At 38.4% G+C, this 72,089-nt stretch overlaps 1 pseudogene; it reads left to right on the top strand.

Moving 5' to 3' along the window:
- Positions 1 to 31,061: 31,061 nt before the first annotated feature.
- LOC149177578 (alpha-mannosidase At3g26720 pseudogene) lies at positions 31,062 to 67,609 on the top strand (annotated as a pseudogene).
- Positions 67,610 to 72,089: the final 4,480 nt, after the last annotated feature.

The following is a 72,089-nucleotide window of genomic DNA, read 5'->3' as shown; positions in this document are numbered from 1 at the left end:
CTTGCAGATTTTTCAACAAGCAGTTAGTATTTCAAGAATAACTTTTTCATATGATACCTGATTGAAGTGATTAAAATTGATTTGGAAACTAGATTCCAAGGGCTATCTTCAATATGAATTTCAGATAAAAATGTTTCCATTAGACACTTCAAATATAGGTTGTACTAACTCTGTTTTCAACATTTCACTTGGAGACCTAGTTTTGATTTTGATCACATTTTTATTGTGATATAAATTGAAAACTTCAAAATGGATTCCAAAACTAGATTTCAAGGGATATGTAAAATAAACCATGATTTCAAAATGATCCTATATGGTTACCCAAAATAGGCTTGGTCTTATTGCATTTTGCCATGTAGTCCTTTCAAATGAATATTGAACAATGATTTGAAGAAATTGTTTGAAACAAATTTATTATGGAAGTCTTATTGTGAGTTCTTTCTACTTGTTTATTTATTCTATTCTATCCTATTCTATTTTAGAAAATTAATTCATTATCTCAAGTATAAGAGAATATCCAGTGCATCCACTTTCGTAACAAGATCATAAGTAAGCTCATATCCAAATTTGAAAAATATGCTTTAATGAAATTTTGGACATGAAGATTTATTTGATCAAGATTTGATGAGAAAGAATGTTGAATAATGGAGTAGTGTTGTGAGCTAATGACTAGTTGAAACCAAGTTTTAAGATGATCTTTGTCTGCTTGGTTCTCATTAATTGTCATAGCACAAAACTCTTCTTGTGGTACTTGTTCAAAATCTTGTATGCACAAGGGATCGTGTGATATACTTGCTAGAAATTCTTCAATTTCTGGCTCTAATGTTTGATCTTCATTTCTTGTGATCCATGATTCATTCACCTCCTCACAAAGATAGCTAGAAGAAAGTTCTAAGTTCTCTTCCCGTGGATCATCTTCATGGATGTTTTGTGGCTCTTCTATCCTTTGACATAAAGATTCAACCCTAGTGAGCATTCTAAATTGAGTACAAGGACTTGAAAATAGTTTTGTGGTAGCATACCCTCCTTCTCTAAATGATTTCTTTACCATCATTCTTTAGATCTTGTCTTGCAAATGGATTTTGTAGTTTTTTTTTTTTTTTTTTTTTATGTTTTTGTTGGGGGGTTTATTTTGGAAAATCTACTTCTAGGATCTCTATTTCTAAGCATAAAGAAACATAACTAAGAGAAATGCATACTAACTAGATTTTTAGTGTTTTTGTTTATCTTCCATTTGACTATGCTGATAATTACCTCCCCGGCAACGGCGCCAAAATGTTGGGCTAATTTATTGACTAAATTAACACAAGTATTTAATTATCAATCCGGGTTTGTAAAACTTGGAGGCAAATCCACTATATATGGACATCAGATATAATCAAGTTTAGAAGATAAAATTTGAAGATTTAAAGAAGTACATATTACAAATATAAACCTATTTTAACAATTTCTAATTCACTTATGTAATATATGAGGGAAGAGGCTCCTAACTTAGGAGAACCAGGTTGTTCTTCCCTATAATACTACATTCATGAAGATAAATCTAAGAGCACTAATTAACAATGGTTTATGATGCAGAAGATGTAGAAGAAGATGCTCCTAGCTAAGGAGGTCCAGATTGTCCTTCTTCACAATCCTACTATATCAACATCACCATTGCTTCAAACCAGAAATGCATAAATAACTTCAAATGAGAAAAGGAGAATGAAATTCAGTTTTAGTTCAAGATCAAATAGAAGGAGAATTTAACTTAAATTCTTGTGTGTCCCTTCATATGTAGATTAGAATTAAACCAATATTCATTCAGCAATCATCACACATCTAAATACATTTGAAACAAAAACTAGTCTATGAAAACTATGAAAATTAAACCAAGAAGTGTACTTAGCTTGGTGTGGGGGCCCTCCACCCTTGCCTTGCACACTTGAAGAAATATCAACTACAGCAACTTCAGTAAATCAACCAAGCATGAACAACAAATTGAAATGAAACAAGTTCTTCAAATTAGCTCCCAACTCAAATTATACAACAGTTACATACAAATTCCATTACAAAAGCCATCAAAGTCTTGGCTTTAAATAGAGGTTTAATGAAACAAACTGATCTATATTATCTCTAACACTCATATCTACTCATATCCACCTATCTAAGTCGAACTCATCCAATCCATCCCAAGAAATATGGTCAATCCCATAAAATCTCAAAACTGCCCTATTTCCTAGGGATTTTCTGGTGACTAGTCATGTTTGACCAGCCTTGACCGGGCCTAATAAAGCTTGTTCTGGCCGAACCAAGTGGAGTTCGCTTAGTACTAGTTCCCAAGCTGTCCATCCATGCATCAAAATCGAGCCCAAGTGTCCTGCAAATAGGTCATCCACATAGCTATTACGGGAATTTCTGATTCAGTCCAAAATTGCACTTGAAACTCAATTTTCATAAAAACTTCTAGAAATTGCAAAATTAAAATTAAACACTTGAATATGCATAAAATACATCAAAATGAGATGGATGTGATGGAAAATGGCTGGAAAATATAAGAATTAAGTAGGTTTCCCTAAGCAAAAATAGACCAAAACTGAGGTCCAACAGAAATCATATGCTGCAATTCTAACTCAAGCAAATCAAGAAAAAGCAGAAGCTCCAAGTGCGTTTTTTAGCTCAAATTTACAAGGTGCTGAACTCAATTATTCAGACGTGGAAAAATAGGCCTATGTTGTTTTCAAAGAGGTCAAATATTTCAAACCTTTCTTACTTAAAACCCATACTAAGAACATAGTACCATTTCCAACGATAAGAAATCTTCTAGTACAGAAGGATATGGGCGAGAAAAGAGCAAATTGGATCACTGCTTTACACGAATACGACCTTGAGATCAAACCAACAAACATTGTAAGAGGTCAAGGCTTCTGCAAAATGTTGGCTGGAGCATCGCAAATCTCTGAAATTTCATCCGAAGAGATACAAATGTATGAGGTAAGCCTAAACGATGCAGAATCATTGTATGCTGATATCATTTATTATCTTAAGAACGAGTATGCTCCATCACACCTGGATCACACTAAGAAAAGAGCTCTGAGATTGAAAGCTAAACAATATCAGCTCATAAATGATATTCTTTTTAGAAAGAATTATGATTCTGTTTTTCTTAGATTTCTTGAAAAAACTGAAGCTAAAAAAGTTTTGCAGGAACTCCACGATGGACCAGCAGGCGGAAACTATGCTGGAGATGCTACTGCACATAAAATTTTACGTGCAGGATATTACTGGCCTACGCTGTTCAAAGATTCACACAGTTATGTGAGGAAATGTCAAGTCTACCAAACTACTGCTGGAAGACAAAAGAAGTCGTCCCTGCCACTACAACTGGTAAACATCGAGCAACCATTCAGTCAGTGAGGCTTGGACATAATAGGTGAGATTGTTCCTCACTCTTCTAAGCAGCATAGATACATCCTCACGGCAACATATTATTTTACTAAATGGGTAGAATTAGTTCCTCTCAAGACAACTAATTCTGAAAATATTATCGAATTCATAGATCAATTTATAATCACTAGGTTTGGATTTCCAATAGCTTTAATGTTTGATAATGCATCATACTTTTCTGGAAATGCAATGACTGAGTTTGCACTTAAAAGAGGGTTCAAGCTAAAATATTCGGCCAATTACTATCCGAAAGGTAATGGGTTCGCTGAGTCAATAAATAAAAACCTAATCAGGATTATTAAAAGAACAGTTGACCAGAACCAAAAGAATTGGCATAAAGCTTTGGTAAATGCTTTATGGGTAGATAGAATAACAAAAAAAGCTTCGATCGGCACTTCCCCCTTTAATTTATTTTATGGGAAAGAAGTGGTTCTTCCAACTCGCTTAGTCATTCCCTCTTTGTCTTTAATACAATACATTGATGAAGTACCTACTTCCTCCATACAACTAAGACAAATGGAAATAATTAAATTAGAAGAACAACAAGAACAAGCTAAGAAAACCCATGCTCATCATCAAGCGCTAATAAAATCCTCTTTTGATTCAAACATAATGACCAGAAAAAATATTTATATGGGAGATTTAGTTTTAAAATGGGATAAGGCTCATGAAGAAAAGGGCAAACATACAAAATTTCAAAAGATGTGGCTTGGTCCTTTTCAGATTGTTGAAGTCATAAGTCCATCAATGTTTGTCTTACAGGATTTAGCAGGTGGAAGAGATTCTTTTCCCGTTAATGGACAAATCCTTAAAATATATTTTCCATAGAAGATTATTCTTCTATTTTGTAGAATAGATTTATTTTTCTTTTTTTTTCATAATAAAACTAGTTGTAAATGATTACTACCGTATTCACAAAAAGACACCAATTCTCTTTCAGATTTTGAGCTTTTCGCTTGTATGAATAGAAAATTTTTGAAAATCTGATCTTTATTATTGACAGATACAGTTAAAAACTTTAGCCTAGATATGATACTAGTTTCAACTTCAAAAAATTTGATGAAAGAAACCTTTAGCGAAGAAATTGTTTTATATTAGCACAATGAAAGGTATCAATAACAAAACAAAGATTCTTTGTAAAACTGCTGTTTTCAAACTCTATTATTGTCGTCCAGAGCTTTCTTAAGGAAAACAATGATTTCCTCCCTGTTAAAGAAAATTGCAGCATTCAGAGGGACAATCCAAGAAACACTATATCTCAAAGAATAAGAGGTCTCATCACGAGCTGGCTTATCATGATCACAGATATTATAACTTTGCTGACTTTGCCAAACACTGTCCACCAAAATAGGGCAATGACTCAAGATTGTTGAAATCAAAAGACAAGGGGTCTCATCACGAGCCAGCTTGTTCAGGAAAAGTGTAAATCAAGTGAATTACTGTGTCATAATTCGGCTACCAAACCAAGACATTGTTCTTTAAGAATAAGAAAGGAAAAAGTGTCAATGTGGATTTTTCTTTGAAGGTTGTAGATAACCTTAAGCAGGATAAAGGATCATTGCTAGGTAACAGGTAACCCTGTCGAGGCTATGGACGCCTGCTGGCAGCAGAGGCTCTACCTACGACAAACGAGCATATTTTAAAACTAGCACACAGAGAAGACTTTATTTTATCTTTACAAGACCAAGTAATGGCTGATATAAATACAAGGACAAGCCTGAGCAAGCAAACAATTAGAATAGAAAGAGGTTGAAACAAAATATCATTGATAGAATAAGGCATAATGTACTCTATCTGTCCATAACAAATTTTAGATTTATGAAAAATTTTCCGTTCTGGAAGTTTAAGAAAAAAATTCAATAGAAAAGCAAAGATAACTCGTTCTTCCAAGTGAATCGCCATTGATGTGGCCACCAACAACCCCCCTCCTTCTTTAGTATTAGTAATAACACTGAAGAAGTGGGGACCCTTAGTAAAAAAATTCAAAAAAAAAATTAAAATTTTTTGTATTATGCTCCTTAAAAATACATCGCACGGAGAAGAGTAAAACATTTCTTTATGAGCACAATAAAAAACTGCGAAGAAGCGACGTGAAATTCATCGCATCGCATACATTAAGAAGCACCCATAAATGAAAGAAATCTCTGATGGCCGATATGCGACATCGCATAAACAACACACAATAACTTAACAAATTGCAATGATATGCGATCTGCGATCTTGCGATAAGCGCGATGCTGTGATCTTGCGATAAGTGCGATGATGCATCTTGCGATAAACGCGATGCTGCAATGCGAGTCGCAGAAGTCACCCATCGCAAATTTTCCTCGGCTCAGCATTCAAGAAAAGTTATCCCTAAACCAAAAATTGGGTGCGCGCCTTAAAGGAAATTAATGAATGTACGCCAAAGTTTTCATGAAGGACAGTTTTGTGTTTTTCGAAGAGTCAGTTCACTATAGGTGTCATGATTTTATACATTCGTACAGATTAGAGCTTTCGTGTCAAAATTTATTATCATTACTCTTTTCCTTTGCGTGAACTGCAGGAATGAAAAACAGGAAACAACATGAAGCAATGTGCATGAAACATCTAAGGAGAAAGGGAAAGCGTTAATGCTCGGAGAACAGAGAAGAGATGTCCTCACAAACCGATACCGCATGCAACAGAAATGCAGATTTCAAAGTATTACTGAACAGATGCTGATATCAATAGGCGATTCGACACTCAAGGTCAAAAGCTCACAAAAGCAGCATGTTTACAAACTTCTGAAGCTTATGCCCGGTAAAGGAAAAAGCTCTAAAGACGGAAAACGCACTAGAAAGGCCCGGATCAAAGAACGGAGGCAATTTGATAAGAAAATTGTTCAAAAAGAAAAGTCCCTAATTTGTTAGTCATCCACGAGTCCAGAAACCGAGATAGCAAAAGCAGAAGTAATTTGAGAGAAATTTGGGTTGTTACCAAGTATATACACAGTAAATTCGCCCAGCTAGAGGATGATTCCCAAAAATATCTTCTAGTTTACTAAAAAGTGGTGCCAACGCTTGCCATTTCTATTTGCATAGACCAAGCAAAAGCAGAAAACAACCAGCCGACTCTTCCCAGGGAAATGTTGCATGCTCGCAACATTAAGGAGAAAATGCAGAAATAGTTAGGAATTAGATTCAATTTTTAGAAATAAGTTTGCTTAGATAAAGGGAGGTCATTTAAACCGTATCCTAAATTTATGTAATTAAGTTATTTAGTTAGCAGTATTTAAACCCTTCTCATGCATTTAGAGAAGGGTCTAGAAATTTGTCAAAAACTTTCCCTCAGAACATGCACTTTTGCACCCTCAGAGGAGGTTTTGATGAAAGAATGGATCAAGATTTATTAATGTTTGCATTTGATATCTGCTACTGATGTTGCACTTATGTACTCTTGGTAGATATTAGAACAAGGAGAGATAAATCATTGTTGCTTGAAGCTTATGAGTAGGACCAGTCATATATGGTACTTTTATCTCTTGGTTATTTCTTCTTATATTCTTAAAGTGATATACAATTTTTAGTTGTTTATATGTTATTGCATGAATGTTTGAGTTACCATTTGGCACTTTTGTACGGTGGAGCCATTTATTTATGTTTGATATATGAATAACTTATTATGCAATATGTTGACCACAACTGTTTTGCCTAACTTTTTATGCAAAGTGGTTTGTCTTAATTGATTTCCATTCTTATGATAGCTGAATGATCTTTATTACCAGTTATTATTTGAAATCTCTTTAGATCGCATAATAGAAGAAATACATCCCGGGTTAGCATAGATTAGATGTGTTGTTTTCATTATATTACAATAACATAGAATTATATTAAAGTAGCTTAGATTAGAACTCTTAGATCAGCATAATCCAACTCTGCACACACACACACACCCTTAAATTGGGAAACTGGTCCCATTATCCCCAGTCGGACCCACTATACCAAACAGATAAGGAGCTGCCAACCAAGGTCCAAACTGGGTGGGTATCCCCCTTGTTGTCAACCCAATTTTCGGGGCTTCAACATATTTGGCGCTAGAAGGAGGGCGTGAACTATGAATGGCACCTAAATCAAAATCTAAATACCATTCTGAGAGTAAAACGCCCTCATCATCTCCCCTGACTTCTCCAGTATATTTAAATCCAGAGTCAGAAGTCGCTCGAGTATCAATCGCTGCTACACACCCTGATATTTCAGACCAATATACCATTAAACCCCCTGGAGTTGAATCTCTGATTCACAAACTTTGGGGATTTTCCATTTCTCCTTACAAGTCTGATAAATCTCAAAGCAGTGTGACTTCGCAGTACAATCCTGCTCAACCCCTAACCAGGTTAAAAAGTGAAAAATTTGGTATCAAGCCAACTGAGTTGCCTCTTCCCACCAGGAAAGAGCGAGGAAATCACCACAAGAGTCTGACAGTGAGACTCTTTCGTCTACATCGCCCATTTCAACTACCTCACCACGAAGTCAACCACCCACACCTCCATTCCAAACCATCATCCATCTGTCTACCGGGACTACCACAACCCCGCTTCAATCATCTACGATCATAGTATCCTCATCTTCCCAGCCAAAGAGATCATCTTCTGCACTTTTCTCTACTAGCAACTCAATGATGGCCCAGTCTCTATGCAACAACCCTAGGGCAGTTTTAATGTCCACACCCTTGAGTCAAATACCGGCCCATCCTAAGAAATGGCTGCCCAAATTCAATCCAGAAGACGGCATGCTAGCAGAAGAACATAAACAATTTCATGCTTTCTGTCAATCTCAACGGAGTTACTAACGAAGATGCTGTTGTTCGGCTTTTTCTCTATACACTGCAAGGGACAACCGGGTCATGGTATTTTTCATTACCCTCTGGGTCTATCACAAGTTGGGATATCTTCCAGAATCAATTCCTTATCAAGTTTGGTGATGACAGATCAACAACAACATTAATCAATGACGTATCCAATCTTAAGGCCCAAGCTAAAGAACCTATCAAAGATTTCTATTTACGGTTGAATAAAATTCTCAACAAAATTCCCACTGCTTCCCAACCCAACGAAGAAGTACGATGTGAATGGTATATTACTGCTTTACCATCAAACATAGCAATCTTCGTGGATAGAGAAAATAAAACAGCCTTAGTTGAAAACATGACAGAGGCGATAGCAGTAGAGAAAGGCGTAATAGCCCTAGAAAAGAGATCCGCGATAGAGGAACGCAAGTCTAAAAAAGTCACCTTCAAGGAAGACTCGAAGAAGAAAAAAACAAAAGACCCTTTCGATTTGGAAGGATTGCAGAAAGTATTAAAGACCATGTCTAATGAGATGGTTGACATAAAAAAACAAGTAGCAAAAACTTTTTTAAAAATGCCCTACAGAGCTTTTAAAAGAGGTCGTTCAACGGATGCAAAACCACCCAATGCCATCTCCAATGCTGAAACTGAGGAAGAGGAAGAAGAAGAAAGTGCTACTGAAGGGTAGACCGATGACAAAGAAGTTGTGGAATTACAAGGAATGTGAGATTTCATCCTCCCACAAGAAGAAGATCAAGAAGTATTTCCGGTTAGCACACGAAGAAAAGATCAGCTTGATCCTCCCCAAACTACCCCTAAGCAGAAGAGCGCAAGCCCTACAACAAAAGATAAAGTCACAACAAAGAAGACAACCACTAAAGCGACTCAATCTAGCCCAGTCCGAGCAGATCAAACAACTCCATCAAAGTCACTAATAGTGTCGGATGAAATGGAGTACAATATTATTGATGACATGAAAAAGACTAGGGCTAATATTACCCTTTATGAATTGAGCAAATTGAAGCATCAACAGAAGATAATGATGAAAGAATTACACGTCGTGCCTATTTTACCTTTGCCTACCGCTGTACTCTCTCAAGCTTCCCACAACATGGGAATACCTCCAACTAATGCAATCAATAAGATTGATCCAAATAATATCGCCTTGATTGGAGGAAGATCAAGATCTCACACACCCCCATTTCTTCTCACTTATGAAGTTTTCAATAAAAATGTGCACAATTGTTTGGTAGATTCCGGTGCTTCATTGAATATTTCCCCAGATCAATATGTGCTAAGTTAAATGTTCAACCACAAAAATCCGCAGTGCGCATAGTTCAGCTTGATCGATCTCAAGTCGAAGTGATTGGTGAAATTAATCAAGTAACCATAAGATTGTCATCTAACCCGAAGGTATGTCAAGTTATTGACATTCTAGTGGCTGATATCCCAGAATTCTATGGCTTAATTCTTAGCAGGGATTGGTCCGAGAAACTCCATGGATACTTTGAAACTGACTGGTTGCACATGTGGTTACCCTACAACGGTAAACTAAATCAAATAAAGGTTGAACGAGAGTTACACCAGAAGTACATAGTAACGGAATTAGAGGGAGAAAATGAAGCAGTATCGTATAACAGCAGTATCATAGGCAATTACTCAGTAGATTCTTTTCTCGGTAATTTCAATGCTCACAAATCACCTTACTTAGAAAATTCAGTTTTGTCCCAAGTCGAATTTTTTTCCCAAACTGATAGTTCAAAGTGTGTTAATTTTGTAGATGAACCTGTAAATACATCTTTGTTTTGGAAATTATATTTCGATGGCTCTAAATCTAACGAAGGAGCAGGAGCAGGATGCGTTTTGATTAGTCCAGAAGGAAACAAGACCATGCTTACGTGCAGACTCGAATTCAATTGCACAAACAATACAGCAGAATATGAGGCCTTGGTGTAAGGCCTATACAAAGCAATCGAGTTAAACGTCAAGTATCTTCAAGTCTTCGGAGACTCTGAGATTATCATCAAACAGGTACCTAACTCTATACATTGCCTATCAGGTCATTTAAAACACTATCAATATTTAGTACAAGATCTGACTGAGCATTTCATAGCATTTAATATTTCTTCAATTCCGAGACTCCAAAACGCAAGCGCAGACCTTTTGGCTAACATAGCCTCTAGGCTTATTCCCTCCGAAGATTTTAGTCCAGATAGATTCTCAATAGAATTAATCTTTAGACCATCCATCCTTGACAACATTACAAATTGGAGAGTATTCAATGATGATTCTGATATTGTAAATTTCCTCACTTCTGAAGGATCCTACTCCAATTAGATAATTGGCGAAGACCATCACGATCGACAAATACAACAAAATAGCACTGATAATGCTATACCTAAATCGGTGGTTAAGTTAGAAGACTTATACGATTTGAAAAATCGGTTTAAAAGGTCTACCAATTCAAAGCTCTACAGTCCAACTCTGAATTACGAATTAGTAAACCTAGGAACCGAGGATTAACCACAAAGCGTTAATCTAGGCATAGGCCTAGTCCCTGAAGGAAAACTACCGTATATTCATCTTTTGAGAGAATATAAAAATGTTTTTGGCTGGAATTACGATGAGCTGAAGACGCACGACACTTCTATCATTCAGCATACTATTCCTATGATTGACAACGAAAAACCTGTCCAACAGAAACTGAGAAAGATCCACCCAAATTTAGAAAATCAAATAAAAAAATGAGCTAAATAAGTTATTAAAAGCTAGAATAATTTTCCCCATCAAACATTCCAAATGGGTCTCAAATATGGTACCCGTTAGAAAGAAAAATGGAGATATTAGAATATGTATCGATTTTCAGAATCTTAACAAAACCTGTCAAAAAGACAATTTTATCTTCCACCTATGGAACAGATATTACAAGCAGTAGCAGGCTCAGAACTGATGTCTTTCTTGGACAGATTTTCAGGATATAATCAAGTGCTGGTGCATCCCGATGATCAGTTGAAAACCAAATTCAGAACTAAATGGGGCACATATGCATATCATAAGATGCCATTTGGTTTAATTAATGCCGACGCTACATTTCAAAGAGCCATGGACATCGCATTTAAGGGTTTAGTCAATAAATCTGTAGTAATTTATTTGGATGATATAACAGTGTACTCCAAGAAGCGAAGCGACCATCTCAAAGATTTAAAACAAATTTTTCAACGATGTTTAAGGTATGGGATTTCACTTAACCCAAAGAATTTTTTTTTCGCATTAAGTGAAGGAAAACTTCTAGGATTCATAGTGTGAAAATCTGGTATTCACATTGATCCTGACAGAATCAAAGAAATATCTGAAATATCTCTACCTCATAATAAAAAATCCATGCAATCTTTCCTTGGTCAAATCAATTTTGTAAAGAGATTTGTCCCAGATTTTTCGCGAATTGTGTCTCGTTTGCAAACCATGATTAAAAAGAATTCAAATTTCAAATGAGGTCAAGATGAACAAGAAGCATTCAACCTGATCAAACAAGCTATTATTAATTCTCCATCTTTAGCAACCCCGAATTTTTCAGAATCTTTTGTTTTATACACATTTGCCTCAGAGAAATCATATGCTGCAATTCTAACTCAAGCAAATCAAGAAAAAGCGGAAGCTCCAATTGCGTTTTTTAGCTCAAATTTACAAGGTGTTGAACTCAATTATTCAGACGTGGAAAGATAGGGCTATGCTGTTTTCAAAGCGGTCAAATATTTCAGACCTTTCTTACTTAAAACCCATACTAAGATCATAGTACCGTTTCCAACGGTAAGAAATCTTCTAGTATAGAAGGATATGGGCGAGAAAAGAGCAAATTGGATCACTGCTTTACAGGAATACGACCTTGAGACCAAACCAGCAAACATTGTAAGAGGTCAAGGCTTCTGCAAAATGTTGGGTGGAGCATCGCAAATCTCTGAAATTTCATACGAAGAGATACAAATGTATGAGGTAAGCCTAAACGATGCAAAATCATTGTATGCTGATATCATTTATTATCTTAAGAACGGGTATGCTCCATCACACCTGGATCACACTAAGAAAAGAGCTCTGAGATTGAAAGCTAAACAATATCAGCTCATAAATGATATTCTTTTTAGAAAGAATTATGATTCTGTTTTTCTTAGATGTCTTGAAAAAACTGAAGCTGAAAAAGTTTTGCAGGAACTCCACGATGGACCAGCAGGCGGACACTATGCTGGAGATGCTACTGCACATAAAATTTTACGTGCAGGATATTACTGGCCTACGCTGTTCAAAGATTCACACGGTTACGTGAGGAAATGTCAAGTCTGCCAAACTATTGCTGGAAGACAGAAGAAGCCGTCCCTGCCAGTACAACCAGTAAACATCGAGCAACTATTCAGTCAGTGACGCTTGGACATAATAGGTGAGATCGTTCCTCACTCTTCTAAGCAGCATAGATACATCCTCACGGCAACAGATTATTTTACTAAATGGGTAGAAGCAGTTCCTCTCAAGACAGCTAATTCTGAAAATATTATCGAATTCATAGATCAATTTATAATCACTGGGTTTGGATTGCCAACGGCTTTAATGTTTGATAATGCATCATACTTTTCTGGAAATGCAATGACTGAGTTTGCACTTAAAAGAGGGTTCAAGCTAAAATATTCGGCCAATTACTATCCGCAAGGTAATGGGTTAGCTGAGTCAACAAATAAAAGCCTAATCAGGATTATTAAAAGAACAGTTGACCAGAACGAAAAGAATTGGCATAAAGCTTTGGTAAATGCTTTATGGGCAGATAGAATAACAAAAAAAGCTTCGATTGGCACTTCCCCCTTTAATTTAGTTTATGGGGAAGAAGTGGTTCTTCCAACTCACATAGTCATTCCCTCTTTGTCTTTAATACAATACATTGATGAAGTACCTACTTCCTCCATACAACTAAGACAAGTGGAAATAATTAAATTAGAAGAACAACGAGAACAAGCTAAGAAAACCCATGCTCATCATCAAGCACTAATAAAATCATCTTTTGATTCAAACATAATGACCAGAAAAAATTTTCAGATGGGAGATTTAGTTTTAAAATGGGATAAGGCTCATGAAGAAAAGGGAAAACATACAAAATTTCAAAAGATGTGGCTTGGTCCTTTTCAGATTGTTGAAGTCATAAGTCCATCAACGTTTGTCTTACAGGATTTAGCAGGTAGAAGAGATTCTCTGCCTGTTAATGGACAAATCCTTAAAATATATTTTCCATAGAAGATTATTCTTCTATTTTGTAGAATAGCTTTATTTTTCTTTTCTTTTTCATAATAAAACCAGTTGTAAATGGTTACTACCGTATTCATGAAAAGACACCAATTCTCTTTCAGATTTTGAGATTTTCGCTTGTATGAATAGAAATTTTTTGAAAATTTGATCTTTATTATTGACAGATACAGTTAAAAACTTTAGCCTAGATATGATACTAGTTTCAACATCAAAAATTTGATGAAAGCAACCTTTAGCGAAGAAATTGTTTTATATCATCACAATGAAAGGTATCAATAACAAAATAAAGATTCTCTGTAAAACTGCTGTTTTCAAACTCTATTATTGTCGTCCAGAGCTTTCTTAAGGAAAACAATGATTTCCTCCCTGTTAAAGAAAATCGCAGCATTCAGAGGGACAATCCAAGAAACACTATATCTCAAAGAATAAGAGGTCTCATCACAAGCTGGCTTATCATGATCACAGATATTATAACTTTGTTGACTTTGCCAAACAATGTCCATCAAAATAGGGCAATGACTCGTGATTGTTGAAATCAAAAGACAAGGGGTCTCATCACGAGCCAGCTTGTTAAGGAAAAGTGTAAATCAAGTGAATGACTGTGTCATAATTTGGCTACCAAACAAAGACATTGTTCTTTAAGAATAAAAAAGGATAAAGTGTCAATGTGGATTTTTATTTGAAGGTTGTAGATAACCTTAAGCAGGATAAAGTATCATTGTTGGGTAACAGGTAACCCTGTCGAGGCTATGGACGTCTGCTGGCAGCAGAGGCTCTAGCTACGACAAACGAGCATATTTTAAAACTAGCACACAGAGAAGACTTTATTTTATCTTTACAAGACCAAGTAATGGCTGATCTAAATACAAGGACAAGCCTGAGGAAGCAAACAATTAGAATAGAAAGAGGTTGAAACAAAATATCTTTGATAGAATAAGGCATAATGTACTCTATCTGTCCATAACAAAGTTTAGATTTATGAAAATTTTTCCATTTTGGAAGTTTAAAAAAAAAAATTCAATAGAAAAGCAGAGATAACTCGTTCTTCCAAGTGAATCGCCATTGTTGTGGCCACCAGCAACCCCCCTCCTTCTTTAGTATTAGCAATAAAACTGAAGAAGTGGTGACCCTTAGTAAAAAATTCAAAAAAAAAAATAAAAAATTTTGTATTATACTCCTTAAAAATACATCGCACGGAGAAGAGTAAAACATTTCTTTATGAGCACAATAAAAAACTTCGAAGAAGCGACGTAAAATTCATCGCATCGCATACATTAAGAAGTGCCCATAAATGAAAGAAATCTCTGCTGGCCAATATGCGACATCGCATATCGCAACATCGCATAAACATCACACAATAACTTAACAAATTGCAATGATCTACGATCTGAGATCTTGCGATAAGCGCGATGCTGTGATCTTGTGATAAGCACGATGCTGCGATCTTGCGATAAACGCAATGTTGCGATGTGAGTCGCAGAAATTACCCATCGCAAATTTTCCTCGGCTCAGCATTCAAGAAAAGTTGTCCCTAAACCAAAAATTGGGCGCACGCCTTAAAGGAAATTAATGAATGTACGCCAAAGTATTCATGAAGGACAGCTTTTTGTTTTTCAAAGAGTCAGTTCACTATAGGTGTCATGATTTTATACATTCATAGAGCTTAGAGCTTTCATGTCAAAACAGGAAACAACATGAAGCAATGTGCAGGAAACATCTAAGGAGAAAGGGAAGCGTCAATGCTCGGAGAACAGAGAAGTGATGTCCTCATAAACGGATATCGCATGCAACAGAAACGCAGATTTCAGAGTATTACTGAACAAATGCTAATATCAATAGGCGATTCGACACTCAAGGTCAAAAGCTCACAAAAGAAGCATGTTTACAAAATTCTGAAGCTTATGCCCGGTAGAGGAAAAAGCGCTAAAGACGGAAAACACACCAGAAAGGCCCGGATCAAAGAACGGAGGAAGTTTTCGATGCGCGATTAGCGCTAGGCGCTAATCGTGCATTGCTAAGAAAATTGTTCAGAAAGCAAAGTCCCTAATTTGCTTAGTCATCCACGAGTCCAGAAACCGAGATAGCAAAAGCAAAAGCAATTTGAGAGAAATTTGGGTTGTTACCAAGTATATACGCAGTAAATTCGCCCAGCCAGAGGATGATTCCCAAAAATATCTTCTATTTTACTAAAAATTGGTGCCAGTGCTTACCATTTCTATTTGCGTAGCCCAAGCAAAAGCAGAAAACAACCAGCCGACTCTTCCCAGGAAAATGTTGCATGCTCGCAACATTAAGGAGCAAATGCAGAAATAGTTAGGAATTAGATTCAATTTTTAGAAATAAGTTTGCTTAGATAAAGGGCGGTTATTTAAACTGTATCCTAAATTTATGTAATTAAGTTATTTAGTTAGCAGTATTTAAACCCTTCTCATGCATTTAGAGAAGGGTCCAGAAATTTGTCAAAAACTTGTCCTCAGAACATGCACTTTTGCACCCTCAGAGGAGGTTTTGATGAATGAATGGATCAAGATTTATTAATGTTTGCATTTGATATCTGCTACTGATGTTGCACTTCTGTACTCTTGGTATATATTAGAACAAGGAGAGATAAATCATTGTTGCTTGAAGCTTATGAGTAGGACCAGTAATAAATGGTACTTTTATCTCTTGGCCATTTCTGCTTATATTCTTTAAGTGATATACAGTTTTTAGTTGTTTATATGTTATTGTATGAATGTTTGAGTTACCATTTGGCACTTTTGTATGGTGGAGCCATTTATTTATGTTTGATATATGAATAACTTATTATGCGATATGTTGTTCACAACTGTTTTGCCTAACTTTTTATGCAAAGTGGTTTATCTTAATTGATTTCCATTCTTATGATAGCTGAATGATCTTTATTACCAGTTATTATTTGAAATCTCTTTAGATCACATAATAGAAGAAATACATCCTGGGTTAGCATAGATTAGATGTGTTGTTTTCATTAGATTATAATAGCATAGAATTAGATTAAAGTAGCTTAGATTAGAACTCTAGATCAGCATAATCCAACTCTGCACACACACACACCCTTAGATTGGGAAACTGGTCCCATTATCCCCAGTCAGACCCGCTATACCAAACGGATAAGGAGCTGCCAACCAAGGTCCGGACTGGGTGGGTATCCCCCTTGTTGTCGACCCGATTTTCGGGGCTTCAACAGTACAATGGAAAGTAAAATCAGTAGTTAGGTTCAAAATAGTGTTTGAGCATCCGACCATTCACTGGTCCACCTTCTACTTCTGTACCATCCATTTCTTTGAGGAAGAAATCATTATTACCTCTGAAAGCATAAAGGACATATGGACCTTTCCATAGGAAATCAAATTTCCCATGTTTACCTTTATCTTCCCTCCTTGAATCCCATCTTAGGACTTTGTCACCAAGGTAGAAATCCTCAGCCTTGGTCCTTTTATAAAAAATCTTCTTGATCCTTTCCTGCACAACTTGAGATCTAATGTACACTTCTTACCTGGTTTGTTGTAAATGAATTGTTTGGTTGATTCTTCTTTGGATGTCATTTCGTTCAACCTACAATTCTTGGAGTAGCTTCATTACCGGTGTTCCCAAGGAATATGGGAAAATAGCTTCCATCCCATAAACTAGTTGGTAGGGAGAGGTACCAATTGATTTCTTTGTGGTTGGTCTATCTTCCCATAAGGCATTGACTAGCTTTTTATTCCATGTCTTCTTATTATCCTCCAACAACTTTTTTATGGTGTTCACCAGGCTTTTGTTTGAAGATTCTACCAGTCCATTTCCTTGAGGATAATAGGTTGTGGAATGGCCCAGGATTATATGATACTTGTTGCAGAAATCTATCATCCTTTTGGATTTAAAGGCTGTTGCATTATCAGTAATGAGCTTACTTGAGCATCCGAATCTTGATAGAATGTTGGTTTCAAGGAAGGTTATGATAACAATGTCAGTGGCTTGCCTTGAAGGTATGGCCTCTATCCATTTGGTGAAATAGTCTGTGGCAGTGAGGATCCATTTGTGTTGGGCAGAGGAAGCTGGGTGAAACTCACCAATGAAGTCTAACCCCCATTGTTGAAAAGGTGTTTTAGCAGAAATTGGTTTTAGGGGTAATGGTAGAAGCTTTTTCTTTCCCTAAAAAATTTGACATTTGTGACAGGAGGTCACATGTTTCTTTACATCGGAAAACAAAGTTGGCTAGTAGAAACCAGCTCTAAGAATTTTATCTGCAGTGGTTTTCTAGTAAAGGTGTCCTCCATAGTCCCCTGCATGAAATTCTTGTAATACTTTGTCAGATTCATATTTTAATAAACAGTTTAGAAGAATGCCTTCATGATTCCTCCAAAACAAGCATTGTCTAATATGCAAAATTTTAAGGATTTCATCTTCAAAAATCTACTTTTGGTCTTAGATAATCCAGGAGGAGCTTGTAAATTTTGTAAAACATAAATGATATTAGCATACCATGGTGATTCAATAAAGGCCTGGCTGATTAGTGGAGTTGCCATCTCCTCTTCATTATCTATTTGTGCAATAAAGTTTATATCCAGGGCCTGACAATTTGACTCAGCCATAAGCTTGGCTAAACCTTGGCCCTTGATTAACTTAGTTGGTCTGATTTCTATATCATATTCTAAAATAGTAGCAATCCATTTTCCCCTCTTTCCATGTGGACCACCCTGAGTTAGGATGTCTTTGACAACTGAATTGGGAACATAGGCTATTATATGAGAATATAAAATATATACTCTAAATTCCTTGATAGCTTTGACCAAAGCAAAAGCTTTTTTTTCCATTATATTATATTTAAGGGAGGCATCTCTCAGGACCTTGCTAAAGAAAGCAATAGGTTGTTCATAGCCTTGGTCATTTCTCTACAATAAAACTGCAACAATTGTGTGCTCAGAAGCAAAGGAAAATAAGATCTATCAAATTTTGGACTGATCAAAATTGATGTTCTTGTTAACGCCAGTTTAATGTCTTCAAAGGATTTCTTAGCCTCAAGAGTCCATTTTATGCTTGAATATTTTTTCAACATATTGTTCAGTGATCTAACTAATTCTGCTAAATTAGAAATAAATTTCCTAAGAAAGTTAATTTTCCCGAAGAAAGCTTGTAATTATTTTATGTTCCTTGCATGTTGTATCTATAAGATGGCTTCTATTATTGCAGGGTCTATTCGGATACCATATTTTTAAATTATATGACCTAGTAACTTTCCTTCTTCTAATCCAAACAATGACTACTTAGGGTTCAAAGAAATTCCATATTTCCTACATTTAATAAAAACATGCCTTAGATGATCCAAATGCTGGTTGTCAGATTTTGAATATACAATAATGTCATCTAGGTATATCACCAGGAAATTATAAATTTCTTTGGTAAAGGCTATATCCATAGCCCTCTAAAAAGTGGCTCCTGCATTCATTAGTGCTCCTGCATGAATGTGCCCAAAGGAGTAGTGAAGGCAGTCTTGGCTTGGTCATTAGGATGAACTAAAATCTAATTGTAACCAGAAAACCCATCCAATAATGAGATCCTAGTTGATCCAACTACCCTTTGAAAAATATGATCCATTTTGGGGAGAGGGTAATTGTCTTTAAGAGATACTTTGTTGAGGTTTCTAAGTTCCACACAGAGTCTGATTTCACTAGTTTTCTTTCCAGTTGGCACCAGGTTAGAAACCCAATAATAAAATTTGATTGGTGCAATTATCTTAGCATCGTACATTCTATGGATTTCCTTTTCAATTGAAGGTAATAGGACAGGATTTATCCTTCTAAGATTTTGTCAGAAAGGTTTTTGATTTTCTTTTATAGGGATTGTGTGTTGTATGATGCTGGTGTCATAGGATTTGAGGTCCTCATAACTCCAAGCAAATACATCCTGAAATTATTTTAATAACTCAATGTATTTTACTTTTTCAATCGGAGGTAATGATTTAGAAAGTTTGATCAACTTGGGATTTTCATCAGTGCTAATATTACACTCCTCCATATCAGATTTCAAAGGTTCCATTTTGGGTTTTATAGGGACATCATTTGAATCAAACAGGTCTTCCAAAGGGTTTAATCCCTTAGGTAAGAAATTGTCCTTGAGATTAATTACTTCAGTATCTTAGTTAATTATCTCATCAATATCAACTTGTCCTAGGTTTTCTACATCTAATTTTGTAAATTTAGTGGGATGGAGTCTATCTATCTCTTCACCTTCTATCTTGTTTATTTCTATTTTATCTTTAGTGTTAAGGTCTATTGATGTGTCATTATCTATATTGCTATTTACAAATTCTTGTCCTGAAATCAAAAAGTTGTTTATTTTTTATCATCGGCAAATAGTTGCTAGTTCTTCAAATTATTTGGGATTGCAGGCATGTGCCTTACTTCAGCAGTATACTGATAGTTAGGCTGAAAGGGTAACTTGCAGGTGCTGGCAAACATTGCTAAACTATGACTTCTAGGAATTACAACAACCTTGGTTTCTAAGAAAGTGTTTAGTATTTCTATAATGGTTCCTCTGTAACAACTTAACCTAGGGTATTTGGTCATATTTACATTATTAATCTGTTTTATCACTAATTCAGAGTCTCCCATGACAAAAACTCTTATAGCTCCTAGCTTCCTAACTAATTTAAGACCTAAAAGTAGTGCTTCATACTCATCCATATTGTTAGTACATTTAAAATTTAGTCTGTATGCATGGCCTTCTGAATAGTCATTCTTTAGATTCTATATCCAAACTCCTGCTCCTGCTCCAAACTTATTGACTAACCCATCAAACTCAAGATGCCACAATATCTCATGTTCATAATTCGTGTCATCTGTTTCCATCAATTTTTCATCTGCCTGACTACCTTGTTGAGAGGAAAGTTCTACAGTTTGGACAGTTTCCTTTTGTTTTGAAACTGCAATTTCTTTTGGTTCTGCATCAACACTGTCTAAAAGAGTTCCTTGTGTTTCACTAGTATTATACAAAATAAAAGAATCAATGTCTGAATGTACAGAGTAGATAGGAAAGTTTTGAGGCCGATCCTGGGTACTCACCATGTATTTCATTAAAGTTTCCCGATACAACTTCTTGAGTTGTCCAAAAACATAAATGGTTCCATATGACATATCAAGTTGTAGAGATCCCTGAAGTTTGGCTCCCCATGACCTGGATAACAGCATGCCATACTTCAGTGGGATGTTAGCAACTACAATATCCATAACGATGCTCTTGGCAGGATATTGAACTAAGGTAACACACAGGTCTTTAATCAACCCCAGACACTTTACTTAACTTGATTCAAATGGAAATAAGTCCTTGTAAGGTCTTGTAATGTCTAGGTTCAATTTTTCCATTACTGATTTGGGCATTAAGTTGTGGGAGGCACCAAAATCCAACATTGCATTATGAATAATTTTGTCATGGATGCCAAGGCTAATATAGAATGGTGGTATCCCTCCTTCTAATGGTTTTCCATTGACATCTGGACCAAATATAAGTTTAGGTTGATCATCAAACAGGTTAACAGAATCTTCATTCTCAGCAAGGTTCAGTGTCTGGTTTATCTGTGTTTTGTATGTTTCATTCTTGATTAACTCTGTCAAAGGGACTGAAATCTTTAGCTTAGCTACCTCTGCTCCCCAATTAAAAGGCAAAGGGGCTTTCTTTGTTTGAGGGTTTATACTTTTGACAACAGGGTTTTGAGTGGGATGGTCTTCTTTTCCTTTATTTGGGATTTCTTTTTGTAAAGTTTCCAATCTAGTATTTTGAGGTGTGTCCACCGGTTTTCTGGGGGAAGTTGAAAAAGAGGGTTGATCATCAAAAGGTTGATTAGGGGTAATATCTTCAATGGTAGGACCAGAAGAATTCTGGTTTTTTCTGGGGAGAATCTAGAGAATTTTAGGAACCAAGGCTTCTTTGATTTTCTTTGGTTGATTTGGCACTGTTTTCTTGGTTTGGTCAGAGATATCAGAATTATTTTTACTCCTTAGGTTATAATTTTTATGTACTTCAGAGATGGCAGAATCATAACCTTCTTTATAGTCAAATGAATCTCCATACTAGATTTGCAATTGCTGCAACATATGCAATTCCTGATCATCTTAGGTCGGAAAAACAATACCCTCATCATCTAATCCCACCAGGTTAATCTGTGTGTCTTGCTTTGGATCTTCAGGATGGGATGTTTCTGCATAATTTTCCTGGAAAGGAGGTCTTATATTCTGATCAAGTCCATTTTTTCCAATATTTTGGATTTTGTTTTTCCTAATGTTCGAGTTTCTAACTGGAGGTGCCTGTTGATTATCCCACTTGGGATTTCTCTCTATATTCTCTATTATATCCATTAACTTTTCCATGCCTTTTGCTAAGCTATCTATTTTAATGTCAGAAGGCGAAGGCTCATCTTTAGCTGATCCTCTTCTTTCATTCCTAACTCTAGCTCTTTTAACTAATAAATTAGCCTCTACACTTACTGCTACACTTTGCATATCTTCTAGGGTTGGAGGGTTTCTTTCCCTGAGCTGGAATGCCATGTCTATGTCAAAACCATCAAGGAACTTTATTAATGCTAAGTCAGGTGGGGGGCTAATATTAACTGCAATTGCATTGTATATATTGTTAAATCTGGTGCAGTAATCTTGAACAGTTTCATTGGGTCCTCTCCTAATATTTTCATATTCAGAAAGGATCTATAGAGGATTCTTTTCCTTTTCCCATCTATTCAAAATTTGCTATTGAAATACTTCTAAACTATCAATACTATTATAAGGTAGTGATATAAACCATTTTCTAACATCACCAACTAGAGTTTGAGTGAATAATCTCATTTGGACATCCACAATATCAATTTCATGAAGTTCAAAGTAGTTTGTCATTTTATTAACATGGTGTTGTGCAGTGTAGTGTCCTACGCCATCAAATTGGACGATTTTACTCTGGTAGTCTGTTGGCATGGCACCAAGTGGGGCATGTAAGATGAGGGGAGAATATCTATTTGCCATGGCTATAAGGCGGGATGGGCTAAAATGTGGGGTTGAGGCACTAGAGGATGATGCAGTAGTGGAAGATGAACTAGTACCAATAGGTGGTACCTAGGATATGATAGGTTGGTAAGGGAGTGAGGGTATGAATGGAGGTGGGGAATGAACTTCATAGGTTGAAGGGAATAATGGTGAACTAAGAGTAGTGGATATTGGTTCAGAAAGCTCAGGGTTCCTAGCAGTAGTAAGGGATGACTGTGGGGAATTTAGAATATATTGATCAATTGACTAATTGGCCTTTTGGACTTCGAGGTCTCCAATAAACTCTGGATCTAGAACAATTTTATCAAGTGCACTTTTAGACCTTGTTCTATATAGGGAAAGATCAAATGGCACGTCAAAGGGGATGTCTTCTTAAAAAACCACTCATCAGGGCACAAATCGACTTTGATTAAAGGTGTTTGATTGACTGAACTTTCTTCTCTTTTGGGTCTTCTCGAAATCAAGTTGGGATTATCAACTACTGGGGCAGGGTTTGGATCTGGATTAGCCCTAGTGTAGTGAGTTTTCCTTGAAGCCAAGATTTCAAGATTTTTCTAATTACTTACTTTTTGTGAGATTTTGTAAATAACTTCTAATAAACTCTTTAATAAGCTTGAAAGAAAGATTTAAAATTTCCTTAAAGGTTTATTAAAATTGAGGATTTGAGTCCCTAGTAGTTATCAGAAGAAGGAAGAAACCGAGGTAACCACAAACCAATCTTTTAAGTATAGTTTCTAGCCAACCTATGACTCAGAGAGGGCTCTCTCTATATAATTTAGCTTTGTTTCTTATGTGATTTTAGGCTAGTTCTTAGTGTTCCTTTGGGTTTTGGTTTTGATTTGAAGGTTGGGTGGTGGAATTCTTAGAGCAGATGGATAGAGCTAGGTCTTCAAGCCATTGGGCCATGGAGTCAACAAATGGATAGCAGGACTAGATCAATTCATTAAAGGGAATGTTCATAGGGAAGGCTAGCAGAGAAAAATGTAAATATTTAGGCCTAATGGGTGAAGTGGCACTCAAGAATCCTTAGACCGGGATTAGAATGGAGAACAGAGAATAATCATGAACAAAGGGAAATTAAGAATCCTTTGCTACAAATCACAAGAAGCCACCTAAACTAAGGAGCAATCAAGAATTCCTTAACTTAGATTCGTGAAGAAAACATATAATAATGCATAATAATCAAGACAGAGTGCATTTAATCAATTTCTGAAATATCATTCCATGTTATCACATTAATATTTTAGAGATACATAAATATTACGAAAAACTTGAAAGAAAACAACATTGAACATGAGAGAATACTTATTTGTATTTCGCTTTACACAAGAATCCTTTAAAATATCTGACCTTTATTCCTTGATCCAGTAAGCCAATCTAGTCATTGATAAAATAGAATTTCTGATTCGAGAGAAATAGTCTATAGAAATTTTTTGGAATCAACCCTACATACTTCGAATTATGAAGTATTTATACAAAAAAATTATTACAAAATATCTCAAAACAACTTGAGATTTATTCTAGGAAATACAAATATCTTCTAGCAAAAAGATAGAGACAGCTAATGAATTGTTTTTTGTTGTCCCTTTAATTATGGTTGTGCTAGCCTTTATGGTTGAGATGTAGCCCTTTATGCTGGTTGATAGTTGTGGAATTTTCACGTTGGAGTCGTCTTTACTTTTATCTTTCATCTGATACTCTTTGACCCTACTACTCTTTGACCCTATTGTGTTGTTTTTACCTGTTTCATCCTGCTGCCTTCATATTTACTGTGGGGTAAATTTTAGATGTTAATTTATCAGAGTAAATCTGTTATTGTCTCCCACCATTCTGAACTTGATAATTTCACATTTACCATTCTCATGTAGATCTCATCAACCTCAGTATACTTTGCAAAATTAGGCTCGATGAGGAACAAATGTTTTACCTCATGCTCAAGGAAAAGCAAGCTATCGAATGTGTCATATAATACTTTGCCCGTTGGCAAGGCTTTAATGGATGAGGAACTAGCTTGATCCTTAGCCAATTTTCTAAGTCTATCCCCATAGTCTGACTGTTTCGTGAGTTTGTCGTTGATGACCATAGGACTAGGCAGACCTTTCTCCCTAAAAATATGAAATTTAGCCATGGACCTAGCAATGGCTACCTGCATATTGTGGCACTTTTCTTCCAAATTAAGCTTTGGAAAGGACCTTCCTTATTTATAAAAGGATGGCAGTTCTTTCTTCAATGTTCAACTCAGTAGCTCATATATGTTTCTGATATTGAGGAAATGGATGAATCTATTTGCATCCTCAGGCTTATTTCCCAATTCCTCCTTCACTTTTTGGATAGCTTTAGTAGCTATCTTCACTAGCTCTATTGCTCAAAAATCACTTGGATTGATGGCCAAACATCATTGACAGAATCAATGATATTGGCCCACAACATTTCTTTGGTTTGTCCAAGTGGCTTCTCAAGTGTTAAATTGTTATGAAACCAGCTCAAGAAAATATAGAAAAGATAGATCAACGCCTTATAATTCAGCCTCTTCGAGGGGGAAACCTCCTTTACATTACATAAATGAACAATTCTTGGATGATTCAAATGAAAAAACCTCCTTTCTATATATAGGAGTCTATGGAGTCACAATATAATCCAACTGACCTAAAAATAATAATATAAAGCCACAAAAATAACAATAGAGGGATTCTATGGGGCACAGAAATAACAATATGGGGGTAATAGGGGCACAACAACATAAATAAGGGGTATAACTACAATAGTAATGGGGTAATCACTAGTATTATAGGGACCCAACATGCCCCTCTCCTTCAAAAAAGTGTTGTCCTCAACGCTTGAGTAGTTCTGGATACTTCTGCATAAAATTCTCATCCTCCCATGTGGAATCTTCAGTGGATAAGTTCTTCCACTTGATAAGATACTCTGAAATTGATCGATTTCGTAGCTATCGAGTTCTTGTTTCTGTGACTACTTTCGGTTCCAATATAATTTTTCCTTCCTCGTCAAGTTCTGGCAATATTGTTTGAATTGGGAGCTTGTCGCCTATAACCTTCTTTAAACATGAAACATGGAAAACTGGGTGCAATCGAGAAGCTGCAGGAAGCTCCAATTTGTATGCCATAGTACCAATCTTTTGCAACACCTTGTACGGACATAATACTTTGGTGATAATTTATTATCCTTCTTAGCTTGCTTTAGGGACATTTGCTTATATGGTTGTAGCCGTAGGAATACCCAATCACCTACATCAAAACTTCTTTCACTGCGGTGTTGATCTGCCTGTTGTTTCATTCTATTTTGTGCCAACACAAGGTTATCCTAAGAGTTGGAGGACTTGTTGTTGATGTTCGATGTGATGTTCCACTGCCTGAACCTTAGAATTTTCTCTTAAATATGATGTGATGGATGGTGGTTGATACCCATAAAGTGCCATAAATGGGGTCATTTTTGTTGCTGTATGGAAGGAAGTGTTATACCACCATTCAGCCAGAGGCAACCATTTGACCCATTGTGTCTGTTTATCAGATACAAAGCAACGAAGATATCCTTCCAAACATTTGTTTACTATCTCAGTTTGTCCATCAGATTGAGGATGATAAGATGAGCTATGAGCTAACTGAGTACCAAGACAAGAAAATAATTTTGTCCAAAAATTTCCAGTGAAAATGGGATCTCTGTCACTTACAATAATCTTTGGGTTTCCATGTAGCTTTTGAACTGTTTCCATAAATGCAGTAGAAACTGTACTGGCTTTAAATGGATGTGATAATGCACAAAAGTGTGCATACTTGGTAAGTCTGTCAACTACCACCATGATGACACTCTTTCCCTCAGACTTGGGTAAACCTGTGATAAAATCCATTGAAACCTCCTCCCAACATTGGCTTGGAATGGATAAAGGTTGTAATAGACCCAGTGTCTTAATTGTTTCAACTTTATTTTGTTGGAAAACCAAACATTCTGCCACAAACTTTTGAATATCTGATTTAAGGCCATCCCAAAAAAATTCCTTCTTAACCCTGTGGTAAGTTTTTAAAAATCCTGAGTGCCCTCCTAAGGGAGAAGTGTGCAATTCCATAAGAATCTTTTGTTTTAGCTGGGAATTCTTACAGAGGTATAAGCGATCTTTGTACCATAACGAATCATTTTTCCAGCTAAATGTATCAGAAGTACTGGAATCTTGTTGTAGCTTTCGAATAAGTGCCCACACTTCTTCGTCATTCTTCCATTCCTCCCTTGCTTCGTTTATCCAATCTGGTTGGATAATAGAAATGGCACACAACAATGCTTCCACATCCTCATCCTTTCTTGAGAGTGCATCTGCCACCACATTTTGCTTCCCTTTTTTGTAGATGATTTCAAAGTCATAACCCAACATCTTTGTGACCCACTTTTGTTGCTCTTCAGAGGATAATCTTTGTTCTAAAAAGTATTTAAGGCTATCATGATCCGTTTTTACCTTGAAGTGTCTTCCCATTAGGTAGGGTCGCCATTTCTTAAGTGCATGGAGTATTGCCAACATTTCCTTCTCATAAATAGCTTTTCTTAAAAACTTTCCCTTGATTGGACGACTTTCAAAAGCAATGGGTCTTTCATCTTGCATTAGAACAGCACCAATTCCATTTCCTGAAGCATCACATTCCACAATAAAGGTTTTTGTGAAGTCTGGTGTAGCTAAGACCGGTGCTTGGCACATTGCCTCTTTAAGATGTTCAAAGGCCTTTGTTTCTTGTGGAGTCCATGAAAATGAATCTTTCTTCAATAATGTTGTTAGAGGTGCTGCTATTCTCCCATAATTCTTAACAAACTTGCGATAATACCCTGTCAACCCAAGAAATCCTCGCAGATGCTTTATGGATGTGGGGATTTTCCATTCCTTAATGGCTTTAATTTTGCTAGGGTCTACCTTAACTCCTTCATGAGATACAATATGACCCAATTATTCCACCTCCTGGACTCCAAAGAAACATTTGGATCTTTTTGCATATAATTGTTTCTCCTCCAATAGTTGTAGCACCCTGTCAACATGTTCAACATGATCCTTCCAAGACTTGTTGTAGATTAGTATATCATCAAAAAATACTAACACAAATTTTCTAAGGAATGGTTTGAAAATTGAATTCATCAAACCTTGAAATGTTGAAGGTGCATTGGTAAGGCCAAAAGGCATGACCAAAAATTCATAATGACCCTCATGAGTTCTAAATGCCGTTTTCGGAATGTCTTCAATCTTCATTCTGATTTGATGATATCCCGAACGAAGATCCAACTTGGTGAAGTAAATTGATCCATGCAATTCATCCAGTAATTCATCAATGACAGGAATGGGGAACTTATCTTTAATAGTGAGCTTGTTGAGCTCCCTATAATCCGGACACATGTGCCATGATCCATCCTTCTTGTGCACCAATACTACTGGAGCTGAGAAAGAACTTTGACTCGGTTGAATTATACCAACCTCTAGCATTTCTGCAACCATACATTCAATTTCACTTTTTTGGGCATAGGGATATCTGTACAGCCTGATGTTTGGAGGAACACTTCCTGGAATCAGATGAATAGCATGATCATGATCACACATAGGTGGGAGACCTTTGGGAGTCTCAAATACCTTGGAATGATTGTCCAGGAATTTTTGGAGATCTGGAGAAATAGATGATTCCAATGTGGAAACATCTAGCGAACATAATTGTGCAATTACACCTCTTTTCTCCTTTTTAAGAAGCTTAGTCATGCCATTAGAGCTGATTATCTTTCCTGGTTTCCCTGCAATACCCCTTAATTCAACTTCCTTTCCTTTCGTAGAAAATTTGATGAAAAGTTCTTGAAAATTAAAAGCTATTGTACCCAAGGATTGTAGCCATTGGACTCCTAGTACAACATCAGCACCTCCCATTGGAATGGAAAGCATTGGGCTAGTCAATACATATTCTCCCATGGATAGCTTGATATTATGGCACTTTCCAGAGCAATTTATTGTTCCTCCATTTGCAATCATCACTTGACACTCTGGTGCTGGATATAGGAAGCAATTCAATTCTTTTGCTACCCTACAATGAATAAAATTGTGGGTGCTTCTTGAATCAATCAACACTATTACCTTTTTCTTCTTGATTTGTCCTTCTATCTTGATGGTTTGAGGAGTGGTAATTCCTGCCAATGCATTACAAGATATGGTTGGATTTATTTTTTCTTCATCTAGGCTTTGTTCCTGGAGTATATCCTCTTCTTTTGACCTTTCTTGCTCCTTTTCTTCTTCCTCTTCACAATCTATGTAGAATAATTTCTTCTCAGCACACTTATGACCTTTTGTGTATTTGCTATCACAATTGTAACAAAGCCCTTTTGCTCTTTTTTCTTCCAATTGTTGTGGTGTCAACCTTGTAGGTTGTGGAAGACTAGGGGCAACAACACTTCCTTCTTTATAGTTGTGAGTGGTATGCTTCCTAGTTGCCATAATTTTGCTTTCCATTTTTCTTGCTAACCTGAATGCCTTCTCTAATGAATCAGGTTCCCAAAGGTGGACATCATGTTGGATATTATCCTTTAAAGACCCTATGAACACATCAATCCTATGCTCCTCTGGAATATTCTTTACCCTCATGTTCAATTTTTGGAACTCCTCAATGTGCTCCATTATTGAACCCTTTTGTTTGAGACTTATCAATTGGCTAAAAAAAGTGTTGCTTTTTGTATCCTCATAATGTGTTATCAATTCTTCCATAAAAATTGCCCAAGTGATAAATTGTTTACGAGAAAAAATCCATTGATACTATACAAACTGATTTGGTTCCAAATATACAGTTGCCATACTTACCTTTTGTGCGTTTTGCACATTATTGAGATCGAAGAATTGCTCCATCTATAATATCCATGTGGCGGGATCCTTGCCATCAAACTTCCTCATATCGATTTTTGGAACATGGTGATTCTTTAATCCAACATTAGCGTCTATGGAATCATGATTAAGATTTATTTTGTTCTCATCATGAGTTTCCTTTAGTACCCTTTCACCCTTAGGGACCATTTCTTGTAGCAACTTATTCATGTTTATCTTCAATTCGTCCATGTCTGTCTTCAAATCTATCTTCAAATCATCCATCATAGCTTCCACATCAATCATCATAGCTTCTACGCCTTTCTTTAAATAGTCCATCTTAGCTTCTACACCTTTATTTAAACCATCCATCTTAGATTTTGTTCCTTTTTGTGCAAGGGACGGTTGTTGCACTTGGTCTTGTAATTTTGATATATCATGTTGCATTTCTTCCTCTTCTTCATGAGTCATGCTAGAGCTTTCAGGTTCCTTACTAGGTGTTTGCATTTTCTTTCCTCGGGGCATCAGTTACTGATAATAATGCTCTACTATGCCCTTTTAATTCCTTCAAAATAAATTTTCAAACCAAGCTTAAGCAAAAATTTAAGAAAATCTACACACCTTTTTTCACTTTGTAGGAGCTCGATATTTCCTCTGATGTATGTCTGTACTTTCCAATAATCTAGTTCTAAATTTTTGATCTGTAGTAGCCCTCTATGTCCTCTTTCCAATTCCACAAGTCTGACCCAAATTGGATTCTCCAAGGAAGAGTTATGTGAAATCTCCCACATTGACTTGCTTTTAGACTAGTTCAGTAGAGCGAACTTGTACGACATGCCACAAGTCACTGTTTCAACCTTTGGATCTGAAACATGTATACAAGAAACTATAGTCTATCCTCTTTTTGTAGCTTCTTACGAAATTTCAATCCGATCCGTAGAGAGAAAGTTATGACGATTTTCCCCAGGTCACCTGTTTTGAATGTAATTCAAGAGTCTGCAAAAAGACCAAATTCCTCAGATCATATCTCCGCAAATATCACGCGAAATGCTTTGAAATTCCGACCCAAGGTTCAACGTGATTTCTTATCAAATGGGTTTTTTTTGCAACTTCTGAAACGTCCCAGAAAAAAAGTTATAGCGAAGATTCCACGATGACATGTTTGGAGCAGCGAAACCCTAGAATCCAAAGCTCTGATACCAAATGTTATGAAACCAACTCAAGAAAAGATAGAAAAGATAGACCAACGCCTTATAATTCAGCCTCATCGAGGGGGAAACCTCCTTTACATTACATAAATGAATGATTCTTGGATGATTCAAATGACAAAACCTCCTTTCTATATATAGGAGTCTATGGAGTCACAATATAATCCAACCGACCTAACAATAATAATATAAAGCCACAAAAATAACAATAGAGGGATTCTATGGGGCACAGAAATAACAATATGGGGGTAATAGGGGCACAACAATATAAATAAGGGGTATAACTACAATAGTAATGGGGTAATCACTAGTATTATAGGGACCCAACATAAATCCTTTTCTAGGATTTTGATCCTCTCACGCATTCTATGGGCCCTTTGTGTTTCTTCTTTCTACTTTAGTCGAGAAAGTTTGCAGTCTGTTTCCAAAATTGACACTTTTTCCTTTAGCTTTTTCATCCCTGTAGCCTGGATAGACATCTCTTCCATGGCTTTCACAAGTTCTGCTGCTTTCTCTCCTGATGTACCTACTATTGATGTAGATTCCATTTTTGCTAGCAAGGCTATTACAAGTGGAACTGTAGGTGCCAGTGATGCTGCCAGGGTAGAAGGAACTGCTATGGATGATGTGGGGATGACAGTTCTGGAAGTTGTGGCCAAGTCACTTCGCTTTGATTGAATTAAAGTGTCCAAATCCTTCTCTGTCTCATTGAGTTGATCATTCAGCTTGAGGACTAAGTCCATGAGCTCTTCATGTCCTTGTTGAGCTTCTAGAAGCTCTATTGTTTGTGGATGAAGTAGTTGGGATATCTTTAGCTATTTTTTCAATGCAGCTATGTCATCATTCTTCTTCTTAATAAGGTGTTCTGCAGCTTTTATATCCTTGGGATCGTGTCCCAATTCCATTACTAAGTCCTCTAAGGACTTGATCCTAGTGCCCTTGGCTTGTGAGGAGGCCTTCTCTAACTGGAATTGAGCCGAGATATTATTCAAAGAGTTCTGTAGCTGGTGGGCTGCTATGGCCTTTCTAGTCAAAGTGGAGTATATCATCTCCCCTATTTTCTTGTGTAACTTAATCTGGTCTATGGGATGGATATCTGTTGCCAGCACTTCAAAATCAATTTTCTTGAAATCTGAGGTTGTTCTTGGCTATTGATTTGTAGGCTTTGCAAAGGCCATCTGCAGCTTCCCCTCCTTAATGTCAAAGGCCGACATTAGCCTTGTTTGATTGTTATGGGTGAGTTTCAGGTATTGAGCAGAAGTTTGGGCTTTGAGCCTCTCATTTCTAGCCTTGATTTCTTTATATCTTTCCTTGATGTCTTGGTCTTTGTCTATAGGCATTCTGAAGGAAGATACATCCACACTGAGTTGCCTTTCAAATACCTATGTTTGTGAAGTGGAAGGCTCTTGCATGCCTCCAGATGGAGTGGCAGGCCTGCTTCTTTCTGCTTCTATATTGGTGATCTCAGCTAAGCCTTCAGTGTATTCCTGCTCAGAGGCTAGATTTAGCCTTTGCCTCTTGTTTGATTCCTGTTGTAAATCAGAGGTCACCATCCCTGAGGTGGAAGCTCCTTCTATATTTCTTTTTTGGGACTTCTCCTCATTTTGAGGAGTCTGCATGACTAGAGGAGTGCTCATGGTAGTTTCTGGTTTTCCTGGTACGAGCAAAAAAGATCTACCATCATGCTGCTTTTCTAAATCAATAAGAGCATTCTCAATATATACTCTAGTGTTGTCTTGGTCTATTAGGGTACCTTCCACCCATTCTGTTTGATTTGCATAAGCTTCTATCTTAGGTATGGGATGGTGAATGAAAGGTCCTAGCTTGACCTTTTGTCTTTTCTTTGTGATGAATTCCAAGGGATTATATCTCCAGAAAAAACTTCTTTGGAACTTCATCTTTTGTAATATTAGGTCTGCCTCTTGGCTAGCCTCTATAGAGTTGCATATGAAGGGGCCTAGTTGGTCTTTTATTTTGAAATTGGCCTTCTTCTTGGCATTTACAAAATTTATCTCATTTAGATAATTGGAGGACTCTTTTTATTTCTGGACTAATCCTTGGAGGAGGGCTTCCAGTCAACATTGTCATGACTGGGTGTACAAATAAATCAATAAAATCAAAGTAAGAGTATGGAGATTGGTATCAATGAATCAATGGGGTCCAAAAAATGACTGACCTGGGCTGACCCTTAGTGTCCAGCTTTTGAAGGGTGAATGGGAATTTCTCTGATTGATAATATAAAAACATGTGGTATAGAACTGAGGAGTACTTGAAAACCCTTTCATTTCCCATTCTTGTGAATTGCTCATGCATTCTGTTAGTTATGAATGTGGAAAAGTCATAAATAGTTGTAGGAGGTTGTCCGGGGGTTAGATGGACATGAAAGCCAGGATGATTTCATCAATGTACTCACTTGTGGAGTAATCCAAAACACAAGATATCATGGATACAATATTTCGGCCCCAAGGAGAAAATATAGTTGCTACATATGGAGGGGGGTCTTTGGGGGTGTACCTCTCTTCTATGATGAAGTTTTGGATCAATTGGGCCAATCTTGCAGAGTTGAGTTTGGGATATAAGTCTAACAGGTCTCTAATTGAGAGGGGAGTTAGGTTTGGCCTTGGTTGGAGCTACAACATCTCATTGATGGACTCAGGAGTGATGGTGAAAAGGACTTTCTGGTCATAAGACATGATGGTTCCGTGACTGGGGACGTAGCAAGCATAGCACTTATGTACAATTTCAGGAAAAATGTGGACTTGGGGGAACTGGTACTTGGGAAAATTTGACTCCCAAAGGCCAATTTCATCAGCATGGTTCAGGAACTTGTCCTTACTTTGGCAATGTATTTTGAGCAGGAGCTCTATAACAGTCATATCTTTTATCTAGAAATCTCTATCAGCAAAGGGAAGGTGGTCCAAGTCCAAATGGGGCGTGGAGATGGGTCTCACATCCATATATACAAAATTGATAGGGTATTTGGTGAATTCTAGTTTAAATACCTGGAACTGGGGTGAATTGGTCCTTAGCAAGGTGGCTAGAGATTGCAAGTGGTTGAATAGCTTTGCATAGGTTGTGTTAGTGTCGGTCTTGAGCCCTCCATCGGTGATCAAAAGCTCTTTGCATATGCATAGGTAGGTGTCTCATCAGTGTCAGTTTTGCATCCCGTTAGGCATGCCATAAAACTGATGGAGGAGCTGGTCCTTGTTCCCTTCTTGGCTTTGCTGGATCAGGTCATATCATAAATGAGGTTGGGTCATACTTGTTTTTATTTTTGTCTTGAGGTCCCAAGTCTTAGGTCTAGGCTTTTGGTCAAAAATCACTGCAAGGTCACGAGTCAAAGGTCCATGAGTGCCCAGCAAGCCAGAAGGAGGTTTGTACATATGTTCCATTGATATTTTTCATCAGGTACAGATCATTTATACCTTGGATTTCAAAACCCTGTTTTTAAACCCAAGGTCATGTAATATTTGCAAAAAATAAGGAAAATTTCAAAAGTTTTCAAAATGCCGGCAATAACCCTGGTCTCATCGCCAGAGTCCATCAGATGGTCAACCTGCAAAAAGAACGGAGTTAAAGTGCCTCAAAAGCTAAATTCAGGACAAAACAACTCAAGAAACAGTGTTAAAGTGAATGCCAAAATAGAACATTAGAGAGTGGGTTTTGTGATTTAATTTTTTCAAATTCAACCTACAAGAGCTAAATTTCCCTCTAAACATTTCATTATGCCTCTATGAGCTAACAAAGAGGAGCAAGAGGGCGAAAATAGTGAAGGAGGTCGAATTGTAGTGAAATTGGAGAGTTTCTCTGGTGCGCGACCACTCGGGCAGGGTGCGCGACCACATGGGTGGTGCGCGACCACTCGAGCCCTCCTCCGCAGTGCAAATTTTACACTGGCGTGACCACTCGAGCTGCTCACGACCACTCCAACCCTGCGCGCGACCACTCAAGCTGTAACTTGCAGAACTGGCCCAAACTCACTCAAATTGCCTTGTAACTTGTAAATTGCTCGAGGTAGGCCTCTCAAATGTTTTGAATGTTGAAAATAAGGATGATGAGCTTGTGTTTGTGCATTTTTATCATCAAAATTATGAAGAGAAATAGGTTAAGTGATTGCTTGTTCTTGTAGGCAATTTTGCTAGGGTTATGTTTGATTTCAAGGTTTTTAATTCCTTTTTATTCCCTCCATTACTCCTATTAGATTTACACTTGTCATCATGTGTCTCAATCTCATCTCATTTGCAAAGAATGAATCTCAATTCCCCATTCCCTACACCTAAAACCCTAATCCCTCTCATATGCATCCCTAAACCCTAAACCCTCTATACAAATCTGTCCCAAAACCCTAATTCATTCCCCACAACAATATCATTATAAAAATATGTAAAACCACAGCAAAGATCAAATAGTGATGTGAAAATGAAAGAGCAATTGCAATAATAAAACAAAAAGACAAAAACAGAGAAAAAGATTACTATGTGTAGCCAAGTTATTGCAAAGACAAAAGAAACTTATTGCTGTGTATAGTCCTCATAAAAACAGTGAAAAGGAGGCTGTTATTCATAAAAAAAACAAAGTAAATACAGCTGTACCTATTTGTTAAAGGACAGGTTGCCTTGAAATACTGTTTGTAAAGGAAGATTGCTGTGTTTTCAGACCCAAACCTATGTATCTTTTTTCCTTCTATTCCCCTAGATGCAATACATCTCCTTTCTCTTTTGAATTTGTTAAGTAAAGCCCTCCTCCCCTTATGACAAATGTAAATTAATTCCTTATTTCCCCTTAGCATCAAAAGTACATCAATCCCTTGGAAAAACAGAGTATGCCTAATAATGTACAGTCAAAGGAAAAAATCTAAGAGCTATCTGTTGATGCTAGTAATCAGTGCTGCCCCATCTCCTGTATTACATGCTACCCCTTACCCCCTGTTGAAAAATGTATTGTCCTTTCCCTTGGTGACCTTATTACATGTCTTCCCTAATAAAGATATTTCTTTGCAAATGATTTCCCGATGATGAGAGATGAGATAACATGTTTGACATTTTGTGAATTATTCCTTAAAAGTTCCCTGTTTTTATATATTTTCCCATTCCTTATGAAAAAGTCCCTCCCCTAACATTTCCCTCATGATTTTTTCCCCTTGAAAACAACTACTTCTCAGCATTTTGCAGGCAGGGCAGTAGTCAACTTTGTCTATTTTCTCCACCTTGCTCAATAACACCATGTCAACCACTGAAACTAATGAGCAAGGTGATGACCGGTCTTCTTCTACGGAGGTTGAGGCACAGCAGAGGCCTTGTAGGGGTGGCAAAGGTGGTCATCATAGGAGAGAAGAGCCCACATCTTTAGCAGAATTACAGGCTTGCCCATTGGCAGTGACTTGTTTCCAGTACATGTCATGTTTCCAGTTTTGCGAGAGGCTTGCCCAGATTCAGCACCACAGGGAGTTGGCCCGGCTATTTGTTTTGTGCCTTCATGATGGGCAGGTTACTCTTGCAGGGGTGAATTTTGTGTTTTCTCCTGAGATGATTTCAGAGCCTACCGGGATACCCAATGTGGGTGAGGTGTGTCCAAAGCGCAAATGGCTGGATTTTGTTTATTTTGAGCCATATGTCAGGCCAGCATTCGTACATCACTTGTCAGGGAAATTTCCTTTCAGATTCCTCCGAGAGGAGCATGCTCCGATCATGCGGCTTATCATGCATTACTTCACATGTGAGGGAAGGTTTTCACGAGTCTTTGCTTGTCACATTCGCCTGTTGATGCACTTTACCCGAGTGAGGATGATGAACATCCCGGTTTACTTCTTCCAGGATATTCAGAGGATGGTGTCCGTGTTTCAGAGGCAGTCCCCAGCTCAGCAGTACAGGAGTTTGTGCCATCATGGTCTCATTCAGCTCATTGTTTCCCATCAGTTGAGTCAGTAGGGCATTCCATGGGCAGACTTCATTTCTCATGAGGTTTTTACAGTGCCACCACAGCCACAGCCAGAGCCAGAGGTCATTCATGAGGCGGGAGGTCCATCACACCAGCCCGAGATTATTGTTCCGAGACATGTGGCTTCTCCACCTCGGGTCACCTATCAGAGAGGTCCTAGGACCTTATTTGCAGCAGCTCGACGAGTATTTTCTCCATAGTAGGTGGAAGGGGTCTCGTCATCTTCTTCAGATCAGCGAGTGTTATCTCCACACTAGGTGGAAGGGGCCTCACATTCTTCATCAGCAGAGGCAGTACGGAAAGGCAAGCAGCCCATGGTTGAGGATGAGAGAGCCGGCGATACACATCATGATTTCATTGACCTTGACGCTCACTCTCCTTCTTCAGATTTTTATGAGATTATCAGGCAGAGAGAGGAGGAGAGCCTCGTGTTGCAGCAAAAGCTCCAAATGGCTCAATGGACCATCACTTATCTAGAACAGCGCACCAAACAATTAGAAGAAGAAAAAGAACTTGATGAGCTATGGAGGATCCGCAGTGATCGAACTTTGAACCGTAGGAGGCCCGGGGACCCATTGCCTGCTGACCGGGAGTCTTTGCTCATTCAGGCAAATGCTCGCTTGGAGAAACTGTTGGAGAAAGCCAACCAAGACAAAAGGCTGCTACGGAACATGAAAACTCATTATTGGGCGAGAATGCATGTTTGCAAGGCGAAAATGAAGATACTCCAAAGGAAGTTGTCCGAGGCCCGCAAGAGGAGGAAGAAGACCAACCCGTTCTGTATTTTGGCTGAGGCCTCTCTCACTCACCATGATACTCATTAGCCTCCTCCTGGCAGAAAACTCAAGAAATTTTGAGAGTTTTGAGGCATTTTTGGCATTTTTGAGAATTTTACAGGTTTTGGCCATTGGAGTGGTCTCACCCCGCGCGCGACCACTCGTGGGGACAGCTCAGAACGGGGAAAACTCTACATTTTTGGAATTTTCATGCAAAAATACACTTGCCTATGGATGGACTTCAAATTTTATGGAGATTTGGACTTCCAAAAGCTCCAAATACATGCAAATGTTGACTTTCTGCCCCTTTTTTGAGTTGCAGAAAGCTGCCTTGGGAGAAATGACTTTTGAGGGGTCAAATCAACTCCAAATTTAGAAATTCCAGTGGGGTTGGAAAGTAGACTCATAGACCTTTCCAACAAGCTATCTTGCACCTGATTTGGACACCAGGAAGGCCCTCAAACATAGCTGCCAATGTGCGCGACCACTCCAAGGGAGGGGCGCGACCACTCAGGGAAATTTCACCATTTTGACTATTTCGGCCTGCAAAACACTGTTTTTACTTTGGTTGAATTTTGATGTATGTAAATGATGGATTGTTGGGTAATATTCATGGCACATGGATACATTTACTCTCCTTTAACACTTCTAGAAGTTTCCTTGATGTAAATAGTGAATATTAAATGCATGGATGGGTTACCTAAGTTTTAGAGGCAAGTTGTTTTGACTGCCTATTATCTAGTGCTCAGTTTAGAATTAGTTCAAACTGCTCCTAGGAAGCTGAGCTCGACCCCTAGAGGTGGGGAAAGGAGTTAGATGATCTATATTATGCCTTCTCTTGCTCATTTTCATGGTTGGACTCTTGAGGGAGAAGCTCTATTGTATATTTTACTTGTATCTCTGCAATTTGAGGAAAAGGAAGGCCAGGGTTTTGCAGACATCATTGTGGATTCTTGTGGATTATTGTGTTGATGGTGTGTTTCCTACTTGTCATTGTAAGTGTGTTTATGTGTTCCATCTCTTATTCTATTGATGCTAATTAAACAAAAGAAGTGATAAAGTTTGAATTCATGCATGCCATGCTCAGCTTTCAATTTTGTTTAATATTTATGTTTTCCACTGTCTAAAGAGGATTCAAAGTCATTGTTTGCCCTTTTTAGCTCCCTCTCTTTCTTCCTTAATCATCCATATCAGCTTAAGGCATCAGCACAAACTCCTTCCTTGCCCCAAAGACCCACCTGCAAAAACTGAGCTCAATCCCCACACCCTGAAATGCACTCCCTCCAATTGCCACCAAAAACCCCAAAAACTTTAAATCAACCCTCCTCATCAGTTTACTAGCCTAATATCTTTGATCCTAATTGGTCTGCTCACCCCATTGAGAAAATACCTTGAGTCTGACCGGAGAGAGCCTTCTCCTTCCTTGTAGGGCTAGCTACAAGGTGTAATGGTTTGATGTAGCCTTGAGATTTGTCTATCTCAGCCTAGGTGAAATTTCAAGCGCTAACATAGTGGCGACCATACTGGGGAGAACAAACTTGTTTGTGTGTTGATGTGTGTGTTTCGCAAGTCTTAGATGGAGCCTGAAGTTACGCCAGGTAGCCTTTGAACACGCTCTTGTTTTACATCAGCGTTAGTAGATAAACGCTGCTTCAGTCAATCTCCGTGAGCTTCTGAAACCCTCACTTCAGTGACATCTTTATCCCAGTATCATTATGGACTCTAAGCTTCGGATGATAGGCTAAGAGTTTCCATACGGCTGAGCGGTTTTTCCTTTCCTAGTCTATTCGCGAAAACAAGCTGGCTACTGATCCAAGACCAATTGTCAGATCTAATTCATGCCCAGCTATTTTTGAGTATCTTGAAGATCTTGATTTCGATGAAAGTTTTGAGTTGTCGTTGTTCAAAGCTAAATCTGAAAGTGCACTTGCTACTCTAGTTCCTAATCCTGATTTTGCAGCTGCTATTGAATTTGAGAGGCATAATAAATTAGTTGAAAATTTCATTTTGAGGAATCTCCAGACACGTATACAAGCTACAACTCTTGCTGATTTCCTTGAAAATATCTCTGGTCATATTGGATCTTCTATCACGGCGCATGAACAGGCAAATCCCCCTTATATTGCCATCACTCCCATAGTTACTCATCCCCCATCTACAGTTGTTTCGCCTTCGGTTTCACATACTACTTCTCCTCCTCTTACTCCTCATACTGCCACACCTACTCCGCCTGCTACTCCAAGACCTACATTACCAAGAAAAATGGCTGCCCGGTTTGCCCCACTTGTATTGCCTGCTAACCTTCATGACATGCCAGCTAACTATCAAAGCAAAATTCCCATGTTTGATGGCACTCCGCAAAGTATTACAGCACAACAACATATCGATAAAATGTCCACTTTCTTTGATCTATATGAGTTAGATGAAGAAGATGTTACCATGCGGTTGTTCGTGCAAACATTTGCCGGAGAAGTAAGAAAATGGTTTAGAGGGTTGGCAGCTAACAGCATCACCACCTTGGAAGCACTCGAGAATCAATTCTTGGACCGATGGGAAATAAGAAAAGACCCGCTGCAAATCAATGTCGAGTACAACAACCTCAAGCGAAATCTAGGTGAGTCGGTTCAAGACTATATAATCAGATTTAATTCAGTGTATAACGCTATACCCGATGATTTGAAACCATCAAGAAAGTCCGCATTGCTTAAGTTCCCGGATGGTTTCGATCCGGAGATGGCCTACTCACTGCGGGACCGAGATCCTCCTACCTTGGAGGAAATGCAGAAAATTGCAGTCAGTGTGGAGGCTAATTTGAATGACAAAAGGGCAAGAATGAAAGCGGAGAAGAAGGTCACAATCAAAGAAGAGGCAACATCCACTTCTCAGGTTCTTCGTACAGTTGAGGAGATGAAAAAGGCACTCCAAAATCTTAGTCTTGGCAAACCGGAACCTCAAGTTCGAAACCCAAATTTCAGAGGTCAACAACAACAACCCCAATATAGAATCAAGCAGCGGGAAACACGAGCACAAGAGGCGGCCGTGCAGCAACCAATCCAACCTCCATTTCAGCAAAATTATGTCACTCAAGAATCAGAGGATGAGGGTGAAGGTGTGGGTGAAGAAAATCACTTCTTCACTCCCGATGATCTGCCCACATACATCACGGAGGAAGAAGAGCTGATAGGTAATGCATATACACCTCAAGATGAGCACTATATTTTATCTAATGATGTTGTACTTCAAGATGAGTCTGAAGAGTATCAAAGAGGTTATTTACACGCTTTATCAGCTCAGCAAGGCCAGCAAAGGCAATTGAGAAACCGGACAATTCCCATAAATCCGATTCAAAAGAGGGCGGAAAACTTGGCAAAGAATGGTGTTGCTGTTCCACAGAGAAAAGGTAAAGAAATCATGGATCCTTCATCAACTCAAACAGTTCCAGCAAACAAGATGGATCAGCCATCAAATGTACCCAAAGATAGAGCAGAAAAACGAGACAATCTGGCAAAGGAAGGTGACAAGAGTCAAGCATTCAGCATTGAGAATGAAGTTGCAAAATTGAAATTGACCATTCCATTGACAGAAGTCATGAAGAACAGTACATATCGTGCACAAATTTCTAAACTGTTCAACATTGACCCAATGTTAGATGCGGTGAACGTAGAGGATGACCAGCCGGAATTGATCTTTGGACCAGCTCTAAATGGTGAGTCCCCCGAGAGTGAGGTTCCTCCATTCTATATCAGCTTGAGAATTAATGATTATGTGCTTCATAATGCTATGTTCGATTCGGGAGCGTCACATAATTTAATGCCCAAGGCAATTATGGAGAAGTTGGGGCTTGATATTACTCGAAAGTACCATGACCTATATTCATTTGATTCCAGCCGGGTTAGATGTATTGGCTTAATTAAAGATTTGGTTGTTAGTCTGGATCAAATTCCCGCAAAGAATCTGTTGATGGATGTGGTAGTGGCGGACATTCCTCCACGATTTGGCATGCTCCTCTCAAGGTCATGGGGATCCAAGCTTAAAGGTACTCTTCAGCTGGATTTTTCATATGCTACTATTCCGGTGTTTGGACAAATGAGGAAAGTGTATCGAGAGCAAAAGATGAAGTATATGATTACTAGCAAGGAAAAGCCAGTAAATCATCCTATAAATTATGTACAAACAGATTTAGAATCTTTTGTTTTGTTTGCGGAAAATTTAAATGATATAGATAGTCAGCTAGTTCAGGTAGAAGATATCCCAGGCATTGCAGAAAATTTCAGAGAAGTATTGAGAACGGAAAGTGAAGAAAGGACTGTTGTCATAATGTCAATCGCTGAAACAAATGGGCAGCAAATCGCCACTGCAACAACATCAGATTTTCAGCACCTAGAAGATGATGAAGAGGGTCTTTGGACTATGGATTTTGATGGTGCAGTGGGCAGCGATGGTGCTGGTATCGGTGTGTGGATTCGAAGTCCATTCTCAGCCCAAGATCGAGTTCCAAGCAAGGTACGAGTATGTTCTTATAAATTAGCATTTGATTGCTCGAATAATGAGGCAGAATATGAAGCTCTTATTGCTGGTTTGAAAATCCTCCTGAAGTTAAAGGCAAAGAAAATAGCAGTATATGGCAACTCCGAACTAGTTATCAAACAAGTCAAAGGGGAATTTCAGGCCAAACACCCACGTATGAGAGCTTATAGAAATGTTGTTTTAGATATCCTGAAAAGATTTTCTGAACATACTTTGGCATGTGTGCCCCGGATTCAAAATGGTGTTGCGGATGCATTGGCCAAGGCAGCAAGTAATTTGAAAATACCAATGAATTCAAGCAACAAGTTCGAAATCTATGTGAAGCATCGCCCTACAATCCCGGATAATCAAAGGTGTTGGCAAGTCTTCCAAGATGACGAAGAAATCAAAGACTTCTTGCATGGAGAAGGTAAATTCGAAGAAATCTCAATAGATCTGGAGCCTGAAGGAGTGAATCAAATGGATGTTTTGCAGTTGAAAGATAACTATATTCCTAAAGGGCTGATTCCTTTAGAAGAACTTTTTGATCAAGATGATGTGGCTCGCAAGCCAACTTTGATGCCAACAGAAGAAGGTGTAGAAGATGTGAATCTTGGGACAGCCGAGAATCCAAAGATGGCGAAATTATCAAAAGCATTGCCGCTCAAGGTAAAGAATCAATACATTAGATTATTGTCATCATTTTCTGATATGTTTGCTTGGGATTATTCAGATTTAAGGACCTATGATACAAGCATTATTCAACATACTATCCCCATAAAGCCAAATCAAAATCCTTTTCGACAAAAGTTGCAGAGGATCAATCCCAAGTTGTTGCCTTTGATTGAGAAGGAAGTAAATAGGCTCTACAAGTCTGGAATTATAGTTCCTATTCGCTTTTCTGATTGGATCTCCAATCTAGTGCCTGTGAGAAAGAAGACCGGTGAAATACGCTTGTGCATAGACTTCAGAAATTTGAACAAAGTATCTCTCAAGGACAATTATCCGCTGCCCAAAATGGACCACATATTGCAGCGGGTAGTGGGTGCCTCAAGGATGTCATTGCTAGATGGATACTCCGGCTACAATCAGATTTTAGTGCATGAAGATGACCGTGATAAGACAACCTTCACTACGCCTTAGGGAACATTTAATTATGCCAAAATGCCATTTGGGTTGAAGAACGCGGGTGCCACATTTCATCGAGCTATGGATATGGCCTTTGCCAATGAAAAGGATATATTCTTAGTTGTTTATCTTGATGACTTAACCGTATTTTCCAAATCAGATGAAGAGCATTTATTTCATTTGACGAAAGTTTTCCAAAAATGCAGAAAATATGGCATTTCTTTAAATCCAAAAAAGAGTCTTTTTGCCATGGGTGAAGGCAAGTTGCTGGGACATATCATTTCCAAAGATGGTATTCGAATTGATCCTGCACGGGTGGAAGCAATTCAGCAACTGGAGCAGCCCCGAAACAAGAAGGAAATACAATCTTTTAATGGCAAATTAAATTTTCTGCGCCGCTTCATTCCTAACCTTGCAGAGCACCTTAGAGAGATAACCAATATGCTTCGGAAGGACAGCGAGATCAAATGGACCGAGGAGGCGGTCAAATCTTTCAATTTAATCAAGGTAATCTTGTCTTCAGCCCCAACCTTGATCAGCCCCGATTATACTCAGGATTTCATTTTGTTTTCTTTTGCTTCTAAGCATACATTGGCAGCCGTATTAATGCAAAAGAGAGAAGGAGTTGAGAGGCCAATTGCATTTTTCAGCCGAATCATAAGAGATGGGGCACTGAATTATAACATCATTGAGAAACAAGCGTTGGCACTGATTAAAGCTTTGAAAGATTTCCGGGTATACATCCTCAACTTTCATGTATTGGCATATGTTCCTAGTGCAGCCGTAAAGGATGTCTTGGTACAAACGGAGCCGGAAGGTAGGAGGGGTAAGTGGATTGCTGCTCTTTTAGAATATGATGTTGAAATCAAGCCCACCAAGCTGATTAAAGGACAAGGTCTCGCTAAATTGATGGCTGAAACAAATCTCCATGCCCTTGATATCAACTTGATTGCTGCCTTATCTGATGGTGATGAAGAAAATTCAGTGGTTCAGGTATCGGATATTTTTATTACTTCTCCTTGGTATGCTGATATAGTTTATGTGCTACAAAATGTATCCGCACCTCCGGGAATGTCAAGAAACAAAGCAAGAACATTAAAGCTAAAGGCTGCTAAGTTTTGCATTATGAAATCAGCACTGTATTGGAAAGATCCCGGGGGCATCTTGCTGAATTGTTTGGTTGAAGAGGAAGCAAAGGCAACAGTAGAGGATTTCCATAAAGGCGACTGTGGAGGTCATTTGTTTTAGAAAACTACAGCCAATAAAATCTTGCGAGCTGGTTTCTATTGGCCTTCCCTATTTTCTGATGTATACAAAGCAGTGAAAAGCTGCCACGAATGCCAAATATTCCAAGGGAAGCAAAGGTTGCAACCATTGCCTCTCAAACCGGTGGAAATCAGTGCACCATTTCAGCAGTGGGGCCTAGACTTCATTGGCGAAATCCACCCAGCATCATCCGGGCAGCATCGATGGATCTTAACTGCCACTGATTACTTCACAAAGTGGATAGAGGCAATTCCCACTCGGCAGGCCACAGATTCGGTAATCATCTCTTTTCTTGAAAATAATATCTTGTCACGTTTTGGCTATCCATTCAAATTAATCATAGATAATGTAGCAGCTTTTAAGTCCAATAAGATGGTTGATTTTTGCTATAAGTATAACATCAGCTTGGGGCACTCCACCGCTTATCATCCGCAAGGCAATAGGCTGGCCGAATCATCAAACAAGTCACTAGTCAACATTATCAAGAAGATGCTGGAAATTAACAAGAAAAGTTGGCACAAGAAGTTGGTAAATGCATTATGGGCTGATCGGGTGAGTCAAAAGAAGTCCATTGGCATGTCGCCATTTGAGATTGTTTATGGAATTGATGCAGTGTTTCCAACATCACTTAGTGTACCGGTCGCGAGATTGCTTCAAGAAGCGGGAGAGGATCCGGATCCAATGCAAAGGCGAATCAATCAAATGGTTCACTTACAGCAAACGAGGGAAGAGGTTCTCCAAAATTCTTTAAGGTTGCAAGAGCGTATCAAGAAAACCTATGACAAGAAGGCAAAGTCGGAAAACTTTCAGCTGGAGGATGTTGTTTTGAGGTGGGATGCCCGAAATGAGGACAAAGGTAAGCACGGTAAATTTGATAATTTGTGGAAAGGTCCTTATAAGATTGCTGCATATCGTGGTCCTAATGCTTTCATTCTCAAAGAGTTGAATGGTGATGAATGTCCCGGTGGGTCGGTGAATGGCCGGCTTCTGAAAAGATATCATGCTTGAGCAATGCTGCTCTAATCATCCTCATTGTAATTACCGTTTTCCTTTCATTACAGCAAGTGTGAACTGATCTCTCATCCTTAGTTTGGGGCCCGCGGTGAAGGCTATAATTCTAAGGATGGGGATTGGTTGGTGTGAAGTTTTCAGGTTGTTTATTTTCTGCAACAATTAGTTTGTTTGAGTCAAAATCCTTTGAAAATTTCAATTTATAGTCCAAGTCAAATAAATTCATTTCGAGTATGGTCATGTCTGTACAAGTTGACTCCATTGCCCAATGGATAAGGCACTGGTCTGCTCTCCCAGAGGTCTAAGGTTCTTGGCACCTCCAAGGAGCTACCATCCCCATTGGAGCCAATGTTAGTGTCGGTCTTGAGCCCTCCATCGGTGATCAAAATCTCTTTGCATATGCATAGGTAGGTGTCTCATCAGTGTCAGTTTTGCATCCCATTAGGCATGCCATAAAACTGATGGAGGAGCTGGTCCTTGTTCCCTTCTTGGCTTTGCTGGATCAGGTCATATCATAAATGAGGTTGGGTCATACTTGTTTTTATTTTTGTCTTGAGGTCCCAAGTCTTAGGTCTAGGCTTTTGGTCAAAAATCACTGCAAGGTCACGAGTCAAAGGTCCATGAGTGCCCAGCAAGCCAGAAGGAGGTTTGTACATATGTTCCATTGATATTTTTCATCAGGTACAGATCATTTATACCTTGGATTTAAAAACCCTGTTTTTAAACCCAAGGTCATGTAATATTTGCAAAAAATAAGGAAAATTTCAAAAGTTTTCAAAATGCCGGCAATAACCCTGGTCTCCTCGCCAGAGTCCATCAGATGGTCAACCTGCAAAAAGAACGGAGTTAAAGTGCCTCAAAAGCTAAATTCAGGACAAAACAACTCAAGAAACAGTGTTAAAGTGAATGCCAAAATAGAACATTAGAGAGTGGGTTTTGTGATTTAATTTTTTCAAATTCAACCTACAAGAGCTAAATTTCCCTCTAAACATTTCATTATGCCTCTATGAGCTAACAAAGAGGAGCAAGAGGGCGAAAATAGTGAAGGAGGTCGAATTGCAGTGAAATTGGAGAGTTTCTCTGGTGCGCGACCACTCGGGCAGGGTGCGCGACCACCTGGGCGGTGCGCGACCACTCGAGCCCTCCTCCGCAGTGCAAATTTTACACTGGCGCGACCACTCGAGCTGCGCGCGACCACTCGAGCTGTAACTTGCAGAACCGACCCAAACTCACTCAAATTGCCTTGTAACTTGTAAATTGCTCGAGGTAGGCCTCTCAAATGTTTTGAATGTTGAAAATAAGGATGATGAGCTTGTGTTTGTGCATTTTTATCATCAAAATTATGAAGAGAAATAGGTTAAGTGATTGCTTGTTCTTGTAGGCAATTTTGCTAGGGTTATGTTTGATTTCAAGGTTTTTAATTCCTTTTTATTCCCTCCATTACTCCTATTAGATTTACACTTGTCATCATGTGTCTCAATCTCATCTCATTTGCAAAGAATGAATCTCAATTCCCCATTCCCTACACCTAAAACCCTAATCCCTCTCATATGCATCCCTAAACCCTAAACCCTCTATACAAATCTGTCCCAAAACCCTAATTCATTCCCCGCAGCAATATCATTACAAAAATATGTAAAACCACAGCAAAGATCAAATAGTGATGTGAAAATGAAAGAGCAATTGCAATAATAAAACAAAAAGACAAAAACAGAGAAAAAGATTACTATGTGTAGCCAAGTTATTGCAAAGACAAAAGAAACTTATTGCTGTGTATAGTCCTCATAAAAACAGTGAAAAGGAGGCTGTTATTCATAACAAAAACAAAGTAAATACAGTTGTACCTATTTGTTAAAGGAGAGGTTGCCTTGAAATACTGTTTGTAAAGGAAGATTGTTGTGTTTTCAGACCCAAACCGATGTATCTTTTTTCCTTCTATTCCCCTAGATGCAATACATCTCCTTTCTCTTTTGAATTTGTTAAGTAAAGCCCTCCTCCCCTTATGACAAATGTAAATTAATTCCTTATTTCCCCTTAGCATCAAAAGTACATCAATCCCTTGGAAAAACAGAGTATGCCTAATAATGTACAGTCAAAGGACAAAATCTAAGAGCTATCTGTTGATGCTAGTAATCAGTGCTGCCCCATCTCCTGTATTACATGCTACCCCTTACCCCCTGTTGAAAAATGTATTGTCCTTTCCCTTGGTGACCCTATTACATGTCTTCCCTAATAAAGATATTTCTTTGCAAATGATTTCCCGATGATGAGAGATGAGATAACATGTTTGACATTTTGTGAATTATTCCTTAAAATTTCCCTGTTTTTATATATATTCCCATTCCTTATGAAAAAGTCCCTCCCCTAACATTTCCCTCATGATTTTTTCCCCTTGAAAACAGCATACTTCTCAGCATTTTGCAGGCAGGGCAGTAGTCAACTTTGTCTATTTTCTCCACCTTGCTCAATAACACCATGTCAACCACTGAAACTAATGAGCAAGGTGATGACCGGTCTTCTTCTACGGAGGTTGAGGCACAGCAGAGGCCTCGTAGGGGTGGCGAAGGTGGTCATCATAGGAGAGAAGAGCCCACATCTTTAGCAGAATTACAGGCTTGCCCATTGGCAGTGACTTGTTTCTAGTACATGTCATGTTTCCAGTTTTGCGAGAGGCTTGCCCAGATTCAGCACCACAGGGAGTTGGCCCGGCTATTTGTTTTGCGCCTTCATGATGGGGAGGTTACTCTTGCAGGGGTGAATTTTGTGTTTTCTCCTGCGATGATTTCAGAGGCTACCGGGATACCCAATGTGGGTGAGGTGTGGCCAAAGCGCAAATGGCTGGATTTTGTTTATTTTGAGCCATATGTCAGGCCAGCATTCGTACATCACTTGTCAGGGAACTTTCCTTTCAGATTCCTCCGAGAGGAGTATGCTCCAATCATGCGGCTTATCATGCATTACTTCACATGTGAGGGAAGGTTTTCACGAGTCTTTGCTTGTCACATTCGCCTGTTGATGCACTTTACCCGAGTGAGGATGATGAACATCCCGGTTTACTTCTTCCAGGATATTCAGAGGATGGTGTCCGTGTTTCAGAGGCAGTCCCCAGCTCAGCAGTACAGGAGTTTGTGCCATCATGGTCTCATTCAGCTCATTGTTTCCCATCAGTTGAGTCAGCAGGGCATTCCATGGGCAGACTTCATTTCTCATGAGGTTTTTACAGTGCCACCACAGCCACAGCCAAAGCCAGAGGTCATTCAAGAGGCAGGAGGTCCATCACACCAGCCCGAGATTATTGTTCCGAGACATGTGGCTTCTCCACCTCGGGTCACCTATCAGAGAGGTCCTAGGACCTTATTTGCAGCAGCTCGACGAGTATTTTCTCCACAGCAGGTGGAAGGGGTCTCGTCATCTTCTTCAGATCAGCGAGTGCTATCTCCACACCAGGTGGAAGGGGCCTCGCATTCTTCATCAGCAGAGGCAGTACGGGAAGGCAAGCAGCCCATGGTTGAGGATGAGAGAGCTGGCGATACACATCATGATTTCATTGACCTTGACGCTCACTCTCCTTCTTCAGATTTTTATGAGATTATCAGGCAGAGAGAGGAGGAGAACCTCGTGTTGCAGCAAAAGCTCCAAATGGCTCAATGGACCATCACTTATCTAGAACAGCGCACCAAACAATTAGAAGAAGAAAAAGAACTTGATGAGCTATGGAGGATCCGCAGTGATCGAACTTTGAACCGTAGGAGGCCCGGGGACCCATTGCCTGCTGACCGGGAGTCTTTGCTCATTCAGGCAAATGCTCGCTTGGAGAAACTGTTGGAGAAAGCCAACCAAGACAAAAGGCTGCTACGGAACATGAAAACTCATTATTGGGCGAGAATGCATGTTTGCAAGGCGAAAATGAAGATACTCCAAAGGAAGTTGTCCGAGGCCCGCAAGAGGAGGAAGAAGACCAACCCGCTCCGTATTTTGGCTGAGGCCTCTCTCACTCACCATGATACTCATTAGCCTCCTCCTGGCAGCAAACTCAAGAAATTTTGAGAGTTTTGAGGCATTTTTGGCATTTTTGAGAATTTTACAGGTTTTGGCCATTGGAGTGGTCTCACCCCGTGCGCGACCACTCGTGGGGACAGCTCAGAACGGGGAAAACTCTACATTTTTGGAATTTTCATGCAAAAATACACTTGCCTATGGATGGACTTCAAAATTTTATGGAGATTTGGACTTCCAAAAGCTCCAAATACATGCAAATTTTGACTTTCTGCCCCTTTTTTGAGTTGCAGAAAGCTGCCTTGGGAGAAATGACTTTTGAGGGGTCAAATCAACTCCAAATTCAGAAATTCCAGTGGGGTTGGAAAGTAGACTCATAGACCTTTCCAAAAAGCTATCTTGCACCTGATTTGGACACCAGGAAGGCCCTCAAACACAGCTGCCAATGTGCGCGACCACTCCAAGGGAGGGGCGCGACCACTCAGGGAAATTTCACCATTTTGACTATTTCGGCCTGCAAAACACTGTTTTTACTTTGGTTGACTTTTGATGTATGTAAATGATGGATTGTTGGGTAATTTTCATGGCACATGGATACATTTACTCTCCTTTAACACTTCTAGAAGTTTCCTTGATGTAAATAGTGAATATTAAATGCATGGATGGGTTACCTAAGTTTTAGAGGCAAGTTGTTTTGACTGCCTATTATCTAGTGCTCAGTTTAGAATTAGTTCAAACTGCTCCTAGGAAGCTGAGCTCGACCCCTAGAGGTGGGGAAAGGAGTTAGATGATCTATATTATGCCTTCTCTTGCTCATTTTCATGGTTGGACTCTTGAGGGAGAAGCTCTATTGTATATTTTACTTGTATCTCTGCAATTTGAGGAAAAGGAAGGCCAGGGTTTTGCAGACATCATTGTGGATTCTTGTGGATTATTGTGTTGATGGTGTGTTTCCTACTTGTAATTGTAAGTGTTTTTATGTGTTCCATCTCTTATTCTATTGATGCTAATTAAACAAAATAAGTGATAAAGTTTGAATTCATGCATGCCATGCTCAGCTTTCAATTTTGTTTAATATTTATGTTTTCCACTGTCTAAAGAGGATTCAAAGTCATTGTTTGCCCTTTTTAGCTCCCTCTCTTTCTTCCTTGATCATCCATCTCAGCTTAAGGCATCAGCACAAACTCCTTCCTTGCCCCAAAGACCCACCTGCAAAAACTGAGCTCAATCCCCACACCCTGAATTGCACTCCCTCCAATTGCCACCAAAAACCCCAAAAACTTTAAATCAACCCTCCTCATCAGTTTACTAGCCTAATATCTTTGATCCTAATTGGTCTGCTCACCCCATTGAGAAAATACCTTGAGTCTGACCGGAGAGAGCCTTCTCCTTCCTCGTAGGGCTAGCTACGAGGTGTAATGGTTTGATGTAGCCTTGAGATTTGTCTATCTCAGCCTAGGTGAAATTTCAAGCGCTAACAGGCTGCAAGGGTGACTGGGTTGTCTGCCGCATATTTTTAGTAAAATTGTACGTAGGTTGTCGACTTCGACATTCGCATGTGTCGTGCATGCATACAAAGGCTTGCAGATGAAATGTCAGTGAAAACAAACAATTTGGGGCTTTTTGGCATTTATACATAAAAAGTTGGTTTTGGCAGGTGTGGTGTGAATAGTGGTTGATTTGTCACATAGCGGGAGGGCGATAAATGGTTTATATCGCACCGCTTTTGGGCGCTTGGTGGTATTCGGGAGGGGCCGCCCAATTCCATTCATCGGATGACACGTGGCACCGGGGGCTAGGGAGAAACTACTTTATCGGGTGGGTAAAGGGCGGACACCGGGTTGGCCCGATATGGATAAGGGCCGTTAGATGAGGAGTGGGGACGATCGCATGGTGATCGGGTGGAGAAGTTGTGTGGAGACTAGTGGGGGGCCCGGTCGGCACTTAATTATGGTGGTATGAGATTAATTTAGAGTTTAATCTCATCGAGGTGCTTTAATGCAGGATTAAGGGCTAAAGCGGGGCTATTTATTTTTGTTGGATATGGGTAGTAATATAGTTTATAATTAAACTAAGGGGTAGGGCTAATTTATACATGGGAATTAAATATATATGAAAATTGGGTTTTTCAGGGATTTTGTATATATTAATAACAGTTAGTAATTAATATGAAAAATGGGTAGAAAGGGAAAAACACTAAGCACAATGCTTTTTTGTGAATTACATGTTTTTCACATATTTACATTAATGCTTAGGGTAAAGCATTTTTATGGGTTTATGGTATGAAAGTGCTTTATATGGGGAAAAGTTCTTTTCGTAGGCAAAAAGTGTTTTACCCTTAGGAAAAGGAGTTTTATTAGGAAAATGAATGAACTGATGGGGGGGATGAATTTTATGAGGGAAATCTAGTGCTTGACATCCATAAATCTTTGAGCCGAGGGTCTGGTCCCTCAAAAAGTCAGAGAAATGCTCTGAGCCTCTTTGACTTAAAGGTTTTTGAGTACTTTGAACTTTATTATGGGAAATTAGTTAAGTAAAGAGGTGCAATGAATGGGGGAAGTTAATTAATTGACTTTGAAATCCATTTACATGCTTGATTGTCCATTCATATTTGGAGCATATAATGAAAAATGATAAATATGCTTTTTGTTTAATCAATCAATCAATTACCTGGACATGAGCTGAATCTGTGTGAGTAGCTATAAATGGCATGGCCACATCAATGGGACATAGTGGCTGGAATCCCAAGCCCACCTGAAAAGGGTTGTGGCCAGTCGAGTTGTGGAGAGCTCGGTTGTAGCTGTGCTAAACATAGGGGAGGCTCTCGTCCCATGTGCGTGGATGCTTTGAGTTGTACATGCGCAGAATGTGTACGATCATCCTATTGACAACCTCTGTCTGGCCATCAGTTTGAGCATGGAAGGCTACGGACTTAGTGAGTTTGGTGTCAAGCATCGACCAGAGACTGGACCAAAATGTACTTAGAAACTTGTTGTCGCGATTTGAGATGATAGACTGTGGGATCCCAAAGTGTACCCACACTCATTCAAAGAGTGGTCCCTTCCCTGCCGCAGCATGGTCCACTTTATGTATTGATCCTCATAGCTTCCAACAGGGTAGTACTGCCCCTTGATGGCCACTCGGAAGGAATCCCAAGTGGGTGCAGCTGAAAACAGTGAGCCAGTACTTTCATCCTTCTGCTCACAGTCGATTTCCCACCAGTCCTTAACGTGGGGGGCTGCTTTGAGAAGAGCGAAAATAATCTTTTCTCGACTGGAAAAATCATGAACAGAAAAATAACCCTCTAGCAGATTTAACCTTTTATCGATAGCATCTGTGTCTATCTGACCCTCGAATATGGGGATTTCAAAATTAACTTCTACCTTAAATGGTGTGGCATTTCCACAGTAGCTGTTTGAAACCGATGCATCAGCCCTGGGTAGCCGCTGAAGGATCTGGGCGAAGCTATCCATCATCGCGTTCCTTTGTTGCTCGAGGGCTTCTTCGAGCAATATTTTGATAGGATCTCCTGCCCCCTCATCTTTCTTTTCACCCACCATGGGAGGCCATCGGGATTTACGAGGCTGGTCTTGCAAAGATTCGACCAGTTCAAGCCCTAACTCCTTATATCCGACCTCATTGGGGACATGCAAAGAAAAACAGAGAAAAAGAAAACCACTCTAATACCATTGATCCATATTTAAATGGGAATGCAATAAATTACAAAGATAGCCATAATCATAGAGATATAGCGGAAATAATACTTCATTTCATTAATGTAAAGTACTAAAATATGCTTACAAACAGAGTTAGAAATAAACCAGCTAGGGCAATGGTAGCTTATCTCTGAGAAGAGATGTGGCACATACATGCCTCTGAACTGTGTTACAATGAGGCTTGAAGGCCTATTTATTTTTGAGAAACAATGGAAAACCCTTAACATTCCAAAACCTAACCCTAGAAGATGAAACACCAAACTGTGGGCCCTGTTTGTGTAAATTGGTACATCAACTTCCCGGGGTCATAACTTTGGCATACGATCTTCGTTTGACGCGCACAGTATCTCGTTAGAAATATCTATCCAAGAACTACAACTTTGGGAAGAGCATCATTGGTCCATGGACCCATGTTGCTCCCAATTTTCCCAAAAAATGTCGTTTAGGGCCTCAAAACGGCTCCGGAAGTTCAGGTCCCGAAAAACTGCTAAAAATAGTAAACTGGGCTACAATTAAGGAAACTGAAAAGATGAAAGAAACAATGGTGGGGGTCCAAGTGGATTTGGTAGGTGGCCACCAATATCCACCTGGATCATCTATCTCCTCCAGATACTGAACATGAAGTAGTTGCAACATTAGTTATATTGGACACTCCTTTGAAGCACAAGAGGAAGCAATCAAGACAAGGTCAAATGTATTTCAGAACCAAGAAGAGCACCATAATTAGAAAAGAGAATCACAAACTCCTACAAAGTCTCTTATAATTATTGATGAGTCACTATGAAAAAAGGAAGAAATAGGACCCAGTGAAGGAAAAATTAAAGAGGCCACTCCTCTTGAAACCAAAACCAAGTCACCTATAACACTTGTGAGTAGGCCTACCATTAGGTCAGTCACCTTCAAGAATCCAAGGAAAAAATATGCCTTTGAGAAAGAATAAAAGGAGAAGCTATTGGAGGATCAAGGTTTTCTACAAGAGATTTTCTACAGGAGAGACAGGGTTTGCTACAGGAGGGGAAAAGTCTGCTACATGAAAAACAAGGCAAGCTACAAGAGCACAAGAAAGAGCTCGAAAAGGAAGACACCACCTAAAATTCAGTTGGAAAATACCTACAAGATATCGAAGAGCCTTGCCCATAACCTAACTTGGGGTCCTACTACAAATTTATTAAAAGAGGAAGGATTATCCTTGAAAAATTTGCAATCCCACTCCTCTCTGAGTTGGAGATAGAAAGAGGAAGAACCCACAGGTGGATGTAAATTTCTAAATCTAATAATGTGGAAGATGTGGCCCTCAGGGAAGAAAATTTCATTGAAATGGGAAAAGAGTTAAGTGATTTGAGAATGAGGGAGTCTATGATGAAGGAGAAACTATAGGCATAAAACACAAGTTTGAGAGAGAGGTTGTAGGAGAAAGAAACACAACTTGCTACCATGGCAAGTCTCTTTATGGAAGCCCTACAATGTAGGCATCCATCAAAGTCTTATGCTCTCTTCCTCAAAGAATAGTGGTTGCACTTCCAAATCGAAACTCTAACACAATATGGATCTTTCATTTTCAAGACTACGTGCAGTTTATTGAGTTTTGTAACCAAACTTACATGGAAGACATGGCAAAATTAGCCAAATTTTATATGCACAATCTCACTTTGAAAAATCTGAATTTTTGGGATCCCAATTCAAGATTGGGATATATGCAGTTGATGGATTTATCATCATGGATGACTCATGAAGAGATAAGAGATGAGAAGGTGAAAAAGGTGATGGCAAAAGAGGAGAAGGAACCATTGTATATCAGGGTAGAGCTAGTGAGCCCTAAGGCTGTCATTAGCAATCATAACCTCATCTCCAATGATGCTTCTTTAGCACCCAAATACATTTCTACCCAGGAGCAAGCCATTCTACACTTTGAAGGAACATTTAGGATGCTAGGAAAAGAAAGTTTGCAAGCCATCCAGATGCAATGGCATGCCTCACCCCACAACCTACAAATAAAGGAATATCACTCTCCTAAAAGGTTAAGGAATTCCTTGTAGAGAGCACCATTGTACATGAGAATCATGTAGTGGATGAAAATCATGTGAATAGGACTCAAACTCACTCCACCCTTGCTACTAGGATTACAAGAAGGAATATATGAAGTAGAAAAGTAGAGAGAGTATATAGATATAGAAACCAATGCATGTTTTTACCCAAAAGAGGGCACACCATCTAAGTAGCCTTGGGATGTCATGGAGGCCACCAGGGCCATGAAAGAGTTTCACAGGGATAACTAAGTTTCTCAGAGGATTAGAAACACCTTCACTAGGGGGGTGATGATGCGTCTGATCAATAGGTACATTTTGAATTTAAATATGCCATCCTCCAGCCTTAAAACTATCCTTCTCTCACATTGATTCACATTTTTTGTTATATTTTGCGTAGTAAGAGGAGTAAATGGTGCTTTCCATAGTATGTGGCCTAATGTGGTTTAAATGCAGGAAAAGAAGCATTTTTTATGCTATTACTATGCAGGGGCTTGACAGAGACAACTAGTAGAGAATCTAGGAGGTTTTTCGACCTCCTGAACTCCCTAAATGGATCATGGTATCACAATATCCTCTCTAACCACTTCTAATTCATTGGCAGCTGAGTGACTCCTAGTCCAAGTGAAGTTCAAGTGGGACAAGATCCAACATTTTTTAGATCAATGACGGAATCACTCCTACTTTCAAGGGAGCTTCTATGAACTTCCATTTTGTATAAATAAACAATAATAAGAGCCCATTAGGATTCAATTTTTTGTTCATCTAGGTGTAGCTATTGAGCTTGAAGCTTGACATTGTTACTTTGAACTTTTATGTGATGTACGAGACTTGCACTTTTTTGATAATGAGAAGTTGGATTTTAAGTTACATCTGAGTTAGTTTCAAAGGGCTGAGACCCTTGGGTTTGGGCCCAACCCAGAGGCTTTGGTCCCTATTTTCGTACTTATGTTTCTTCTTGATTCCAAGCAGTTCATAAATTCTTTCATTGCATTAGAGATTAATCTATAAAAACGTGTGGTTGTAGCCTCTACATCACCTCTCTTATGGGAGAATGAGTGGAAAGATTTGAAAGATTCACAACCACAGTCCAAAAATGTTGTGTTTATGATTTCTTGGAAATAGATTAGTGTTAGTTGTCATGTGTTACATTTTCTTTCTATAGCTGAGAAGTCATTTTAGTGATTAGGTCAATGTTATGGCATATGCTAGATGTTACTTAAATTCAATTCATCTTTTCCATCATAAGTTATCTCATTTTGTTAATGATAAATGGATGCACGCATGTGATTGATTGTAAGGGTGTGTTGATATGTAGGGAAGGGCACCTTTAACACTTCCATGTTGAGCTCCTTAATATTCTCTTTCCACCTTCAAATTCTGTCCCAAAACTCTGTTTCATAAGTCATTTTTCCTAGTATACTGTGAGCACTCATCCAAGTGCAAGACAGACCCCTAAGAGGTACTAAGCTTGTATAGGGTTTCAACCCAACCTCCCTTCATTTTATTCAACCTCCATCTACCTCTCCATACCCTCAAGACATCATTCTCATCCTCAAAATCCACTTGGAATCTCTCCTGTAGCATTACAGACCCTCTTGTAGTAATACACAACCTCTTGTAGCAGCCACTTGTAGCAAGCCTGTAGTACCACTTTCCTTGATCCGTTTTGATCCCCACTGCAACTCTGTCTCAGTCAAGATGAATAATGACCCCCAACTATGAGTTGATGATTAGGGGAAGCTCCTAGGCCACTCCAACCATTCATTTTCTTCACTACACAAACAAAGTAGAGTTAGTTTTTTTTATCACAACTATGATGCAAGTAGGTTATTGATTTACAAGAAAGTATGTACTAGGTAGATGGTACATGCAATTATGATTGGTAGTTTGTTGAATTATGCAAGATAAATTAGCTTCCTTTCTGCAAGTAAATTTGGTAGTTTGATGAATTTTGCAAGATAAACTAGCTTTCTTTCTACAAGTAGATAAGCCTTTGTCCTTTCATGAATCGATTAGTTAGCATATACAAGTTGAGTTAGTGGAATTTCCACTTTCATAGCTAGAATTTTTTTTCAATTGAACCTTCATCAACAAGCTTTCATTTTAATTCAGTAGGGGGAATGGTCTCTAAGAAATTTTGATCTAATGTCATGACTAGGGGTGTCATGAGTGAAATCCAATCTACTGTGCATATAACAATATCACCTCTAAGTTTGTACGAACCTTAGGTTGATAATTTTAGTTGAGGAGCACTTGGGAGTTGAACCATTCTTGGTGCAATGCCAAGGCTCACCACCAAGAATCCCTTCTCTCAAGACAAATCCGTTGGTTTCTCTGGATATGTATGACATCCTTAAGACTTGCAAATCATTATATCTTTGAGCTTTCTTTTCAGTAAGAACCCTTCCCAATAAGGTTTTTATTTTCTAGTATTATGATAATTCATTGAAGTACTTATTTTTCCTTCCCTTGGTATGACTAGGGTTATGAAACCACTACCCAATTTCATCCATTATCTTTGAATTTTAGAAGGCCTACCTATCTCTAATTGTTAGCATTTCTAATTGTTGAATTTCATTATGAGTTTCTAGGGGTACAACTGAATGAAAGGTTTTAGCGTTGGGCTTAGTTTCGACCTTGTGGGTGTTTTTCTCCCCCACACGCCTACTTTTCATATTTTGGCACTACATATAGTAAAACAAGCATATCCTTGTTAACTTGCTAAAGCCATGGACGATCTGTCCATTCAGGAACAAGAAATTGTTAAGTTAAAATCTCAAGTCAAAACACTGTCAGAACAGAAATTAAAAATTGATAATTTTTATGTGGCAAAGTTCTCGAAAACCCATCAACTTAATCTCAAAATTGAGCAGTTTTAGATTGAATTAGTTATGGGTCAAACTTTGGCCCAAGCGAGAGAAAACACAAGGACAGAAACCAGTGAAGCCATCATAGAAATATGGCCTTCCCTACAGATTATTTTTTAGAAACAAGAATTGATATAGAGGTCCAAAGAGGTAATAAGACAAATCAAAATAGACTTATGACATAAGCCTCGGGAAGCAAAAACACACATCAAATTCTTGAATTCCAAAAACAAAGAAGAATTAGAGAAACTAGGAATTCAAGACAAGATAGAGACTATTCTAGAAGTGAGGAGGATGCACACCAAGAGGAACATTATGCTACAACTTGACAATAAGTGTCAAAGTCTAGATACTAGTATAGAAAGATTTCATAAGAAGATGCAGGTACTGAACAAGAAAGGTCTACAAAGATTGATTGGTAGGGAAGATAAAATTATGAGCTTGACAGAGTACTAGGAGAAAATATCCACTATTGCCCAAGATAAGTCAAGATTTGCAAGTATAAAGGGGCACATAACAGGGAAAGCATTCCTGGAGGCCTTATATTTTGACTTGTTCATCAGTCATGAGCTCAAACATTTGTTCATCATCAAACCAACTTTCCAGAAGTACATAGGTGTCGATGAGGCCTATAAAAAAACTAGCTAAATTTTTTATCCCTACTAAAGATAGATGGGACAAACTGTGTGAATTACTTGAGTAACTTTTATCTTCGACAACAAGGAAAACAACACAAAAAATTTGGAGGCTCGGTCATCAATAGTCATCCTCAATAATAGGGCCAGCAGTTCAAGCAGTTCGAAAATTGCTAAATTTTTGTACTACTTTTGTAATCAGTTGTTAGATATTTTTAGGATCCTATCTTGATTTTCATAATCAAGATATTTTTAATATTTTCCATAAGTACTTCATAATTCAAATTATGAATGGTTGGGACTTATTTAAAGAAAAAGACTTGTATTCTAAAGAAGCTCACAGAGCCACCATTGATTAGATTTTCAATAATCCAACGCAATCATTACAGGATTCTTGTGTCATTTTTATTGGTGAAGTGCATCTCTCTTTGTCAATTTGTTTTTTTTATTCTCATATGTGATTCTAAAATATGAACTATTCTAAGAAGATAAAGAACATAATGTGTTTGAATGTACACTCTGTCTCTAGCTTAAGAATATTTTTTATGTTTTCCACTGAAGATTAAAATCAGAATTCATAACTGCTCTGTTTTTTAATTAGAGTTCTAAATCATTTCCTCTCCTTCACATCATAGATCTTGAAGGATCCAGTGAAATTGTCTAAGTTTCCCTTTAAGTTTAGCCTGCAAACTCTATATTTGATCACCTCAAACTTGTAACTCCAATCGCCCAATGGCCTTTCTTCCCAATTTCAACCAAAAAACACAAAAAACCCAAACCTGAACTTAATAACTAGCCTAATACCTTAAGTCAAACAAAACTAAATCATAAAGAGAGGTCCCTCTATGAAATTGGAAGGGCTAGATTCCCAGTTTTGAAAGTGGTTATGTGGTTACCTCTGTGATTTTTTCACAACCTCAAAAAATTATGGAGTGATAACACACCCCAACCTCAACCACAACTCACACATCCTAATCCACCTAAGAAACCTCAAATTCCTTATCAACCCAATCTAAACTTGAACAACAAGCAATCACAACAGGTCTATAGTGGAGAGAGATCCTATCTTACTTATGTTGTGGAAATCCAAGAGATTAACCTTTGGTCTAGGAGTGCTTTCAGATAAACACCCACCTTCTCCACCTAAAGAGCTTGAATAAGAGAAGGAAGAGAGTGTTCCTCAATTCAATCCACCTCCTTTTCCTAAGAGATTGATCCACCCTAGTGAGAACACCTGAAAAGAGGTTGAAATTCTGGGAGAATTAAATAATTTGTGTGTTAAGATACCCCTTCTCTAGGCTATTAAAGATGTTCCCATATATAATAAGCTCATCTAGGAGAATTTTTTCAAAAATCTCGAGGGAAGAAAAAAAGACACCCCCACAATAAATGTTGTTGGGAAATTATCTAATTTGATGCTTGGGAGGGTGATATTCACAAAATATCTAGACCCTGGAAGCCCAGTAGTAGATGTGCACATTGATGGCCTTATAGTCCTAATAACTTGATTGATCTTGGGGCTGCAATAATTGTGATGACTAAGGAAACCATGCTAAAGATAAATCTCCAATGGACTTTGAGAAAGACAACCACAGTGCTACAGCTTGCAAATAGATCCACAATAGCTCCTCAGGGAGTGGTTGAATATGTTATGGTCTCCATTGACTCTTGGGAGTATCCTATTGATTTCCTAGCTCTCCAACCCAAAACCAAGTTTAATGGCTATCCTCTCATCATAGGAAGATTGTGGTTAGATATTGCTAATGCTTACATTAGTTGTAGGTCTAGGAACATGACCATTAAGAATGGACATCTATCGAAACAACTAGTATTGTATCCTCCTCCTTAGCCTTCTATAGAGCATGACTTACCCTTGTGGTTAGAATAGGAGGAAGAAGATGAACTATATCTCACCACCCACCACCCAATATGCACTCTAGATACTATTATAGGAGGGGGGGAACCTCATGATGATGACCTCATTGACCATATCCTTCTTAACCAAACTCCCACTACCATACTAATTGATGAGTTGATAAAATAATATGGGACTAATCCTTGGATTGACTTATACCCTATTGACTCAAGTATATAACATGTCAATATTGTAGATTTTGGCCCATCTAGAACCTTAAATATCAACCCTTCTCTCTCGGCCAAACAGGAAGAAAAATTGTGCAAAATGTTGAGGCAACACCTAGATGATTTTTCTTGGGATTATAAGGTGTTATCGCCTAAATTGACCTCAGGCTGAATGGAGGCAATTCTAGGGTAACCACAAACCAAGCTTAACCTGGTAGCTAGCCCTACCAAGCCAGGAGAGGGCTCTCTCCTTATGAATCTCAGTCAAGATGACTGGACCAGGAACAAGATTTTATGCTAGGTATAGTAGCTCAAAAGGTTTTGATTGAATTTGTTGGTGTTTTTTGCCAGATCAGGAGGAGCTGGGCAATTTGGGTTTGGGAAACTAAGTCAAAATTGCAGGGGATTCTATGGGGCAAGGTAGGTAAGATATTCAACACCTTAGGCTTGATGGGGTGAAATACTAGACTGGTGAGGATCTAAGAAGGGAATGAGAAAGTCATGAATCCTTCCTAAATAGTAGAAAAAATCATGAAATACTGGTGTTTTCCCAAGGCAGAGCATTAAAACCTAATGTATTCCACCTATCTAACTTGAAAAAAACCAATGAGAAGAAATTATATGAAAGAGGCATACATAAATAACATGAGAACATATTAACAGAAGAAGAAACACATGCTAAAAGCCATACCACAGGGATCCCATAAAAATAGCTGCAGCTTTATTAGTTTCCTGCCAAAACTGCTACAAAATGATATGTGTTAAGTACATGAGCATCTAGCTGAATCCAACCCTTGCCAATGGCAAACAAAATACATGATATAGACATTCAAATCACTCATCCTAACCATCAAGGGTCGAAACCATGAGAAGAGGAGTTGTTTCAACCATTTCTAAACAAGGAACAGGAATCTAGACAGTCAAACAACTTGCCTCTAAAAGAGGGGAAACTGATTCACTACCATCAAATCCAATTTTTATCTAATGAATCTACCATCTACTAGTGTTTGATTATTACATTTACAAACCATGGCCTTAATTACATCAGTAGATTCACCTCCATGAGATAGAAAACAAGAAAATGGTCAAAATTTAACAAAACATTTATCCTGAGTAAAAATGCCCTATGCATAGCGCCACTGGTCCTACGCATAGCGCCACTTTGAGTGCACCTTTGGAGGCCTTCCCTTCATCCAAATTGAGCCCAAGATAGCTCATTGGAAATTTCTACAAGTCTAGTTTCTAGAACACCTAGAATTTCTGGATTTGGAGCTCATTTGCCCCCTAAAAAATGGATTCTCCCAAGGCTGCTTCTGTGTGTCCAAGAACTGGCAGAAAGGTCAAATTTTGAGTGCTTTTGGACCTTTTGGTGGACTAAATCTGCTCCAAAAATTCTGAAAATTTCTAAGGTGCATGTCCTTGATGCCCTAAATCCAAAAATGCAAGCCATTTGTGCATTGGGTGCCTCTAGAAAAAGCGTAGTGCCGATGCACTGTGCTTTTGGGCAGATTTTTTGTGTATTGAATTTCCAAAAGTCAAAAATGACAAAATTTCCTCAAAAACTGCACAAAATTGGTATGAGGCACCACCATCAACTGCTTTGATTAGCCAAGGAGGCTTAAGCCAACATATTTAATCTATCCTCCTTCTTTTTGCCTTCTAAAGCCCTCCTTAACCTAGCCTTCAACTTTCTGATCCTCATGTTACAAATTTTATTGCAGGTCATGTAATGGTATGCCATGTGTCTAAGCATTTTCTTGTCCCTATTGGCCTTCTCAATGAGTCCTTCAAGATGTATTTTGACTCTCTCAAGCCAAGTCTCCTTATCATTTTCAATTTCTTGCTTGATAGGAGTCAAAGTGACATGAGCCTCTTTGTTACTTTACATCCTTGCTTTGAGCACTTCTAGCTCCATGAGGACTTGTTTGTCACTCAACTATTTGTTTTCCTATTCTAAGTATGTGATGACATACTTGGCTCTCTCTAGGTTGTCCACCAAAGCTTGTGTTTGAGCTTCCCTTTCCTGTATGATGATGTCTTTGATGGTTCCTTGATATTGTGCCTCTAACTCAATAACCTCAGTGTCATGCTACTCGAGCTCATCATGTTCTTCCAACTAAAACTCCCTTTCTTTCTCATCATCCAAGTCATCCTCCTGTACCTTTTCCTTCCCTTTGTTCAACTACTCAACCTGTACTTGCTTTGTTGATGTAGAAGGCAAAGCCCCTTCCACACCCTATGGAGATAACATTTGCCTGTGAACTGATGAAGAAGGCAAGGTCCCTTCCACCTCTTGTGGAGCAAACACTTGCCTAGCAGCTACAAATAATTTCCTTGTACCTCTGTGATATGTCAAGAATACCAACACCTCAGTAGTTTTTGTCTCTTTGTATTCCTCTCCTATTTCAACATGAGTAGAAGGCCCACCTGTTTCTTGCACCATGGATGGAGGAATTTGGGGTTCCCTGAACATGTCATGAGTCATGAAAGTCTCCCAAGTGATATTTAGAAGACTGAGATGGTGAAGAACAATAATCTTGATTAAGGAGTAATGATATATGATGTTCATCTGCTGAGGGTATGGCTTCTTCTGCACAATGTAAGCCATCTTATCAATGTTTCTAAACAAAAAGTAGGGGAGGTTCAACATCTTCACCCTTGTAAAGTGCATGAGGAGCCTGATATGGTAAGTGTACAACTTGGAAAATCTGCCCTCACAAGTGAAATATTTGATGATAATCCTCATCAAGGGGACATACCTGTTCTCCAAAAATTTTAAGGGGAAAAGTCTCTTCACCTAACTTCTGCACTAAGGCTTAATGTAAGGCTCATAATAATTCTTATCAAGGTCCTGAGCCTTATACCATTTCTTACCAACATCAAGAATTCTGGTGGCCTCTGAAATTATAGATGGTGACACTGTGAAAGTCACCCCAGCAAGAGTCACTTCGTTGTTATACAAGTTGGCTACAAAGAGTCTAGCCAATTCATGATGAAACTGAACTCTCTCCACTAATTCATAGAACTCATAACATCCAAGGTGTCTGAAACAAGAAACTGCTAATGGAGAGGCTTGTAGTTTTGCTAAATTGGTTGGCTCTTCTCTATTAATTTTACCTCCCTTATGAGGTTTTCTCTGTTGCCTTCTCCTCTAAACTGAATTATCACTTGTTGTATCCTCCCCATCATAATCAGAGTCACCTCTATTCATGTTTATCCAGTTTTCTTAGTTTGCACAATTTTAGACAATAAAAGGGAATGAATGGGATACTCTAGGGTTTGTAGGGATGAGTTTGAGTGAGCTTAGGTAGTTATGGACAAACCATGAGAGTGAGGGGAGGGTTTATGGAATGAGTGATAGATGGTGAAATGTAGATGAGGGTGAAGGGAATGATGTTTAAGGGGTTTAGTTATGAAACTAGGCAATGGGAGAAACAAAAATGACTAGGGTTTATAGTGAAAAACTATTGTTTTATCTTAGGAATGAAAAATTGTCTAAAACTTCACATATGCAAGCCAATCATCAAGCAAGGTGATAGTACTTACTTGTACAAGGTGAAATTTGGAGGAAATTTGGCAAAAATCTGAAGTTTGGAGTGTTTTTATGGTTTGTTGCCCTACGCGCAGTGCTCCTGCATAGACGCACAACGCGGGCTCCTACACGTAGCACCCGTTCAAATTAACATTGTCGAAAACTTTCCTACGTGCAGCACAATGCCCTACGCACAGTTCCTTCCTCCCTACACGCAGCGCTAGGCAAAAATCCTCTAGAAGCGTAGAGCTAGTTGCCTACGCGCAGCGCCGCCCCTGTTTTGCTAAAAATCACTTTGAAATTGCTTCTTTCTTCTCTCCTTTGGTTTATTTGACTTGAAAATGACATAATTAAATGAAGGTAGAATGAAAGGGGTTTTATATATGAGCAACATTTTGATTTTTACTTTTTGAAAACCCACTTTTCCAATCTTCTTTGCCTTTTGAAAACCTATTTTTTAATGCTTGTTTCACTTTTTGCTTTTGCAAGTGGATTAGCTCATGCTGACTTGATTTTTGCAATGTTTGTAGCTAGGCAGTATGGATTGATGCTTAGGAGTAGCTGGGAATTAATATTACATATAGGAACATGAAATTACATAAAAAATGATAATAAAAACAAAATACTCTGTTCTCACCTCAAAACATGTTTTGAGGTGAAAATTACATTAAGCTTTAAAAAGACTAACTTTGTATGGTCGCCACTATTAGAGTTAGTCATTTGGCCTTCCTACAGTGATCAAAATGGGCCTCTTACTAGGTTTGGTTTGGTTAGATGTTTTCACATGATATTTAGCACAAAACATGTCACAAGTGTGTCCATCAAAAGCAGCTTGGAAAGAGCTTTTCAACATTATATCACACTCTGAAAACTGGCTGCTGGATCAGAAGATATGGTCAAATGAACATTGATGCTCGTTTGATGGGACGATTGCTTTCCCAACCAGCTGTTGTTTAAATTAGGCAGCAACAAAGTACTTGTTTGTAGAGATAACATCTCGCCTATAAATGCTTTTGAAACTGTTTATAGAAGGGCTTGTGGTGCAAAGAAAATGATCGAGGTTGCAAAAGGCAATACGAAATGAAGGTGAACAATTGGTACTGGGTCTAGGTCCTATTCAAAACTCTTTTCAGAGACTATCTATATTAGTGCCCCTCTAAGGTATCCAGAAATAGCTTGATTGGTTCAGACGAAGAAGGGATGATGCAAATACTTCTTCGAAAGAGGATGATTATGATTTGACTTTAAAAGAAACATCATCGCTACAAGCTCTTGAAAGCCATGAAGGGACAGATGGAGTAACCTTCAGACCATCTCCTGATGCAGATAAAATCTCCTCTGAGGTTATCTAGAAGAAATCAAATGAAAACATGAAATCAATAAAATCATAATATATACAATGGTACAAAGTGCCCAATTTACCCGCATATGTTCCTTTTGGTCAGCTACACTTGTTGGAAAAAATATTAGCTAAACCATTATTTGCTTCAGAGTATGCTACTCGAACTTCGGCATTTGCAGGTCATCACAAAGGCATCACTATTGGTTGCATAGAGAGAGGATTTGCATAAAGTGATGGATAAATATGGTGCTTTTGAGTCCCCATATGATTTGTAGGCTTAGATTCATGATGTACAGTTTCGAGTGACTTGTCAGCTGTCAAATTATCCATTATGCAGGTGCTAGACCCTATGAGCATTTAGGACATCAACTCATACCAAGCATGATTGAACAAATAGTTAGTTTTACCATCCTGATCATAGTGCCAAGTCTAAAATTTGAAAGCTCGATGCGTTCAATATGCTTACTTGTTGGTTCATGCCAAACCTTGGGTTATGAAGTATCCTTGCGGGGATTCTTGATAGATGAAGAAAACTTTTAATTACACTGTTAGAGAGGGAATTTGACAGATACAGGTATGATGACTGATATGGTAAAAAAAATGATTCGGGACAAGGATTATGAAGTTGAGCTACAATGCAAGAAGAAATGGTGTTGCGTGTAGCCCTTTACCGTTGCGCGTAGAGCCTATGTACCGAAAAGGGACTCGAAAACAACTATGGTTGTGAAATGTTTTTTTGCTGTAGAGAGTAAAATGTCAGTCGCATTGTTTGTTACTTATTGCAGGTTACTTTGTGTTTGTCTAAGACTATCGAAGAGGAGAAGCAGGGACAAGTCAAGGAACTAGTTGATTCAGGCCAGCTGGAATTTGTAAATGGTGGCTGGTGTATGCTTGATGAAGCATCAACACAATTATATAGACATGATTGATTAGACAACACTTGGACACCATTTTATCAAGCAGAAATTTTATAAAACCCCGCGTATTAGATGGCAGATTGATCCTTTTGGGCATTCTGCAGTTCAAGCATATTTGCTAGGTGTAGAGCTTGGGTTCGACTCTCTATTTTTCGCACGGCTTGACTACCAGGACAGAGAAAACCGAATAAATCAGAAGACCTTGGAGGTTGTATGGCAGGGTTCCAAGACATTTGGTCCCTCTACTCAGATATTTACTGATGCATTTCCTGTTCACTATAATCCTCCAGACCGTTTTCAATATGAAAATTTTTATGGGGATGATAATTCTCCTCCAAGTCAGGGTGATGCTCCACTTTTTGACAGCAATTTTAAACAACGTGTTGATGATTTTGTCGAAGCAGCAATAACTCAAGCTAATGTTACCTGTACAAATCATATTATGTGGACAATGGGAAATGACTTTGAATATCTATATGAGGATTCTTGGTTCAGCCAAATGGACAAGTTAATCCACTATGTGAATAAGGTATGCAGACGGTGAACATTCTTACTGGACAGGATATTTCACAAGTAGGCCAGCTCTGAAGGGATATGTTCACTTCCTGAGTGGTTACTATGTTGTTGCACAACAATTTGAGTTCCTAGTTGGGAGAAGAGATTATGGCCCCAACAATAGACATTCTAGGTGATGCTTTCGCTATTGCATAGCATCATGATGCTATTACTGGCACTAAGAAAAGCCATGCAGCTAGTGACTATGCTAAATCCCTTGCAATCAGAGCTTCTTAGGTAGAAGAGGTAGTGAATTCAGCTCTTTCCTGCTTGACGAGTTCAAAATCTTATGGATGCCTGAATACATCGACAAAGTTTGAACAATGTGGTAACCTAAACATCAGTTTTTTCCCACCAATAGAAGAAAACCTTCTACTTGGGAAGAGCATGGTTGTAGTCGCATATAATGGTCTCGGTTGGAAGCAAAAAGAGACTATAAGAGTGCTAGTAAACAATGAATCACTAGTTGTCAAAGATTATGATGGAAAGATAATAGAGTCACAACTTGTACCTCTAGGAAATTATACAGGTATCAAATCACAGGAAGGGGCTAATGGTTTCAAAATTCCTGAGATTTCAAAACATGTACTTTCCCCATTAGAGGATTTTCCTCCACCTGTCAAAAATAATGAGGAAAAAATTAAGGTCATAGGAGTTGGTGGGGGCATTTCTAACGCTGTCAATAGGATGAACAAGAGTGAAATGAAAGGTGTGAAGTTCTGGAGATATTTTTATGAATAAAACCATAGAATAATTAAGTCCCAGATTCGAGGAAATGGAGTAAAAGAGGAAAATTAATGGTGAAAACTGAAATATCAGAGTTGCCAGGCACAAATCTAGTAGTGGTTGAGGAAAATCTCAGATTTTTGGGCTTAATATCAGCAATCAAAGGGTGAAATAGCAGTAAAAAGGAAGATTTTGTGGAATATGGTTCCACACATAAAGGAGCAGATACAATGATATTAATCCACTTGGAAAACCTTCACTGAATTTGGGTTTTCCAAAATTATTTCTCATGGTTCTCAAGACAGTTTGGAGTTTTAGTTGCAAATTAATTGATCATATTGTTTAGTGTTTTAAAATAGGATTTCATTATTAGATTTTTTTTATTTTATTTTTTTTTTATTTCCTATGTGGAGGAAATTTAAATGATTTTGTAATATTATAAATAGGATTAGTTTTAAGATGTAGAGGTTCAATTTTTGCAGCAGAGAGAGGCTGCTTGGGACTGTGTAAAGTTTTATTGAATATCATTTTAATAAAGCAGTTTTTGCCCTTTAGGCCTAGGATCCATGACGGTGTTAATGTCTAGTATGTTTTTCCTGTAATTCACTTACATATTTTGTTTTTCTACCTTCTTACAACATTATCTAAGATATGTGTTAGGAATCCATCTACACATGATGCTCCTTTCATGGTGATTTTGTTGTTAAATGTAGTGGTTGTCTTGGCAGAATCCATCCTCTATTAGATGCTCTGCTAAGTAACCATGTCTTTCTCTTTCATCTAACGCTACTATTGTAGATCCATCCCCTGTTTTATGCCTGCAGGGCAGCGGGCTTTCTCCCCTATTCTTCTCACATTTGTAATATTTTATCTGGTTGAACATTGCACTTACTTTGCCCCAAGTTTGCCGGCAGAAACTAGCATCGACCCCATAGCCCAATGGTCCTTTCTCTTGTTGTTTTCGACCCAAAAACCTTTCAAACAAATCCCCACACTCCATAGCTAGCCTAAAATTTCATTTATTGCAACCACATCTTGTTGGCAAAGAGAGAGACCTCTCTGGTTTGGCAAGGCTAGATGCCAAATCGAAAGCTTGGTCTGTGGTTACCTCGGAATTGCCTCTTCTCAGCCTTGAGGTTCATTCTGAGTGCTAACATAAGGAAATTAAAGGTGTGAATCCCTTAGTTTATACTCATCATATTTACATCAATGAGGGATGCAAGCATGTGTGTCAACCCCAAAGAAGGATGAACACTGTGAAAGAAGAACTACAAAAATTAATAGATGTAGGGTTCATATACCCCATTCTAGATAGTGAGTGGGTGTCACCTATTGTTTTAGTTCCTAAGAAGAATGGGAAGTGGAGAATATGTGTTGATTAAAGGGCACTTAACAAGGCTACAAAGAAGGACCACTTTCCTTTTTCCTTCATTGACGAAGTCCTAGATGGCCTTACAAGGAAGAAATTCTTCTCCTTCCTGGATGGATTTAGTGGATAGAACCAAACCTAGATCAAACTTGAAGACCAAGATAAGACCACATTCACATGTCCTTGGGGTACCTTTTCTTATAGATTTCTTCCATTTGGTTTGTGTAATGCCCCTACTACTTTCTAGAGGGTATTGTTTTAGTATTTTTGTTGAACTAGTTCGTGACTCTGTTGAAATATACATGGATGATTTCACTACTTATGGATGTGACTTCCATGAAGCTCTCTCCAATTTGTGTAAATTATTGAAGAAATGCATTGAAATTAATCTCTCTCTAAGCCCTTAGAAATGTGAGTTCTTGATAAATGAGGGGAATATCATTGGCAATTATATATCCAAGGAAGGGATACAGGTTGAACCAAACAAAATTTCCATCATCAAAAGGGTCATTGCCCCTCAAAATCAAAGAGATGTCAGGAGTTTCTTAGGACTAGCTGGGTATTTGAAGAGATTCATCAAAGACTTCAGTAAAGTGGCTTCACCTTTGTTTGGGTTATTGGCCAAAGATTCAGATTTTTGTTGGACCAACAATTGTCAGGAGGCCCTTGAAGCATTGAAAGAAAAATTGGCCATCGAACCCATCCTGAGGGGTCCCAACTATGCATTGCCTTTCCATATCCATACTGATGCATGAGATAAAGCTATGGGGGCGAGCCTTGGGAAAAGTAGAGGATAAGTTTCATTATGTTATCTATTTCACTAGTAAGAATTTGTCTAAATATGAGTTGAATTATATTGTCATTGAAAAAGAACCCTTTGTTGTAGTACATTCTTTAAACAAATTCAGGCACTAAATCACTGGGTATCAGAATTTTGTTCATGCTGATCATGGAACCATTAAATATTTGATGAATAAACTTGGTGTCAATGCTAGGATAATTAGGTGGTTTTTATTGTTACAACAATTTTATTTGACTATTATTGACAAACCAAGGAAATAAAATGTGGTTGTAGATTTTTTGTACAGGTTAACCTTACCTACATGTAATGAAGAAATGGTGGATGATCAACTTCCAGATGAACACCTCTTTTCCATCTCGGTTCTTTCTCTTTGGTTTGCTGACATAGCAAACTACTTAGTCGTTGGAAGGTTCCCTCCTAATATATCATCTAGAGAGAAAAGAAAGATTGTAAGGAAAAGATCTCCTTTCACTTGGATTGGGGGAAATATTTTCATATTGGGACTAGATCAGATCTTGAGGAGATGTGCAAGAGAAGAGGAGGTCTTTGACATCCTCTTAGCATGTCATGATCGACCTTGTGGGGGTCATTTTGCTGCTAAAAGGATAGCCTTTAAAGTTTTACATGATGGTTACTATTGGCCCACTTTACATAAAGATCCAAGGATATACACCAGTAGATGTGATCAGTGCCAAAGGATGGGAAAACCCACACCTAGGGATGAAATTACCTTACAACCCCAAGTGGCCTTAAAGCCATTTGAAAAGTGGGGCATGGATTTCACTGGCCCAATTGGTCCACCATCATGACAAAAGAGGTACATTATTGTGTGCACTAATTACTTGACAAAGTGGGCCGAGACAAAGGTATTCAAAGAAGAAACTGAGCATAAAGTGGTTGATCTTTTAAGATAAAACATCTTCTACAAGTTTGGGGTATCCAAGTGAAGTAGTCACTGATCAAGGAGCACAATTCAAATCAAATTTGATAGAATATCTCATGAGGAAACACCATATCAAGCACAATACATCCACTGCCTATCACCCTCAAGAAAATGGGAATGTAGAGGTCACAAATAGAGCATTGGAGAGCATCCTCACTAAGTTTGTTAGCAGCAGTATGAAAGATTAGGCAGAGAGACTAGTAGAGGCCACTTGGGCCTACAACACCACTTGGAAAACCACAACTGGATTCACTCCATATGATTTGGTCTATGGGAAGAATAATTTTCTTTCTATTGAGTTTGAATATAACACTTTGAGGATGGAAGCGCAGTTGGACTTAGATGTTACTACAACACAACAATAAATGGTGCTCCAACTGAATGGATTAAATGAGTTCATAGTGCAAGATCTCCTATACACTGAAGTCATACAACTACAAAGGAAGGTCTCACATAACAATAATATCAAGGAAAAGACTTTTCAAGAAGGGGATTGGGCCCTGTTATACACTTATAGGTTCAAATATTTTAAAGGGAAGCTAATGACAAGATAGTTGGGTCCATATCTAGTAGAAAAGTGTCATGAAAATGGATCTATCCAAATTAGAACCATTGATGAGGAAGGAATTCCCTTGTAAATGGCTATAGTTTGAATCTATAGAGGAAACCTATGTCCAAGGAATAATTTATGAGTTCAGTCAACAAAGAATTAAATTTTATTGGGATTTTCATAGCTTCTAGTCCACAACATTCCTAAAAGTTTGAAAAAAATAAAAATAAAAATAAAAAGGCCTAGATGAAAACCTCTATGAGGCATCTGAGGCCAACTCAAGTGTTGAAAAACTCTCTGAGGAAGCCCAAGAGAAAAAAAGAGTGAAAAAAATAATAAAAATCCCTAGGTGAAAACCTCCTTTGTGGAACCTAGGGTAGGCATGCAGGTTGAAAAACTCCTCAGAGGTAGCCTATTTGTCTCAAGAAAAAAAGGAAAAACATAAAAAAAAAAAAAGAGGAAAAGAAGAACACAAGGAAGAAGCTTATACCATGTCTGTCAACCTTTCCCTTGTTTTGTAAGATTACACACAGTGTAAGATTTCATGGCTACAATCCAAAACCTATAACCTATCATCCACCCTTCCATCAATACACCTCATATTCATCCTCTCCATTCATGTGACTATCTCTCTCCACCATCCCATAAACAAGAAATTTGAATTTAACCTCCTCTCTGTGATGCTACATGAAGGACTTTTATTGCTACAGGAGGTCCTATACTACTACACGAGGTTCTTATGAAGCTACAGGAGGGAGATCCAAGGAGTAGAAAAACTCAAAAGACCATTAAAAGTGTAATAAATGATAAAGAGGGTCCTCCCATGATTTT

The sequence above is a fragment of the Pinus tabuliformis genome, chromosome 4_1 (genome assembly GCF_031772625.1).
Source record: "Pinus tabuliformis cultivar Carrire ecotype Pingquan chromosome 4_1, CPIR1, whole genome shotgun sequence".
Classification (NCBI taxonomy): Eukaryota; Viridiplantae; Streptophyta; class Pinopsida; order Pinales; family Pinaceae; genus Pinus; species Pinus tabuliformis.
This window is presented reverse-complemented; position numbering and strand designations above follow the sequence as displayed.